Here is a 57,584-nt window from a genome sequence, read left to right on the forward strand (position 1 = left end):
AGTGCCTCTCCAAGACTTAATTGCCTTTGAATCTTTCCCAATGTATTTCAAAGAGAGATTTTGACAATTAAGTACATACTTTATTTCTGTCACAATTTCACTTTAATAACTAAAATAATCAGACTATTGCCAAATATTTTACTGTTTCAACAACATTTTGCATTATCACCCCAAAAGTTCTCTTTAATAGCATTTTGCTCATGAAATTCGATTTTCTATGCATTCCAAATAGTAAATTAGAAACAAGTTTCCTGATTTAGAGTTAGAAAAGACCTGGTGCTGAGGGACAGTACTTCCTTGAGGATAAATGAGCAGCTCAGTGAAAATCACAGAGGACTAGGAACCTTATGTGGCCTTCCCCTCACAGCCATGTGGTCTTGGAAACGCATGTTATGTCTCTTGACCAAAACCTCACTGATACAGGGAGAAGGTCAAACCAGACAACTTCAAGGGTTCATTGACCTTCGGACTCAAATCCACGGAGGGAGAGAGCTAACTCCCTTCCCATTCCTCTCCAGATCAGTACGACGCACGGCTGAGTGACACAGAGACTCACCTAAATGAACATTTTAAAGGGAAATATAATGAGATGTGTTGCAAAGTACAGAGCTGTGATGAAAAACGAATTAGCAGTGAGACTCGAGGACAAGCATGTTACATGTTCCCCATCAGGCCTGAGTCAGGAGACAATAGATGTAGTCAGCCCCCTCGTGTCAGACTAGGGGTCACAGAGAAGGAGACACAAAGTGGGGAACGAAATACCCAGCAACTCCCCAAACACAGGAAAAAACAGGAGCAGGTGGGAAATAAACAGTGAAAACACAAGCCTCAGTACCAATAGAACTGGTAAGCCAGACCAAAAAAAGAAAAAAGGGCACAAATTACAAGTACTGTTCATGAAACAGACAGTCACTGCTGAGGAGGTCGTGGTATTAAAAGGACAATAAACCCTAAAACTCTGAACATACATTAGATCACTAATGGAGCAAACCAATTCATTTAAAGACACAAATTATCCAAACTCATACTAGAACCACGCAATCTCAAATTTTACTATAAAGAATCTACGACTCTAAAGCACTTGTGCCACTTTTGACAGAGTACGCATTACTCCATGACAGACATGCTCACTTACTCAATGTTCATTCTACATGCAAATATTGAGTGACCTCTGACTACACAGAAGGAACTGGCCGACACACATGTGGCTTTCTGTTGGCTTACGTAAGTTCCTGGAGGGCTTGCTTTGACCTCTGCAGATCAGGTAAGTAGTGGGACAGCAGGCCTCCCACCAGGTGTTCCACAGCTTTGTCCTCTACAGCGAAGTCCTCTATCAGTCCTTCATCTGGAGACGTGTCACTTAAGCCTATGCTCAAGAGAAAACCAAATTTAGTAAGCTCTGATGCTAAGAGAACACACCCTCTCCTAACTACAGAGGCCATTTCTTTTAAATGTGTGCCTTCTGTGTGCTTTTGTGTTTTGAGTTTTTCTTATTTTGAGGCAAGGTTTCCTTGTGTAGCCCAGGCTGGTCTAGAACTCTCAATCCCCCTGCCTCAGCCTCCTGAGCTCTGTATCAGCACAGCTGGAGGGGGAAAAAGTATTTTTAAGCTGTGAGTATAAAGCAAAGTCTAAAGTAAACAGACATTAGCCTATTCAAAATGTACATGTTTATGTATTTTATTAAAGAAGTCAGTCAGAAGGATGAGTTTACAGCTACTAATTTAAGGCATTCTTACATTAATACATCAATGTTTGAAAAGCATGAATATATTACATAAACAGAGGCTGGTGAGGCAGCTCAGTGGGTAAAAGTGCTTGCTACGCAATGCAAGCCTGACCACCTGACATCCATCCCTGAAACCCACAGGACAGAATAGTGGAATAATCTCTCTCTTTCATCGCCCCCCCCCCCACATAGATATCCAGAAATTGTCTTTACCTAGCCACGCACATAGTCTTTACTGTTCTGAAGTTCGTGTAATGTTTGTTTGTTTGTTTGTTTGTTCTAAGACAACTAACACAGTCCCTGCTGGCCTTGATCCTCTGCCTCAGCTTCCCAAGCGTTGGCATGTGCCATCACACAAGGTAATTTCTCTCTTAAATACATCTTAGGTATCTTTCTACAGCAATGTATATAGAGCTACTCCATTCTTTTCAAAAGAATAAAAATCTATAGTCCTTTACCCAGCCCCTGTGGATAAAGTACATTATTTTCACATTTGGCTATTTCAAACAATGCTGCTGTGATTTTCCTATCTAATGTTCACACACTTGTCTCTATGGGATAAAGAAAACTGTTTTCTTACAGTTGGGACAGAACATGCGTGCAATCTTTTGACACGGCAAAAACCCTCCTAAAAGATCAGACCAACTTACACTGCCGCCGCCACTTCCAAATGGATACAAATCTATTGACAGGAGTGGAAGGGATGTAACATTATTAAGGAAACAAAATGAGGGAAGGTGGGAATGAAAAGTGCCTGGAGCATGGGCACACACAGAATAGCAACAGTGAGCTAAGCTAGTCAGTCATATATACCATGGCGCCATCCTGCGAGGTTCTCTGAGTGCCAATTTTATGGGTCTAAATTTAGTTAAGCGGCAAGAGGCCATGAGACGATTCTAAGCAAGGGAACACCATGACTGGAACTTGTCTTGGGGCAGTCAAGTAACAACAATGGGACAGAGAAACGTTGGAATAAGAGACTAGAGGTGTACTAGCTTTGGAACTGTTGACTCCTGTGTTCAATCTGTAGCACCTGTCCCTCTCTTCCACTCTCTGACATCTGCTTTTATTTACGTATATGCATGCCACTCCTGAGTTCCGTCCAAGAAAATTGAGTGGCTCCGCTCCAAGTAGATACTAGAAGATATTTACTGACGTGAATGAAAAAGTCTTGCATAGTTTTCTGAAAATCGACCTTCTCTCTGACAAGCTCATCCCCAACCTCCGTCCCTGTGACAAACAGTCAAAAAACAACACACACTCAAAATTCCAACACAGCGCAAAACAGTGCGTTTCCCCCACGGGACCAAAGATGGCGCGCGAGGGTGCCCTAGGCAGGACGGTAACTTAAGCTGGAGTCCCACCCACTCGGCCCCGGTCCCTGTGGGCAGTCGCTCCACACAACAGCCGTACCCAGCGTGGGCTCGCCGGCCTCCAGGGTGTCGGAGGGTCCTGTCAGGACCCGGTCCAGAGGCGGTGACACAGGAACACTCATGTCTCCGCGCTGGGCGCCGCGTACGGCGAGTTGTGTGAAGAAGTCAAAACGCCAAGAAATAGGAACCTAAAAGGTTCCGGCACCCCGCCGGGCAAAAGAGGCAGACGCACACGGAAGTGACGAGAGCGGAAGACGTCGCTCTCAGGACCGCGAATCAGGAAAGCCCGCCCCCGCGTCAACGCCAAGGGTTCTGCCTTGCGCAAGCGGGTTCTGTCTCGCAGAGGGTGGGCCCTGGAAGCCGGAAGAACGGTTAGAGGATTGGCTGTAGCCCTAAATCTGCAATCAGCTTTCACTGTTGTGTGCGAGCTAAGCAAATGCCTAAATTATTCAGTCCGAACCACGAGCTTGAGCGTTGGTTAGAATCGCTTCCTGTCGCTCGCAGATGATGTAAAGGCTTTATTGGCTCATCACTGAACAAATTAAGCCAAATTACCAAAAGCACCTGCTTACATCCGGTTGGATGACATCATGAGTTCTGATGGAAAGTATGTAGTCGTAGACGTAGAGACTCAGCTCCACAGCAAATGTAATGAGCCTCTACCCTTTTGTACACTCTCCCCTGTAGTGGTCTCTAATGTTACTCCCCAGATTACCTATTCAATTTTCCCTGAGATAGACAAAGCTGTCTCCTAGTTAATAAAATAGATGGGTAAATATAGATAAATAGAAAACACGTCATGCCTTGGGAATGTACTGGGTCCCTATTGTCCTTATCAGTATGTTCACATGCCATTTTTCAATTCAAGAGTAGCTCCTTATTCCCCATGGTAGAATGACCAAAGCCTAGTAGCTGAGAACTCAAAATATATTAGGGCGCATGGGAATGAATAAAAGCTATTAACTTAACCTTAAAATAGAAAGGTTACCCCATGAGCCCAAGGTAACAGTCTTTAAAACTGAAAGAGGGGGAGCAGTCAAAAAAGAGATTTGACTATGAAGGATGATTAAACAAATTTAACACTGGTGGGATTGAAGACCGGAAGGGAGCCATCAGTCTGAATGGTGAGTGACCTCCAGGGAAAGTAAGGGAACCAACTCCTCCTCTAAAGCTTTTGTAATGGAACTTATCCCCTGTGAATTACCTGGATTTGTATCCCTGGGAGGCTGCTGAACCATAGAATTTATAAAGTAATGATCAGTCCTGTCATAGTTGTAGGAAGTGTCGCCCTTCAAACAGCCTATGCAATCTGCACATTCTAAAACTGTCCTTCATGTGTGCAGTGTGCTTGCTCCTTCTTCCAACTAGAGTATCCTTTTTGAAAGCCTGTTCATCTTTTAAGGTGCCCTAGAGTAATATCTTTTTTTACTGTTTTGTTTCGTGAGATGAGGTGTCATGTAACCTAGACTGGCCTTAAGACTCAATATGTAATTAAGGCTGGCCTTGAACTCCTGATCTTTCTGCCTTCCCCTGCCAAGAAAGTGTTAGGATTACTGGCATGAGCCACCACACTCAGACCTACATTTACTTTAGAAGGCATTCATTATCTCACTTCCCCCTTTCATTCAGAAGTTACAGTAATAACATTTCATGACTACAAGCATCCCCTTGCTATTTGACACTTAGTTCCTCCTTGCATTAGAGGTTTCGGTTTTTCCCCTTTTGTATTATGAATAACAAATAGAAACTCTTATGCACAGAACCAACTGATACCCTAGCTCCGAATTCCAAATATCTTTGATTTCCAGTCTGAATTATGTGACATGGCACCTGATACAACACCTGGCAACTTTGCTTGATTGTGAATCTTATGACCCAACAGCGTAGTGAGGTCCTTTGGAAGAGATCCATATCCTGTGAGTTGCCATTCGCTGCTTCCATCTCTTGGCACAGTCTTGTGTATTTCATAAATTTTTAAATACTGGTTATTTAATTTTAATGGATGAAATAAACCATTACATCCTGTCTTCATGATTTGTTTTGCTATAAGGAGAATGCTTGTTTGGAATTTTAATTTTTGTTTGTTTGTTTGTTTTTCCGAGACAGAGTTTCTCTGTAAAAGAGCCCTGGCTGTCCTGACTCTCTTTGTAGACCAGGCTGGTCTTGAACTCACAGAGAGTCTCCTACCTCTGCCTTCCAAGTGATGGGATTAAAGGCATGTGCCACCACTGCCCAACTTAATATTATTTCTCAACATTTTAACTTATTGTAACAAAAATCACCTAAATAAGGAATTTGTATTGATTCATCTTGATTTTCTCTCTGACCTTTTCCTTCTTTTTCTTTTACAGATTTCAGTTCAGTGTGCCACTTGTTTGGTAAGGACCCTCTCTATGTGACACAGAGCTCAAAAGCAAAATGCTGACATTTCATTGCAAAGAACACAGCAGTGTATTGAGATGCACTATGTCTTTTTGAAGTGTCTTTAGTTTTCCAATTTCCTTTTACATGCTGAAGATATGCACTCTAAGTACCTTAATGTAATACTTCTTAAGATTGAACTGCGTACCTTAGATGGTTATACTAAAAATAGAAGTCTGGCTCCTGTCCACCAGAAATGCTATTATGTACCCAATTCCACAGTTTACATTAGAGTTGTTCTTGGTGTCACATATTCTATGAGTTTGAAAAATGTAGAGCAATGTTCTGTACTGTTCAGACAAATAATCTACAATTGTGAAACTTTGGGTTTTGAGTGAATATTTATTAAGTATATACAAAGCCAAAGTAAGAGAATAAATAGCAAGTGGGTGGTGGACAAATAAATAGTGTGTGGATGATGGAAGGATAAATTGCACAAACATCCTCAAATTAGTAGCTCAAAAAATCCAGCAGAAATCGACTGTGGAAGCCCCACTATGGTAGCCAGCTGAAGTTCCCCATTAAGAGTCCCAAGAATAACAGAGGGTCCTCTTCGATAAAGCCCTCAAGTAAAAGAATAAATAGCCACAGATAGAGGTAACATCAAATTAGGAGCTCACAACATCCAGCAGAAACCAACTGGGGAAGTTGAGGCAGTCAGCTGAAGTTCCTGATGCACTTTCTCTCTGTGGATGAAGGTCACATGACTGAACTTCTGGCCCTTCTTTCACACTGCAGGCACTTTTATATCATGGCATAAACAGCAGCATCCACTTTTGGAAATGGCTTACCTTCTCGCTGTTCTTGGGATATGGTGCTTTTACTCTCGGGACATTTTGCCCTCCTTGTCACAGAGCTAGAGAGACCAGCCTATACCCAAGCAAGGAGGGACACATGCTTGGTTCTGAAATGGGGTGGAGCGACTAGCAAGCATAATCTTCATTTCCAGAGACAATTTCTCAGTGAGCTCAGATAGCACATGACAGTTTACCAATATAACGTGTGCTGCACCATCATATCAAATTTTCCCTGCCTTGAATATTGCCAGGACTCTTTTCCTCTGCTCCCGTTCCCCCCCCCCCAACTTCCCCTGATGCTTGTCAAGAATGACAATTGATCTGAAATGTCAACTTGATCAGACTCAGAAGCACCTAGATTACTCAAGCACACTTCTGAGTGTGCCTGTGAGAGTGTTTTCAGACCGGCTTCACTAAGAAAGTGAGTGGAGACAGCCCCTGAATGCAGATAATGCCCTCCATGAGCCGGGAGCCAAGATGGGTTACTGGGAGCACGGAAAAAAGTCTTGGCAGCAAGATGTTCTGTGTCTGTTTTCCGGCTATCACTGCAAGGTGTGCTTTGCTCTGCTCGCCACCCCCTCCCTGCTGTGATGGACCAAAACCTCTGAACCCGTGATTGACCATGGTCATGAAAATGTGAGCCACAGTAAACCCTTCATCCTTTACATGGCTTTTCTGAGTAATTTGCCACATCAGTGAAGAGCTAATGAACACATCTGGCAAACACTGGCCTCTTTATTTAGTCTCCAGAGTCTGGCCTTTTCAGAATGCCATATGGTTGAAATGATACAGCAGACAGCCTTTTTAGCCTTTAGACTTTTGCTTCCAAATACATATTCGTTTAAGTTTCCATCAAGTCTTTATTTTATAACTCATATTTTAGTACTGATTTAATTAATATGAATATATGCATATATGTAGATACCCATTGAAGAACAGACATCTTGTTGCTTCCTATTTCTGGCAATGATGAAAGAATATGCTATTAACACCATGTGCTGGTTTTTGTGTGGACACATGTTTTCTAATCCAGTGCGTAAATATGAAGGAATGAGATTTCTGGATCTTAGGATAAGATGTGCAATTTTACTGAAAAAATGATAAATTCTCTTCTAAAATGATGCTGCACTTTGAATCCTTAGCAGTGGTAAGGATCCTTGCTGTTGCTTTTTAAGATTTCTTTTTTACTGTCTGTATATGGGTGTTTTGCTTGCATTTGTACCTGAGTACCATGTGCATGCAGTGGCCACACCGGCACAAGAGAGAATCAGATCCCTAGAACTGGAGTTAGAAAGTTATGAGCTGCCATGTGGAAATCAAATCTGGATCCTCTGAAAGAGCGGCCAGTGCTAGTAACCACTGAGCCCATCTCTGCAGTCCCAAGATCTGTGTCCATTGCAGTGGATGTGCACATTTTTTGCAGCTCTCTGGTGTGAAATCTCTTTTCATGTGTGTATTTGCTGTGAATTTGTGCACTTTGATGAAGGATCAGTTTAGATCTTTCTCCTATTTTTTTTAATCAGGTTGTGTTCTTATATTTGATGGGTTTTTAAAGTGTTTTCTATATTTGCATGATAATCCTTTGTGAGACATGTTTTTTCAAATACTTTTTACCCATTCCTTTCCAACTCCTTTATGGAATTTTTTAAAGGAAAGCTTCAAGGGAGCCTATGATTGTACCTCCCTGAAAGTGGAAGATTGGTCACTTTCAACATTGTATTCAAGGAAAACATTGTGAAGTAGGCAGCAGTGGAAACAACAAAGGATTTATGCCAGATATAAATAAGAGAGAGAGAGAGACAGACAGACAGACAGACAGACAGACAGAGAGACCTGCTTCAGGCCAGGCTCAAATAATCTTGCTTATATTCAAATTGGAGGGGGTGAAAACAGAGCAGGCCAAACTCCCCCGCGCAAAGCTAGCATGGCTGATCCACTATGCTTGGTGTGGCTTTAAGGATGCCAGTCTATGCACTTCCTTCCCATCTCTCTCTGCAGTTCTCTAGCCCGCCCTCCATTCTCTGGACTTCACTGAAGCAACTCTCCCAGGAAGGCAGGAAAATATCCCCAAATGTTCATGTCCTTGCAGCTTCCAAGCAAAACCAACACATTCCTAATGGCCAACAACATTATTTTAATTACCAGAGGGGTATAAAAGACTGTGATAGACCAGTGTGGGGCCACATAACAGAGAGAGGTTGAACTCCTTCACTGACAGTTCCTTCAGGAGTTTATGAAAGAAGGGGGAGTTGTTACTTGTTTGAATAACAGTTAATGAATGAATTAAATGAAAGTTTGGATCCAAATATCAAAAGGAAAGGATTGCATTAAACAAAACTGTAAATGTCCGTTCTATCAGTTGTGAGAGCTTGGTCAAGTCATCTACTCTCACTGAGCTCCTCTCCCATTTTTTTTAAACAAAGATGTATTTATTATATATACAATGTTCTGCCTGCATGTACACCTGCACACCAGAAGAAGGCATGAGATCATATTATAGATGGTTGTAAGCTACCATGTGGTTGCTGGGAATTGAACTCAGGACCTCTGAAAGAGCAGTCAGTGCTCTTAACCGCTGAGCCATCTCTCCAGCCCCTCCTCTCCCATTTTTAAAGACTTATTTAATGTTTAACTCTGAGAAGGCATGTGTACCCAGGGAGGCTGTACGGCTTACCGCCCCTGGAGCTGGAGTTCCAGGCAGTTGTAAGACCCTAGTTGTGGATTGCTGGAAACAGAACTCAAGTCCTCCGGAAGGAAGTACTCTTAACCACTGAGCCATTTTTTTTTTTTAAATCTCCAAGCCCCTGCACGCTTTTAAATATCAGTAAATGAGGCTTCATAACGTTACTACCATATCTATTACTTGCTATAGTTCTTATAAGAATCGAGTATTCAAGTAACTATGTGAAATATATAAACTATATATATTATATAAGCAGTCTATATACTGTGTACAGCATATATACACTATATACACTATGTATGTAGGTATGTATATATGTATGTATGTATGTATGTATGTATGTATGTATGTATGTATGTACAGTATTGTAAATGACAGTCTCTACCTGAGCATTTTATCCACCAGAAGTGGTGCTGGTGTGATTAGTGCTTCCCAGCATTAATTGAGTTTGTTCTGTAAATGCCTCTGTTGGCATGAGAGAGTCTAAATGACTTCAGTGAGTATCCGAAGATTTGCAGTTCTGCTTTTCTGTGAATTAATTTACTTTGGATGTATGAGTCAGTCTCATACCATAAGCTGCTTTGGGGGATAAAGCACCATCAGCTTACCTTGTATCCTCTCCTCTCGCCCTGCAGAGGTACAAGACCAACCCTTGAAGGATGGAGAAGACCACAAGGTCTTCCTTATACCACGCTTGCTCTGTGCTGCTGTTTTTCTTTTACGTGTATGGGTGTCTTTGTTTGCAAGAATAACAAGACTTATAACTGCTGAGCCATATCTCCAGCCTCCCACTGTACCATGTTTAAATTATAATTCTGACAGTAAATCGATATTTAAAATACTGAGTGAGAGTCATTTGAAATATCTGTTTTGAGCCTGTTAGTGAGAACAGTAGTAAATGTTTACTCCCTCATAGAACTCTGTTCAAAAGGTGCTGATTTTTCTGCTGAGGGGCTTTTACAAACTCGTTTGTTAACCTGGTGTATAGATACCGAAGCATCCAGCTACTCTTAGTGATTCCTGCTCCTTCTGTCTTATGCAGAAATATTGTTTTAATCACTATGAGCATTGTAAATGATTCCAATACTCAGCTTTCCTTTTGGGATACCTAGACTTAAATTAGCTGTGCTATCTTAATCCCACCTCGGTTAAAACTGCTAAAAGAAATAAGTGCAAAATAGCCCTGATTTCCTACTTACTCTTCAGAGTGTTTCAGATGCCAAGTAGGAAAATTTGCAAATATCCATCAAGCCAGAAAGTGAGACCCTAACTGTGATGCTGTTATTGGATAAAGCTGGTGATGAGAGAAGGAGGGACTTTACTCATGACAAGGTGACAGGTGGAAAATGGAGGCTTCCGCCCTATTCCATCCAGCCACAGGCTGTAGGTATACAAGCTTATGGAGGGGTCTCTGGGGAGTCTGATTCAGCCACATCCAGGTGAGCATTGTAACGTCCATTCAGATTTGTGATAAAATCCTGCAAGGCTATGGATTAGGCAGTCCCATGATGGATGTTCCCTCGTGTTTGCTCTTATCCTTTTCAGTCAAGGGTGACTGCATTGATTCATTGTTTTGAGTGGGAGACATAGGATAGCCAAAGAAATCAAAGAGTGAAAGACAAGCCGACTAGTGCTGAGGATGAGTTAACCCTCTCATCAGCTGCACTGGCAGACTAGTGTGAGGATGAGTTAACCCACTCACCAGCTGCACTGGCAGACTAGTGTGAGGGTGAGTTAACCCATTCATTGTCTTCCATGCCTCACTGTTGGTGTGTTCCGTCACATATGAGGTGAAGGCATACTGGGCCTACTAAAGGAGAGAACTGATCAAATCTTGAGTTGTTCTCAAAGGCGTTTTCCCTGCTGTCCCAATATAAACTGCTTGTCTTTTCTCTTTAGAAAATAAAATAAATCACATTGTGTGTGTGTGTGTGTGTGTGTGTGTGTGTGTGCGTGTGCGTGTGTGCATGTGCGTGTGTGCGCACACGCACATGCATGCATGCATGAGGATAAACTGTGGGAGGATGCCTTGTTCCCCTTCCACTATGTGGGTACTGGGGGTCAAATTCAGGTTCTATAATGCTTGGCAGCAGGTACTTTTACCTATTCACTTGGTGTCTTTCTGATGGTACTAATTTCTCTTACAATACTCTTCTTGTCTACGGCTTTAAATATGATCACTTTCTGTCTAAACTACACTTCTCAAATCTTTCTGCTCTGCTTTCTGATAATTTTCACTGTAAATCTGGCTAAAAACTGTTAACAAGAACCTTACCCATTCCTGAACACTATTATGTCTTGAAAATTCCTCTGCCAAATCAACCATATCGCTACTTTTTAAGTTCAGCTTCAAAGTCTTGGGATATCACAAAGCATAAGATATAGTCTTTGCCAGACTAGAGCATGCTTTTTCAGTGAGAGGGAAGGCCCACAGAAGCCCTGAGCCATAAAAGGGCAGAGAGATTACTGGGGAAAGAGGGATACAACAAAGCAGAAGGCAGAAGACAGTGGAGGAGAGTTGCATTTGCACACAATGCGGTGGCATTTTCCTTTCTCATTTCTTTTTTCTTAAGATTTACTCTTGCTGGGCAGCGGTGGCACACATCTTTAATCCCAGCACTCGGGAGAATTACTCTTATTTTGGATCCCAGTTGATCATGGCAGCAGAACACAAGGCAGAAGTATGAAGCAGCCGGTCACATTGCATCCAGTCAGGAGAGAACAGAGAATGTTGGTGCTCAGCTAGCTTCCCTTCTCTCCTCCTTTCCCTCCACCCACTCCCTTCAAAAGGAGTTGGTTCTCACCTCCCCCTTGATTTCTGAGGAGCAAACTCAAGTCATCAGGCTTAGTGGCAAGGGCCTTTACTGACAGAATGACTGCTGGCATAAGGTTATTGTGTAATTCAAATGTTGATTATGGCACTCCCCATATCTGGTTACAAGGCTTGTTTTGAGAATTTTCTGCCTAAATGTTGTATAAACTCTGCTCCCCAATTGCCTCCCTGATATGTCAATAAAGCAGCTTATGTCCAGTTAATACGCAGGGGAAAGAACAGGGCTGGACTCCCTGCCAGCCAAGGGAGGAGGAGTTAGAAGAAAGAGCAGGAGGAAGGAGCTGGCACAGAGGAAAGCTACACAGTGCAAGTGTCACTGAGATGTTTGCTGGGAGTAAGACAAAATAGCACAGAGGGGTAAGAATAGACATAAACTGCTCAAGATTGTGTTATCAAGCTTTTTCCCCCCAGAGACTGGGTTTCTCTGTGTAGCCTTGGCTGTCCTGGACTCCCTCTGTAGACCAGGCTAGCCTCGAACTCAGTAATCTGCCTGCCTCTGCCTTCCGAGTGCTGTGATTAAAAGTATGCAAGAGTCTCAATTATTTATGTGATAGATGGATTAAGAAATAAGATAAAGGCTGGAGAGATGGCTCAGAGGTTAAGAGCACCACCTGTTCACCCAGAGGTCCTGAGTTCAATTCCCAGCAATCACATGGTGGCTCACAACCATTTATAATGAGATCTGGTGCCCTCTTCTGGCCTACGGATATAAAGCACTCATATACATTTTTAAAAGGAAAGAAAGAAAGAAAGAAAGAAAGAAAGAAAGAAAGAAAGAAAGAAAAAGAAATAAGCCAAAAGAAACAAACATAGTTTTATAAAAACAACTTCAACAAGCCACTGTACTAGCAGTTTAGGACCCAGACCCAAAAAACTATGGGATCTACTTTTAGGGTAGCTCTTCCCACCTCAATTAATCGATTTAACATAATCCCTCATAATCATGTCCAGATGCAAAAAATAATCTTTTGTAGATGTGCCTGACGTTTGTCTTTGAGGAGATTCCAAACCCTGTCAAATTAACAACACTAACCGCCATACCTTACTTCTCTGGTACCAATTTTCTATGTGAATTAGCTTTTCATTGTTGTGTCCAAACTATCTGACACAAACAACTTAAGGATTTTGGCTCAAAGTTTCAGAGGGCTCGATGCACAGTTGCACAGCCATGCACTTGGGCAGAGCAGTACGGTGCTGAGAGCATGTGGTAAAGGAAAGCTGTAATGGAAGTTTTGGTTTCTTTGTAAACTCAGTTGTGTTACGTAAACATGGTTTTGTTCTAATACCAAGTGTGGGATTTTAGTTTGAGCTTTAGCTTGTCCACGCCTGTTAATTGTCTTGTGAGGGGCGTGGTCTAGGGCTCTGAGGATATAAATAAGAGCACAGAGAGAGTGTTGCATGGTGTGTGGGGTTGGCTTGTGGTGTGTAGCAGTTGGAAGAGACCAGAGATGGATAGCACTGAGTTTGAGAGTAGACAGATGGAAGGGAAAGCCTCCGGGAGCAGCGGCTTGGAGGAGACCGCTGGCAGGTGCTGTTGGAGGAGACAGGTATAGCCCCAAAGAACTCAACTGACCATAAACAGCCGGGAGAAGTAAAGGGGGCCCCTCTCCCCACTAAGTATCTATCCTACATAAGCTTGGGAGGTTGGAAGGGAGGTTGAGTCCTAAACACCCAAAATAAAGTAGAGTTTAAAAGAAAGAGTGCTACAGCAAGCTGCTCATTTCATGTCAGAAGCTGAGAGAGAAAGCACAGAAAGAAAGGCCAGGGCAAGACTAGCCCCACAAAGGGGACGCCCCATTACCTCCTCAGAGCCTTCCCTGTGCCTACCACTGACCACATCCTAATACCACCTGTTATGAATACATCAAATAATCCATTCATTTGGTCAAGGTCTCATGACCTAACCACCTCTGGAAATACCCTAACAAATACCTCCCCCAAAGTGTACTTTCCTGAAACTCTTCCTAAAATATCTCTCAAAGCTATCAAGTTGACATTACTATCACTGTTAAAATAAATCTGAATTAACAGCAAAAAAAATATGACTGTAGCACTCAAAACGTCTCAGATTGTGCAATCTGAGTAGCTGTGTGTCACAGGAACCCCCCTGAAGAGCATGATCCTTCTCGGGAAGATGATTAACATATATCAGTCACCATATTTCCTTCCAGATTTGACTAAGCAAGAAGCAGTCATTTTCTCAAACAAATGCTTCTTCCTAAAGTCTGATGGGAAGAATTGAGACATTGAATCCAGTTTCTACACTTGCTGATATCAAGAAAATTTTAAACACTTTCCCAAACACAATCTTTTTTGGTTTTGGTTTTTCAAGACAGGGTTTCTCTGTGTAGCCCTAGCTGTTCTGGACTCATTTTGTAGACCAGGCTGGCCTCAAACTCATGGACATCTGCCTGCCTCTGCCTCCTCAAGTACTGAGATTACAGGCATGTGCCCAGTTCCCAAACACGAGCTGTCACACAGCTTTTTTTTTTGTCCAGACGCAGTCCTTTTGTCCACACATCTTTACTTGCAAATGTTCATTGCAATAAATCAACTGTATATAATCTACTAATGTATAGACAAGCAAAGCTGAACACAAAAACAAAACCTGATATAAGTTAATAACTCCTAATAGTCTATCAGGACTAAAGTATCTCAGAGTACCATTAAGGACCAAAACACCAGTGTTACCTGATTTCGTACTAGGAAACACCATCAATCCATCAGCACCATTCCAAACCCACCAGGTTTCTCTTACACACATTCAAAGTCTTGAGGACCACAGCACTGAAAGATAAATTTACCTTCAATGTGAAAAGACTAATTCGGCCAGGCAATTTATAAAATAGCCCTTCTCTCAAGCTGGAATGTAGCATGGCACTGAGGCACGGAAGAGGGGATGTCCCACTAGAAAAGATGAAAGGATTAAAAAGGGTCACAAAAATCTGTGTCTACTGACCAAACATCCAGCTCCTCAAACTCATTTCCAAATCAAGAAGCAAAGCAGGCAATGCAAAAGCAATGATTTCACAACTGTTTTAGGAAAGAAAGCAGTAGACTATAAGCAATCTAAGCTCATAGCAGTCCCACCCACAGGGTCTAGACTGTGGTGCATAATAACTTGGAATACCTATCAAGCACATGGTTAGTGTTTCCTGACGTTACAAACCGAATTCTCAAAAAAAAAAAAAATTTAGTGTGACAGTTCAGCTGTGAGACAGATATGCTGGCCCACACCTTAATCGCAGCACTTGGGAGGAAGAGACAGACACAGCTCTGAATTTGAGATAGCCTGGTCTACAAAAAGAAAAAAACTGTCTTCTGTCTTAAAAACAAAAACAAACAAAACAGAAACAGAGTGGGCTGGCTGCTTTCCAGAGGAGCAGAGTTTGGTTCCCAGGACGCATGCTGGGTGGGTCACGGCCTGTTGCACTTAGCTACAGGGGATCCTATGATCTCTTCTGGACTGCAAGGGCAACCACATATATGTGTTATACACACAAATTAAAAATGAAAACATTTCCAAGCCATACATTAATGAATTTTAAAGCACTGCTTCAGCCAGGTGTGCTGGCTCACTCTTACAACCTCAGCACTCAGGAAGCTGCACTAGGAGGCCTCCCTCAAAGTCTGGCCTGCGTAGTCAGTTCCAAGCCATTCTGGCTTAGATTACGAATATCTATCAAAAATAGAAATTAAATACATCTTAGTAAAATTTGACACTACGTGATGGTGGTGCATGTCTTTAATCCCAGCACTCAGGAGTCAGAGGCAAGCAGAGCTCTAAGTTCAAGGCCAGCAGTAGTAAGTCTCATTGAGAAATCTTTTTTCTAAAAAAAAAAAAGCAAGGTAGAATAACATCCAAGGTTGTCCTCTGATCTAACACACACCATGAATCTGCACATACACAAACATGTGTACAATATCCCCCATAGACAAAATGTTTGTTCCAAGTCCCAAAATGGGACTGTTGTTAGAGATGCCACTTTTCTTAGATTAAAAGGCAGTGGGTAATAGCTGGCAGTGGCTCAGTGGCTAAGAGCACTAGCTGCTCTTCCAGAGGACCTGGGTTTAATTTCCAGCACCCACATAGCAGCTCACAACTGTCTGTAACTCCACTTCCAGTGGTTCCAACACCCTCTTCTGGCCTCCACAGGCACTAAATGTACACCGTGCACAGACACCCACTAGTGTAAACACACACACACACACACACACACACACACACACACACACACACACACACCAATTAAATTGTTTTTAGTCAGGCACTGGTGGCACATGCCTTTAACCCCAACACTCAGAGGGATCCCAATACTACAAAGCAACTTCCAGGACAGCCAGGGCTACATAGGCAGAGAGACCCTGTCTCAAAAACACTAGCATAATAATAATAATAATAATAATAATAATAATAATAATAACAACAACAATAATTATAAATGGAGAGGTTGATATAACAGTGAGAAGTGAGGGAAATTAAAGACAACCCCTGGTTTTCATGCCTCTAATTACTTCTGTTTCTGGTTGTTTCTCTAGAAAAACTACATTATAACAAATTATAATAAATTCAACAAATTACTCATTAGTACATTTGTATCAGAGCTGACTACATCAGCTAGCTGTGGATAGTATGTGCCTATAAGTCCAGCACTTAAGAGGTGAAAATATGAGGATCAGAGTTCAAGGCAAGCCTTCAGCCAGGCTGCAAATTGGAAGCCACCCTGGACTACAAGAGACTGTCTTTAAAAAACAAGAAAAAATGGCTAAATCAGTGGGTAGTTGGAGGGTTTTACATCACTGAGACCCTTTTTCTTGGATCAGAAAGGAAAAGCTTTTCAGTCCTGCAACAGAGAAAGTATAGAGAAAAGAGTATATGCATCCGCATACATATATGCGCTTGCTTCTTCTTCATGATTAGAACGTGTAAAACAAGACTATGAGAAGCCAGGGCTGCAGCAAGACCTCATCTTAACAAAAAAAAAAGTATACTAGAAAATGTATCTGATTCCATTAAACATATAAAATAAGAACCTAATTCTAGCTGCAGTTTAAGACCTTAGTGAAGTCCTCGGGGGGAAAAAAAGACACTGTATTTCTGATAAAAATAAATGGCTATTCACCCACTGCACTTCCACTCTCAGAAACAGCCACAGATAGACCAACTCGAAGATTTGCTGCTGCACATCACAGACATATGCCATGTGACACCCTCGTTTAAGCAGCAAGAACAATACAAACCTCGTTTCCTTTAGTCCTTCTGCCTCTATGACCTGCAGAATCTGTTTTGGTGTCATTGGAGCATCCGAGTAGTTTTCTAACACCTGAAAAAACATAAACGTCCTGACTTGAGTGTGAAAACTTTTACTACATCCATCAGTCTGTCCCATGGCCTGTAGTTCTGCTACGGGGAGCTGCCAATGCCAGATGAGATTTGCCACAATCAAAATAACTTTGGGGCTGGGTCTATGGCTCAGTGGCAGAAGTGCAAGGCCCCAGCATGGCATTAAAACAATCATTTCAGATACCAAATCACACTCCGATCAGTATTTTGAAAGTTATCTGCAATTAGATAAAAGCACCACAATTAGGTAAAAATATTCTAGTGCTTAGTTCTAAGGGCATCTATCTTAACATCTACATGTAATAATATGTAAGACCTTAGCAGTTCTGGTAACTGCATAACTTAATATTGTTAAAATATAGAATATAGCCAGGTGATGGTGGTGCACACCTTTAATTCTAGCACTCGAGAGGCAGAGGCAGGTGTCTTTGAGTTTGAGGACAGCCTGGAGTACAGAGTGAGTTTCAGGACAGCCAGGGCTACACAGAAAAACCCTGTCTGGAAAAAACAAAACTATATGTAAAAGACGGTGGCACATCCTTTAATTCCACAGAAGCAGACAGATTTCTGTGAGTTCAAAGCCAGCCTGGTTTATATTTTGAACTCGAGACCAGGCAAGCTACATAATGAAACCATCTCAAAAAATAAAAATAAAAAGGTTTTGACTAGTACCTATGAGTGTCTGAGTGTGTGTGTGCATGTGTTAATGTGTGCTAGCACACACGCACAGTTCTTTGCTTTTGATAGTCTCACTAAGCCAGCCCCAGTTGGCATGAAACTCACTATGTAAATTAGTCCAGTCTCAAATGTACAAAGACTGGCCTGCCTCTGTTTACCAAGTGTTGGGATTAAGGGTGTGCTTGACGCCTGGCTGTGTGTTCAGTTTTGTTCTGAGACAGCCCAGGCTACCTCTGAACTTCCCATGTAGCTAAGGATGTCCTGGGACTCCTGACCCCTGTCTCCACCTCCCAAGTGCTGGGCTTACCAAAGTGCGCCAGGCCCAGCTCCAGCTCTTTTCTGTGATACAATGAAATTCTGCTGTTAACCACCACAATACATTTTGCCACTTGGCAACACGATGCTACAGTTCTATGTGTGACTGACATAACCAAACAGCGAGGAAGGAGGAAGCCAATGTCTTGTGTCTGTGAGTTCACCTGTAACTGAGTCAGCATGTCCTCAGCAACTGCAATGCTCACACTAAGAAGTTGAGCTGTTTCCTCTTCTAGGAAGGAAAAGACATCATTATCTTGCTTTCTACACCTGTGCAGCTGCTGCGGCTACGCTAAGCTAGCAAGTCTAACGCCCAAGTACTCCCTGTCATTTAAAAAAAAAAAGCCAGCAGAAATTTTCAAAGGAAGGCTGCAAAAAGACCTTGTCACGAAAGGAAATCAAAGGTTTGGAAAAGGGAATATTAAAACAAAACTCCCATTTTTTCCTCCTATGTTAATGTTTACACTGCTCTATTACAATCACGCTTCTACTTCTGATGATTCGGATCTTAGCTACCTCTAAGCCTGACTTCTAAGCTTCGGACTCGAGAAGTTCTGTAGGATTCACCTAACTGTCCATTCTTAATTTTTTTCTACTCCAATTCATCTCAGCAAATCTAGTTTATCTCCCCTCCAGCCCTGTCCGCCCCCCGCCCCTCCCCCATATTGCCTACCTTGGTTGGCACTTGCAGCCTTTTTAATCACCTAATTCAGCAACACACATGTGACAGCCTTCACTCTCGTGTACCTGGTTCACTCCCACAGGCCACAGTGACCCAACACAACAGCCTCCTCAATTACACCCTTAAGTCCGTCCAGCCCTGTTCTCCTCAAACCCATTTCTATCTGCGGGGATCCCTCATTTAAGCCCACTGGGAACACCTGCCTCGTGCCAAGCCCAATTCTATGGATTCAGGGTCTACTTCAAAGCCATGCTCAGCAACTCTGCCCATCCCTCCACACGCAGCAGAAGGCAAGTTTCCAGAACCCACCCAGCCACTAAAGCGCAGCCTTTAGAGTCAGATAGGACAAGATTTCAATTCTACTCTTCCAGACCGAGGCAAGTGTCCATCGCCCTGAGCTGAAGGCTCTTCCTCTCCGGGTCACTTTTCGGATGGACGGGAACACGAATAACACCTGGAGGCACTGTAGAAGCTGCCACACAGGCCTCTCAGTGACCTGCCTCCTCACGAGACTGCCTCACTGACGCCACACACTTGGGACCCAGCAATTACTCGTTGTTCCACGCCACTTGCACACTTTGCAAATATATTCATATCTATGTCCTCGCCTCCCTCAGCCATTCTTTCTTCATCAGCTTCTGCGTGCATGGTGTCCTCTGTGACAGACCTCCCTACATGCCACTAACCCTTCAAGTCTCAGCTCGGAAGGGACCTTCCTTCCGGAAGCTTTCCCTGATCTACGCCAGGCAGAGGCAAAGCGCTCTTTTGCAGTGTTCCCACTGTTCCACAGTACAAGGAATCATCTCCTAGGGCAGGGTACTTCAAAGGCATGTGAACTAATCCCTCATATTTATTCCTAAACAAAAGACAGAAACCACAGAGCATGGTGGCACACGTCTTTAATCCCAGCACTCGGGAGGCAGAGGCAGGTGGATCACTGAGAGTTCAAGGCCAGCCTAGTCTACAAAAGCAAGCCAGGACTGTTACACAGAGACTGTTACACTGTCTTAAAAAAAAAAACCAAAAAACAAAAAAACAGAAACCAGGATCCCTGTTTAAATCTGTGCATCTCCAGCAACATTTAAGCCCACAGTTCTGTTCATCCATCTAAACCCCCACCCTCCACCCCACCCTCACCATGCCCAGAAGACTAGAAGCTCCTCCTCTTTACAGTCTTAAGATTACCCTAATGCCAAGACAGGCATTAGGCAAGGTTAGCCAATCTCGCTAGTCAATAAACCTACAAGAAGCCTTACTTAGTACAAATTCCTGATGTTCACTGTCCCAAGATACCATCTCTTTGATATCAGATGAGCCAGGAAATCTCCTACAAAAACAAAGCATGACTCTGAAAAAAAAATATCTACTAATTATTTAAGTAGTAGCCAGAAAGAGCTGGAGAATCCTTAAACAGAAGAAAGAAAATTTCTAAAGAGAAGTTATATCTAAAGATACAACGTACTCCTTTTTATTAAAATTGTATATAAACTGCTAGCTTTCAGAACAATCCAGCAGTGTTCTATTCCTAGTCTTTCTAGATTGCACATTTCTGAAACAAAGAAAAAGTTATCTCTCCTACTGGAAAGGAGAAAAAAAAATGATGTAAGAAGGTCCAGAGCAGGCCTCCACCAGTGCATGCTTATAATCCCAGCGCTCAGGGAGGCAGAGGCAGGGAGATCACTGTGAGTTTGAGGCCAGTCTGGTCTACAAAGCAAGTCCAGGACAACCAGGACTGTAATACAAAGAAACTCTGTCTCAAAAAAAACAAAAAGCAGAAAAAAAACACAACAACAAAAAAACCCACATTGGTTCTGAACTCCAGTGGGCCTGGGTTTGAAATTCTGTAGCCTTTCTCCGGCCATGTGGCTTTGAACAAGTAGGAAACTTCACTAACCCAGCACTGTCATTGGACAACAGGGCACAGGACAAACTTTAGAGGGTTATCTGGACAGAATGTCACATGCTTGTTTACTTGGGAGGCTGAGGCAGGAGAAGCGTTTGAACCCAAAGGTTTGAGAACAGCCTGGATAACACAGGGATTTGTTCCCATTTGTATCCCCCAAGTGCCAGCCATAGTCTTTGGCACACAGTAGGCATGTAGGACATGGAAGAGCCAAGCTCAACAGTTCCTTTGTTGTAGAAAGTCTCTGAGGAATGATCCCCTCTTGAATCCCGGAACCCACTCATACAGGGGGGAATAAAAAAAAAACAAGACGGGACTGTACCCAACAGATCGATGTAAGTGCTAAGTAGACTTTATGGGATTCCATTGTCACTGAGTTGTCAAACCTGCCCACACTATAGATGATGTAACTCATAACTTGGGTGCTAGTTATCATCACTTAGATTCTACTGTTCAGTCTCCCGTGACTCTAGGAAAGGTAATTAAATCACCAAAATGTTTACAGTAGTTATCTCTAGGTTGTATAACACCAGGAAGTTTACTGGTAATTTTTCCATACAAAACATTGCATTATTTTAATTTAAAAGGTTTTTTTTTTCATTTCATTTCAAAAACAAAATAGAACATTTATTTATATTAAGGTGGCAGTTACAATAATCATATCAGTGAATATGATAATTTTTTACATCTTCCAAATCTAGAATGTGTGCTCCTTTACGATGGAAAAGTAAATTTTTCATTAATATCAGTCAATAGTAGAACATCTTTAACAATAAGTTCCTTTTCCCACTTTGTTTACCATTGTAGGTCTCCTTAAGAGAGACTTAAGCTATTTTTTATCAAAATTGTGGGAAATGACAGCTTCCTGACTACTTGAGGTTTTCTAGTAGAAATTTCTTCATTAAAGACTCATTCCAAAGCCAGGCAGTGGTGGCACACACCTTTAATCCCAGCACTCGGGAAGCAGAGACAGGGGGATCTCTGAGTTTGAGGCCAACCTGGTCTACAGAGCGAGTTACGGGGCAGACAAGGCTACACAGGGAAAGCCTGTCTTGAGAAAAACAAAATAAAGATTCATCCCATTTTTTTGTTCTTTTTTTTTTTTTTCCGAGACAGGGTTTCTCTGGGTGGTCTTGGCTGTCCTAGACTTGCTTTGTAGACCAGGCTAGCCTCGAACTCTTTGCCTGCCTCTGCCTCCCAAGTGCTGGGATTAAAGGCTTGTGCCACCTCACCAGGCTTCATGCCAATTTTTAATCTTTCTTACTGCTAGAAAAAGACATTCAGAGTTACCATAAATCCTTTTGATCTAAATTTAGGCCTTTTCCTCTATAATGATGGGGGGGGGGAGTTAAAAGCACTTAAAGTGATTTGTTGTTTGGGGCTGCTTATGTTATTGTTTTGCCTCTTTTGTTGTTTGTGTTTTGAGTCAGGATTTCTCTGTGTAACCCTGGCTGGCCTGGAACTCACTCTGGCCAGTCATTCTAACTGCAAATTCATGTGAGGCCCAGAGCAGAATCTCCCAAACAAGCTGGATCCCAAGCCCACAGAATCAGAGATAATAAATTAACGTCATTCAGGAGATAATGTTTTCAATGCCATGGAAGTATCGAAGTAATTTGTTACAAACCAGCTGGTACCTAATAACAAAAGTGCCACCCTTCTAGGTGGTTGTTACTGTGACTGCCCTCTTGACAAAACTACATACACAGAATTCTGTAACAGAGTCCAGAGTGTTCCCAGACCCTCTGGAGCTCATGTGGATGACAGTAGTAGCCACAGCAGTAATGCTCTTTTTTATCTTGGAGTTCAGGGAAGGAAAAGCACTGTCCAGGTCTAGGAATGTCTCTCAGAGGCAGAACACTTATTTGCATTTGCCTGTACAAGGCCCTGGCTTTATAAATCAGTGCTGATGTTCTCCTCTTTTTCTCTAACTGCAGCAGTTTAAATGTTGAAAGAAAATCACAGCAATATCAGCTACAGGCAAGTAACTTTGGAAGGCACTAATCAGTTACAAGGAAACCTTTTTGTAGATACAATAAATCTGATTGATTTTTATTACACATCTTATTTAGAATCACTTTACATCACTAGACTAAGAGATAATACAAACAAATATCAATTGTAAAACTTAAAAGTCCAAAGTAATGACAGCCAACAAGAAGGTCAAAACTCCAAAGAGCCATCAAGCCCTCTTCTCCTGCCTGCCCGCATCACTCCTTCCATAAATTAACTCAGAAGCATTTCATTCAAGGGACAGGCAGATAAGAAGGTGCTAGAATCTGAAAGTACCAGACCAAGACTTTCATGGTAACTGTGGGGCATGCTGTTTTTACTGAGTTCCCTCTGAGCTTTGTATTATGGCTTTTAGAGTACATTAGTAGCTCCATTTACCCATGGATGGTGTCTGGATGGTCCAAGGTGTTCACAGTACTCCTCAAACTTGAGAGGCAAAAGTGAGACAGAACTGATAGTCTATGTTAGCAGGGAATGGAAACTTCTCAGAAGCTTGGCAGAGTCTACATTCAGTGAGGGAGGACGTAACAAGAGTCAGGAAGAGCAGACAGTGGTTCATGCCCGAGCTGTACTGCACTCTGGCACCCTTGGTCATGGAGGTATGGATGGAGCAAGTCAAGCAGCATGCAGGCATCAGACAGGGAGCAATCCAACGTAGGTCAGTCTTATGAAAGTGCTTCATGCATATGGTCTGTGGCCTCTGATTCAGACTGTGTCTGGAAATTGTATCATTTGAAGCCAGATACATTCTACTGATCAGAGGAAAAGTGTCCAATAAGGATTGTGTGCACAGCCTCAAACTCTTCCCAGATGGTCTTCTTGGATCCTTTTAAAGACTTGCTTCTAGACCACAGTAGCTGCTGCAGGCATGAAGGCAATCCAGCATTCCAGAACATTCTATAACTATCAGCATAAAGCTTTGGTCCCTTAGTGAGCTTGATATGTCCTCTATATTCTTGGGTCCATTCAGAACTCGAAGCAGCAGCATTCTGGGGCAGCAGGACATTTTCGCCATCTGCTCTCTTCAGCATCGGATCCATGTCGAGATAAAAGCACCAGAGGCTGCCTGGAAAGGGACAGCTTCATCGCCACATGGGTGGCCTTCTACTTGGTGTCACAGACCACTGTAGGAACACAGCTGAGAACAGGGCAAGCTTGCTTTAATAATGTGTCTGCTGGATGGCTTTTCTCTTTTTTCTTCTTGGAGAAATTCTATGTGTCACTTGTTAGAGTAAAATGTATTGATTCAGCCTATGCAAAAGAAAAGGCTTTAGAGGAAAATTACAAAAATTCATAGATTGGATTGAGAAAAATGCTAGGGTATCAGAGACAAAGCAAAATGAAAAATATGAAATTTGGAAACAAACCTTAGAAAAGAAGTTAGAAAGGCTTATAACTAATAATAATAATAATACAGAGATAGAAACTAGAAAAAAAAGGCCAGAACATATAACATAACTTTGTAACAAGACTACAAGGCAGTCATTATTTGTTTTTTGTTTTTTTAATGATTTTCCCAGCCTTCATACGGGAACTACCAGGAGATGTGGAAAATCCACAAGGTTATCAGGGTTTTGATTGACAACCTATAGAGGCACAAGAATTAAAAGGGTTTAAGGAGGCAATAAGCAGTTATGGTTTACACTCACCGTATGTTAGACAGATACTTAATAATTGGGCCACACAGAACCACATAATTCCAAAAGATTGGAGAGATTTAATGACTGCCATGTTAGAGCCGGGTCCCCAATTACAATGGCTGGCATGATGGAAAGATGAGGCCACATGTGTGGAGCAGCGCAATAGGCTAGAGGCATTGGCATTGTCAAGGTTCAGTTGTAGGGTGAAGGTCCATATTATGAATTAGTAGTACAGTTTGCCTTTGATGATAATGTCTTAGATCAATGCTGAACAATGGCCATGAATGCTTGCAACAAGGTTGAACAGCAGGGACAAATGGAATCATTTACAGAAATAACCCTAGGATCAAATGAAACCTTCACTGAATTTTTACAGAAAATAATTAAAGCTCTGAATAGAACCGTATGCTAGAGAAATTCTACTTCCATCTCTAGCTTTTGAAAATGCAAGTGCTGAATGTAAAAAAGCTATGAGGCCCTTGAGGGCAAGATCTGTACCTCTTCATGAATAAATTAAAAGTACTTCAGACATAGAAGTAAATACTCATGATTCAGTTATAATTGGACAAAAAACTACAGGAGACATCAAAACACAAAATGCTCACTGCTGTGACTGTAAAAAGTCAAATCATAATGAACAAACCGTTCCTAAAGATAAATTATCCTACAGTGATAATAATTCAGGGAGAAGGTTTCCTGTAAAATGTAGAAGATGTGGAAGGAATTGTCATGTGGCTCATGAATGTAGGTCATCCACTGATACCCAAGGCAATTCCCTGATTTCAGAAAACTCACTAAGGGACTATGCTCAAGGACCCATGAAAAACAACATGAGCCATTTATTTCCTGTTCAGCAAAAAGAAAGTATTCTAAAAGACAACAAGAAAATTCAAGGTCTGATAAAACAAATAGGGCTACTGAAGACTTAGAAAACCCATGTAATGGAGAGACTAATGCCCCTAGAAATAAAATAAAAGGTACTGAAGATACTGAAATACAAATATTTTTGGCAAACTACTTTTAATGATAAGAGACAAAAGTTAAAATTACAATTAAATGGCACTGAGATTGAGGGATTACTATATACTGGCACAGACATCACTATAATTTCCCAAGAATCCTGGCATCCAATTTGGTCACTTCAAAAGGTATCTACACAGTTCCTAGGAACTGAAACATTATCTCAAATAAGACAAAGTGTCAGATGCCTTAAATGTACAGGGCCAGAAGGTCAAACAGGAAAATTAAGGCCATACCTGGCTGATAGAGCCATAAATTTATGGGGAAGAGATCTGTTACAACAATGGAAAATCCAGGTTAACATCCCTCCAATTTCAGTAACAAGCCAGAAAACAGGTGATGCTTCTCATAAAAACATTAAAACTATTTTTAAAAACTATTATCAAAGAGAGTTACAGTCTGTCCAGGCTGTCCATAAACAAGATACAATAGGTGCTGACTCTTCTAAATTATATTGGGAAACCACTGCTGATAAAACACCTACAGCCTTGCCACTAAAATGGTTGACTGACCAACCTATTTGGATTTAACAATGGTCTATGACTAAAGACAAATTATAGGCACTAGAAAAGTTAGTCCAATATAGAAGAGTCCAACAGCCCTTGGAATTCTCCTGTATTTGTCATCAAAAAGAAATCTGCGAAATGGAGGATGTTAACAGATCTCAGAGCAATTAATAAAATTATTCAGCCAATGGGAACTTTACAATCTGGAATCCCATTGCCTTCCTTGTTACGTAGGGAATGGCCTATTATAGTGATTGATCTAAAAGATTGCTTTTTCACTATTTTTTTTTACATAAACATGATAGAGATTTGCCTTCTCAGTACCTACTTTTAATAGAAGCTGCCCAATAAAGAGATATTACTGGAAAGTTTTACCACAAAGAATGTTAAACAGTCCTACCTTGTGTCAATATTTTGTACAACAGCCATTAGAGATAATTTTCAAGAAATGTCCTCAATCCATAATTTGCCATTATATGGATGATATCATATTGACTGATTCGGATGCCAATATATAATATATTGGAACAGATTTTTGATGAAATAAATAGAACCTTGCCTAGTTGGGGATTACAGATTGCCCCCGAAAACATACAAAGAGGGGATTCTGTTAATTATCTAGGATACAAAATAGGCCTATAGAAAATTAGACCACAGAAAGTACAGATCAAGAGAGATCAATTAATAATTCTTAATGATTTTCAAAGGTTGCTGGGAGATATTAACTGGCTACGGCCTACAATTGGTTTAACTACCCAAGAACTAAATAATTTATTTCCAACCCTACAAGGTGATAAGGACTTGAATACCTTAAGAAAGCTATCAGCTGAAGCTGAAAAGGAGTTGGCTCTAGTAGAAAGGAAATTATGATATTCATATATCGACCACATTGATCCACAGAAGGCAGGTATTTTAGTTATCTTGCCTTCTACTCATTCTCCCGCAGGAATTCTTATGCAAAGGGAAGATTGTGTCTTAGAATGGATATTTTTACCACACAAAGTAAAAAATTAAAAACCTACATAGAAAAGGTTTCTGAATTGATTGTAAAAGGAAAAATGAGACTTCGCCAGTTAGCTGGAATAGATCCAGCTGAGAGGGTGGTACCTTTTACTAATGCTGAGATTGCCTCATTATGGGCTGACAAAGAACATTGGCAGAGGGCTCGTAGTGATTTTGGGGGAGAAATTAACAACAGATACCCCAAAAGCAAGCCTAGAGAAAGACATTTAGTTTAAAAGGTGGAAGTGTCCACCCCCTGTGGAGAGAAGGAATGAGACAAAAACACCTGCAACAAATGTAAAAACCCAGGTACTAGATGCCTAGCTATGCATAAACTCAAAAATGTGAGTTTATGTAAGTGTGAAAACCCAGGTACTAGATGCCTAGGGTATACATAAACTCTAAAATGGGAGTTTATGTAAGTGTGAAAACCTGGTTACAAGATGCCTAGGGTATTCATAAACTCAAAAATGGGAGCTTATGTAAGTATGAAAACCCGGGTACAAGATGCCTAGGGTATTCATAAACTCAAAAAATGGGAGTTTATGTAAGTGTGAAAATCCAGGTACAAGATGCCAAGGGTATGCATGAACTCTAAAATGAGAGTTTATATAAAGTTTAAAAGGTGAAGGTGTCCATCCTCAATGGAGAGAGGGGATGAGACAAAAACACCTTCAAAAAATGTAAAAACCCAGGCACAGGATGCCCTAGAGTATGCATAAGTTTAATTAAGGCTTAATGCCTCTTCATTTGCTTAGAACTGGCTTGTCTCTAAAACGGGATGCATTTTCTCGGGAGACAGGTAGTGGCCTAGCCTATCCATCAGGTGCCACAGAGCCTAGAGAACTATACAATCTTGTTTTGATTTCAATTAAATAATGACTGTATGTTCTTTGGCAATGGTAATATTATACTTCCTTTTTGAAAGAAGTCAAAATAAAACAGACCTGGATGAAAAGGAGTCTACTAACTTAAGTCAGTCTATACATACATGAATCCAAACTACAGAATTAACCTCGATTGTTCTGTGCATCCTGTACACCTCATGCATTTATAGTTCTAGAACTATATAATGCTCGTGAGAAATTATATAGTTTCAGAACAAAAGTACCAGACACTGATGCTGGACCAGATCCGACAGGATTGATCCTCCAGCATGCTGATATGCTGACATCCTGCGTTCCTCATGTTCCATCCACAAGTGCTTCAGTTGCTGTTCGTCATCAGAACAGAACATCTCCCAGGACAGCTTTGTAGGAAGCTCCTGATTCCAAACAGGACTTTTATTAAGCCTGAGTTTCTCAACATTTAGAGACTGGACCACAAATGCTATCTCAGCTTGTTTAACCATTTTCCTAGTTTTATGTGGGCCCCTGCATAGGTACTATTCGTCCCAAATCAGCCTGAAGAAGCCTTAAAAAGAGAATACCGTCCCATTTCTCTTAAAGGGGGGTTGGATAAGGTTTTGGGCTATGGATCTTTATCTTCATTGGGAATTGATTGTGTTATTATTGGTTTTGTTCAGAGAGAGAATGAGGTTGGATTCAGGGATTTTTCTCTGAGAATACAGAAATATATAGGAATGATAGGACAAAAAGGTAGATTATTGAATCTACTCTTCAACTTAAGGCCTTAATTGTTACTCACAAGGCTATTTTTAATTCATTGGTATAGAATATTAGATATTGATGTAAAATAAGTTTATTTTTAATTCATTGTACTATTCAATTTTATCACAAGACTATACATCCTAGGTTAATAGATAAGGTAAAATATTTAGATAAAGTCTATAAAAACCTCAGAGACCTACAGAATATGGCATATAAAGAAATTTTATTTGTTTTGAGGATTCTTTGAAAATGAGACAGGTTGACTCCTGGCAGCACCCAGCCTGCCTTAAAGCAGGTAATGAGCATCGAGGAACCTCCATATAGAGATGGCTTCAGATGTGGCAAACCAGCCACTGGGCAAAAATGTCCTTGTTTTCTGCCACAGACAGAATTCTGCCTGAAATGGGCAAACTCAGATGCAAGTAGAGTTGACAGCCAAACTCTATCAAGACAGGGTAGGCAAGTCCTCAATCACCCCTGTTTCACAAATATGTCTGCCAAATATTTTGGGCCAGAAGGCTGAAGATGATGCTCCAATGTGTTAGAAAGCTTTGGGTGACTGTTCAGGCAGTAAGGTGTCTCTGTCATTTTTTTCATTTTGGAAGCTGCTAACTTGCACTTCCTATTTACTCAGCTAATTAATTTTATTCCTACTCAAGTCTCTGATGGGGTTGAAGACAGTGAAACACTATAACATAAATATAATGATTGTTTTGTGGTTCTTGTGTGTGTGTATATAGGTATAGTGGTATAAACGTATAGGTAAAAGTTTTTTTTTTTTAAGACTGAAATGGGGAATTGTGGAGGAGTGTCTTGAATAGATGTAACAACTGTCAATAAAGCGCTGTTTAGCCAATAAGCTGGGCAAAAGGACAGGAAGTGGAAGGTGGGACTTCTTGGAGAGAGGGTGGAGAAGTTTGAAGGTTGAGAGTGTAGAAAGACAGGAGAGAAATGGCCCTAGGATCACCATAGTGGCAAGTGCTTGCTGTATATGTATGTTATGAGGTTTAGAGTAGTTTGTTATGTTAGTTTAGGAATAGATTTGTTTCAGTTCAGATTCTGCCCAGTGTAGTGCTGGCAGCTTTAAGGTATGCTTCAGACTCTGTCATTTATTAGCCATCTTAGGCCAAACCGATACATTTTACTGTAACAGTCACTTGACACCCCACCCCTCAATCACATCAACCACTTCAAGACACCTGGATTAAGCTATATTACCTGAAGTTTTCAATCCTTTGTTTTGCTACACAAATGTTTTCAGCCTACAGAATTCAGATGAGCTGTGAGGAAATGTGGTAATGTTAAACTCATATTGTCTGAGTTTACCCCTGGAAGCCCAATTGAGAGCCAGAGTCCAGAGTCAATGCAAAAGCAAAGGAATTTATTAATCTGACATGTCAGGGTCCACCAAACTCCAAGGAGATAGAAAAGACCCTGTCCTAAAGAAACTCAGGGTTTAAATATCTTCTACAAAAAGTAAAACTCAGTGACAATGGTTAGTTAAAGAGTGCTCGGCTAACAATAGGCGGTCTAGGGTGGTAAATCCTAAGTAGGGTGAGATAAGAGCTGTAATTCCCAGGGGCAGGGTTGAGATGGAGGCTGGGGAGAATATCTAACTTGCTCTCCTTAGTTTGCCACAGCTTTGTTTGTTCTCCTTATCAGCCTGCAGCTTGCTCACCTGACAATGCTATTGTCATGGGAGCTGAGTCCAGCCCACCTGTAATTTTATATTTCCTCAGCTAAAAACTCCATTTCCTTAGCTAACAATGAAACACCATTTCCTTAGCTAACAATGAAGCACCATTTCCTTTAGCTAATAATGACATGCTGTGTTCAGGCCATCTAGAATCTTACAATAACAGAGACAAGTATCACCAGCAGACAGTCATCTTAGACCACACATCCCATCATTTGGTTCCTATTCAAACAAGCAAGTTCTTAGTTCATAAGGAAGAAGCAGGGTTTGAGCCCAAGAAAAGATGAGGACTGGTTCCATTACATCCTAGGAACCACTAATTAGGGCTCTGGGCTCACAAAGAATGCTCGCCAACATGGAGCTACACGGATCTCTATTTTAGAGAATGTCAAGACATTGCGCTTGGTACCTCCTTCTTCCCATGGGTTCTGATCCAGAATGTACTTGGAGACCAACGAGCTAAGTTAAAACATATCTCAAGGCCCACCTGAGGTGCCATCTTCCTGAGGCACCATGGCAGCAAGGTACACCAGGGTGGCAGACTTGGGGACTCAGACTGTCCCCTCAGGCTTGGGTGATGGACTCAGACATAACACGAGGCATACTTCTAGCCAGCATTAGTCAGTCCATGGGCCTTTAACTGCCAAAGACTGCCTGCTAGAGTATTTCTCAAACAGGGCCAGTTTTTGGTCTCTCTTACAGACACACCCAGATCACAGGCACTACTGTGCACACCCAACCCCCCATACTCATGCATTTCTCTTGAAAATGAGTAACTATCACCTAATGACCAACATAACACAAAGCTTGAGGTGCCATAATATGAAGAACTAGAACTTACAAACCAAACTAGTCTATGTTTAAACAGGAAGTGCAAACTCTCCTTTGACCCTCAGAGCCTCTTCTTGGCCAGAACCTAGGGCTCCAACCCTGGCAGTCACATTTCTAGGAGTCAGTTGGTTTCTGCTTAAGGCAGCTAGGATTCCTTTGCTGCCGTCTCTGTCTTCCCTTTCCTTCTGATCTGAGTCTCCTGCCTCCAGCTCTGCAGCTGCCTACTCACTCTTCTGCTCCTATGACAGTATGGATCCAGATGGGGAATTCAGAGGAGCCCTTCCTGAAGCCTTCCCCCAACTATAGTCCCATCGGAGGAGGCAGAGCCAGCGTCCCTTCTCCCATACAGAGACTCACCACAAAGCACACTCTGTAGGCACACTCTGCAGGTGGGTCTGCAAGTGTCCACTCAGAGCATGTGTACTTGGAGAAAGACAGTGACAAATGAAGAGTAAAGTAACATGGTAGATGAACATGGCACTGGTTTATAGTCTTAGGTCCTTAACAGGATGGTCATGGTTTTGAGGTTTTCAAAAAGCTGTTTCCCCAAATTCTCCCAGGAGGCAAAGGGAACACCTTTTCTATTGCTTCTGGAGCAGGAACCGGAAGCCAGTGCCCTGCTCGACAGACTCCACAGGCAGATCTACTCATTCTGAGGGCCCGGAAGCTGGATTGCTGATTGTGCCATCCTGGGGCTTGGTTCCAAGTGAGATCTCTCATTTCACCTGACAAAAGCAGGCACCTGTTAGCGTTCCAGGGATCTCACTACTCAGCTCCACTGTCACTTTACACGGAGGCTCCACACACATGGGCCTAAGGAGGCCTTGACTCCATACTGTTTAACAAGAAGGGAGCCTGGTGTGAAGATGAGGTGAGAAGAGAGGAGAGGAGAGGAGGAATGGAAGGTGGGGAGGGGAGACAGAAAGAAAGCCCAATCACGGTCATTCTCTTGCTGCCCATGTGGACTTTGCACTTTATTTGACCCATGCATTTCTGAGATGCTAATTAAAGGACACTTCCCAGAAGAACTGAGTGCCAGAGCAGGACCAGCATCTTCAGGCAGATTATGTCAGCTAATCTGCAAAGAGGCCATCAGGGGAATGGTTCTGAGTTTAGGCTCAAGTCATCTCTTCAGTATTGTATGCACTCTTCTCTCAGAAGACAATGCTGTCCCATCCTGGGAGGGGGTGCTGGATTACTTGGGAACCAGCCTCCGAGACTGTGGGTAAAACTGAGATGCAGGGTTTCCTGAGGAGGAAGAGGAGGATCCTGATTTCCTGCCACCCTTGAGCCTGCAAAAGTCAAACATAGGTGGACATTACCAAGTGGCATGCACATTTGGAGGTGGCCTTCCCTCAGTGGCCTGAAAACCAGAATTCTTCGAACTGTTAACCCACTAGCCTAGACTAGCATGACCCTCTGGGCCTGGCCAAGCCACCTGCCAGGAGAGGCAGGAAACCAGAAAGGAGAGACTTGGGTGCTCAGCAAGTGTAGGTCAGAATGAGCAAGGGCTGGCACCATGGCTGCCTGAGTGCTTAGGATTAAAGTATTCATTATTATACCTGGCTCAAATGTCCTTTCAAACTCATCAGAAGCCACGCACCTGCCCTTGGGTTTTCTGTTTTCAGTGCTTTCAAAGGATGATGCATCCACCTGAATCTCATCTTCATCCTGCAGAGCTGCATCCAGTGCAGCCTGGACCTTGGGAGAAATGGCTGGGCCCTCATAGTCTTTGGTCGTCCGGCTGGGCATATCTAACTCCAAGAGCATGATGTTCTCTGCCTGTGGAAGCACAGCAGTCATCAGCAAGTACAAGGAAGCCAGACACCCTCTGAGACCAGAAATGCAAGCTACTTGGCATTAAGAGCCTCCCAGGTTGCCAGGTGTAGTGGCACATGCCTTTAACCCAGTGCTCAGGAGGCAGAGACTGGTGGATCACTGTGAGTTCAAGGCCAGCCTGGTTTACAAAGTGAGTCCAGAACAGCCAAGGCTACACAGAGAAACCCTGTCTCAAAAAACCAAGAAAAAAAAAGAGCTTCCCAGGTAATGCCAGCACTCAGGGAGACAGAGGCAAGCAGATCTCTGTAAGCTCAAAGCCAACATGGTCTACAAAGTGAGTCCAGGCCAGACAAGCCTAGATAGAGAAACCCAATTTAAAAAAAAAAAAAGGAAAGAAAGAACCTCCCAGGAGGGCTGGCGAAATGGCTCGGCAATTAAAGGTGCCTGCTACCAAGCCTAATGACCTCAGTCAAGTTCTTGGAGCCCACATGGTAGAAAGAGAATTGACTCCCACAGTTTTCCTCTGATCTTCACACACGTAATAACACACGTGAACCCAAAATGTAATAGAAAAAAATGTTTAAAAAGAACCTGTCTAGAATGACAGTTGTGTGTGCATACATTTGTGTTTGCACATGTGTGTATGGGAGCCAAATATTAGGTGTTTTCTATTGTTCAATTAAAAAAATATTTTTTGGTGCATTGGTGTTTTGCCTGCGTGTGTGTGTGTGTGTGTGTGTGTGTGTGTGTGTGTGTGTGTATTGGGGGTGTCAGATCCCCTGGAATTGGAGTTACAAGCAAGTGTGAGCTGCCATGTAGGTGCTGGGAATTGAACCAGAGTCCTCAGCCAGAGCTCTTAACCACTGAGCCATCTCATCTGTCCTAGTTTCTTTTCTGTTGTTGTGACAAACGCCACGATCAAAAACAATCTAGAGGGAGGGAGTTTTATCTTATACTTCAGATCATTTTCGATCATTGAAGGAAGTCAAGGCAGAAAGTCGAGGCAGGGCAGGGCGTGGTGGCACACCCTTTAATCCCAGCACTCGGGAGGCAGAGGCAGGTGAGTTCAAGGCCAGCATGGTCTACAAAGTGAGTCCAGGATAGCCAAGGCTACACAGAGAAACCTTGCCTCGAAAAAAGAAAGAAAGAAAAGAAAAGAAAAGAAAAGAAAGTTGAGGCAGGAACCTGAAGGAAAGCCTGCTTGGTGTTCTATGCTCTGACCAGGGGACACATTAACAGCATGGGGAGCAGTGGGAGCCATGGAGAAATGTTAGCTGGCTAACTTTCTTCTACAGCCAGGACCACCTACCTAGGGACAATGCCACAGCACTCTGGGCCCTTCTACATCAATTAATAATCAAGATAACTCCCCACAGACATGCCCACAGACCCATCTGATCTAGACAATTCTTCAAGCTGACAATTAGAGCTAACTAGGACAATATGTATGTTTAATTCTTTGGTGTGAACACAGTATCTGGTGTGTACTTAGGGTAATGCATGTTTTGAATTATTTGGTGGGGTGGAGGGGATGAGTTAAGTGTTTTACAGATGTGTGTTAGGTTTAATTTGCCTTTAACATTGCTCAGATCTACTGTTTCCTTGTTAATTATTTGAAATTGTAGTAGTGAAGCTGCCAATGGTAACATTAACTGTTTCTTCCTTCAGGTCATTGAGTCTGGTGTCATGTTTCCAGGCTTTGCAGTACACATGATTGTAAGTGCTAGTATCTTCTTGGAACCGTTTTGATTATATAATGCTCTTCTTTATCAAATAACAATTTTACCTTATTTTCTACGCAATTTATAGATTATTCTGTCTTTTGAATTCTCTTCCCTGTCTCTCTCCTCTCTAGCTGTCTGTCTCCTCTCTCCTCTCTCTCTCTTCTCTCTCTCTCTCTCTCTCTCTCTCTCTCTCTCTCTCTCTCTCTCTCATTCTCTCATTCTCTATTTTAAATGATTAAACACCAAGAGGAACAGCACCCAGTTCATCTGGCTCTGGCTTGAAGGGAAGATGATTTTTTTTTTTTTTTTTTGGCCAGGCTGAGCTATAGAATGTGATCCAGTGAAAATCTTTCACTACAAAAATAATACAGGTTGCTCACAGATAGTTGCAAAATACAATTAAGTAAAGTGAAGGAACTTTAAATTGAGTACCAGTCAGTGATAAGCACTTCACATACTCATGTATTTCACACACCAGATTTTTTAACTCGTATAAACACTTCTAGCACAAACCTTTACATTTTTGTTTTGTTTGTTTGTTGAGACATGGTTTTTATATGTAACTTTGGCTGGCCTGGAACATTTTATATAGACCAGGTTAGCTCTTAGTTACTGCATGCATGCTGGATTGCAGATATGTGCCATTATGAATAGTACAAACTGTTCTGTAACTTAGTAATACATAGTTTCTTTTGCAGAACACAGCTGTTCTGGCAAGAGAGCACATCCAAAGATCTTCTAGGTCTGTGTGATCTGGCTGGAATACAAACACGCCTTTAATCCGGGAGATGGAAGCAAACAGATCTGAGTTCAAGGCCAGCCTGGTATTGAGCAAGTATCAGGTACAGAAAAGTTTGGATCCAGGTGTGGTGACACATGCCTTTAATCCCAAACAAAAGTAAAGTTAGTTTGTAGAAAGAAGCACCCATGTTTGAAAATGATATCTAAGTGAGTGGCAGAAGGTGACGAATCAGAGATTTGACAGAATAGGATACGCCCAACTCTCATGAGAAGAGAGAGAAAAAGGGGAGCTACTTAAGGGGCAGTTTTTCAGAGAGAGAAGGCAGTTTTGTTTGGTTTGTTGTTGTTGTTTTGTGGGGGGGTTGTTTATTTTTTTTGTTTTGTTTTTTGAAGGCAGTTTTTTTTTAAACCAGGACAGTAATAGAGAGATGGGCTGCAGAGAAAGAACTCAGGTGAGGACAGAATGAGCCAGAAAATGAGAAGCCAGAAGGTTAGAGCAGAGTGCTGAGTTAGTCTGAGGCCAAGCAGAGCAATCCTGGGCTGAGAGAAGCCAGATTAAATAACTCAGCTGGGAGAAAAGTTTGAATCAGAACAGCTGAGTTTAACCAGACAACCCAGAGCCCAGAAAGAACAAGTAAGTGTGAGCTTATTAAGCAATAAGTCTCGGAGGCTGAAAACATTCTAGGCCTAGGTTAGATTATACAGAGGCTAAAAGCTTCCAGAACTAGGCCTAGGACAGCAGAAGGAGATAGCAAGCCTCCCAGACAACAGTTGAGCCAGGAGAATAAAAGTTACTTTGACAGTGTCTCCCAGTTCATCACTCACCAGCTACCTGCCTTCTAAACAACAGTACCAACTGCACAGGGAAGATGAGAGAGCTCAGTCAGAGAGGGCAGTCAGACATCAGGTATAGGGCCAGTACTCAGGAAACATGGAGAAATAGAAAATCTGTAGCACTTTATTTTGCAAAGTATTTTGGGGTAATTAAACAATGCTAAAAAATAATGTCACTTTAAGTGACTATACAACTGACATACTTGTTAAATGGAAGTAGTAGCTCCCTAGGAAAGGCCCATGACTCACCACTAAGCATCTGTATCTTTCTAAATTCCTCACAGAACTGCCAGCGCTTCCTTAACTGCTGATGTCTACCGGCCTCCACGGACAGAGTGCTTGTCCCCCATTCCTTCCTTGTCCTGAGGTTCTAAATCTCATTCTACCTTTCATGTTTTGAATCTGTGTGTAAGAGTGCAGGTGCAGGTGCACAGGTCTGTGGAGACCAGAGAACCACCTCCAGCGTCATCCTCAAGAATGCTGCTCCCCTCCTCTCAAACAGGTGTCTCATTGGCCTGGAGCTGCCAGTTGGGCTTAACTGGCTGGGATGTGAGCCCACGGTTCCTCTTGTCTCTGTTTCCCCAGAATTGGGGTTACAGGCACACCACCAGAGCTGGCAAGATGGCTTGTGAGGAAGGGTGCATGCCACCAAGCCTGTCAACCTAAGTTTTGTACCCAAGGATTCCCATGGTGGAAAGAACCAACTTCTGTAAGTTGTCCTCTGATACTTGCTGTGGCATGTGCATGCATGCCTCCTTGTTCCCACAAACAGACATGCGCACATTTTTAAAGAAATGAATATAACCTAAACAACTTTTTAAAATCCACGAATGGTCTTGTTACCCTGTATCGGGGCTCGGGCCGAGTCATCATGGACATCCGTGCACGCTGGCACAGTGGTCTCCTGTATCCCACCACAGAGACTGGTCGCTTCATCATCTGCTGGTTCCTGAAAACAGATGGCAGTGGATAAGGCCCTGCTGGGATATGCCCCACAGCCCAGGACGAGGCCAATAGTATTCAGAGAGTACCCTGATAAGTACTCCAAGCCAGAGAGAGAACTCAAGGCAGTAACTCCTGGGACTAAGACTGACAGGAGCCAGGCACTAACTGCTCAGCCTTTTGCTTGGGGTGCTGTCTGATTCAATGTAGGCTCCATGCTTCTTTTAACCTGGAAGGGATCCCAGCCACTCTCTTGTTCTCAGACAGCGGACAAACATAGCTACCAGCACTACTACTTGACAGACAGCCCCACATCCCCAGAATAGCCCAGGTGTAGACAGACAGACATACAAAATCACCCCTTTGTCCTGTGGCCTAGCACACTTCACTTAATAGGGAAAAGGAAAATCTGAGGTCATGGGAAAGGCTATAACTGACTAGCTCAAGGGTGATGAAGCCTCCCAGGTTCTAATACCATCATTGGTACCCAGCTTACACCTCCTGGGCCTGGGCCTGCCACAGCATCAGGGCTCCAGGTGTCAGTGCACTCTCCCCAGATCCCAGGGCCCAGTTCCATCTTGCAACATTCTTTCTGTTTTCCCTCCAGCAAGTCTACTTCAGGCCAACGGTGACTTACTCTAGTCTGGTTATAGGATGTAATTTCCAATGGTCTTCTTCTTCATCAAAAAAGCATCTATTCATAATTTTATTCTTCTCTTCCAAGGGAATAAAGTTTTCTATGATAAGATGCCTGTAAGAATACACATAGATGAACACAGATGAAGAATGCTCACAGAGCCAGGCAACGGCACACGCACACTCTCAGCCACCTGCCTCAGCCAGCTGAGTCTGTGATGCCATCCTGGGCTAGAATGAGGTCCTTTCTCCAGAAACAACAACAAAATAAATCAGAGTGTTGTCTATCTGTGAGCATGAATATATGGAGCAATTAGGTAAGTGACTCTGCAAACATTTTGTGAACAAGTACTATAAGCCAATATCATACACAAAACTGAGATACAAACACGAAAGACATCTGCTCCTTTCCTGATACAAAGAGTTCACAGTACAGTACTGATAGGTGCAAAGAGTCGTCTGTCCCAAGAATACAGAAAAGCCTCCTACGCAAGCATAAGAAAAGTCGGGATGTGAGTGGAGAGAGAGAACAAGAGAGAGAGAGACAGAGACAGAGAAAGAAGAATGATAGGGTGGCATAGAAGCCATCCCAGGGCAAACATCTGTAGGTGGCCTTCCACACTGCTGAATGCAGGCCAGAGATCAAATTGCTCTCCCAGCCGTGTGACTTGCTGCCCAAGCTGGAACACTATCCATTCTAATCATCCAGGTTGGTAAGAAGATGTAATAAAAGTTCCTTTGACCACCAAGAATAAAGATGAGGGGACTGGAGAAATGGCTCAGAGGATAAGAGCACAGACTGCCCTTCCAGAGGTCCTGAGTTCAATTCCCAGCAACCACATGGTGGCTCACAACCATCTATAATGTGTTCTGATGCCCTCTTCTGGCCTGCAGGTATACATGTAGACCATTGTATAAATAATAAATAATTGTTTTAAAGAATAAAGATGATTCCTAAGAAGTGTCTCTGCCTGAGCAGTGGCCAGGAATAGCATCAGACTACCTGGCAGGTGATATATGCTGCAGGGGACAATGAATAAAAGATCAGCCTGGGCTGTTCAGTGAGGTTCAGACCAACCTGGGCTACTAAGCAAGAGGAATAAAAAGAAAAATATTAAACAGGATATGGAGACCCACTAAATTACCTCTATGATTGTGAGTGCCCATATTTGCCTCCACTATTTCAAAACCTCAGGACAAATAATGACAAAGGGATGTTACTATGGGACAGACACAGGACAAATGCTCTGAAGTACAGGGAGCTAAAGGAGATATTTTTAAAACAGAGATCTTAACAGTAAAAATGGATTCCTCAAACAATTTGAAGATGTGACATTTTCTTTTTGTTTTTGTTTTTTGTTTTTAAATTTATTTATTGGGCTAGAGAGATGGTTCAGACGTTAAGAGCACTGGCTGCTCTTCCAAAGGTCCTGAGTTCAATTCCCAGTAACCACAGAGTGACTCCCAACTATCTATAATGAGCTCTGGTGCCCTCTCCTGGCATACAGGTGTACATGCAGGCAGAACGCTGTACATAATAAATAAACAACTCTCTTTTAAAATTTATTTATTATTTGTGTGCTCTATTTGCATGCCAGAAGAGGACATCAGATTCCATTATAGATGGTTGTGAGCCACCGTGTGGTTGCTCAGAAGAAACAGGCAGAGACAGGGGTAGGGAGAGAGGCAGGCAGATCTCTGTGAGTTTGATGTGGTACAACTAATGAGTTCCAGATCACCAGGACTACACCATGAGACTCTGTCTCAGAAGAGAAAAAGAAAGATCCAGATATCCATCTTGTTGGCGTGTGGGTTGGCTAAAACAGTAATATCACCTACGGAGCTGGTTTTTCATTATTGTTTGTTTTTAAGACAAGATCTCACTATAGAGACTGGACTGGGCTTATGATCTCCTGCCTTAACCTTCCAAGTGCTGAGATGACAGACATAAGTTGCTACACTTTATCACCTACAGAGCATTAAAAAAAAATACATTGCTCAGGGGCCTGGGGACATGGCTAAATTGGAGCATTTGCACAGGGCCCTGGGTTTGCTCTCCAGCACAACATAAAGTAGGCATGATGGCACATACCATCTGGACCTCAGGGCTGTCCTTGGCTACATAGCAAGTCTGAGACCACACTGGGATACATGAGACCCTGTTCCAAAAATTAAATAAATAAAGTTTTTAAAAGATGCCCAGACTTCATGAGAACAGGTACTACGGTTGATGAATACTCGGGTGTTCATTTGATCAATCAGTGATCAATCAGAAAGAGAGTTTACAATAAAAGTAATAAAAGATTCTCTCTTGAGTGACATGTGAGGAGAGAGCCTCTGAAAGGGACAAGAAGGTAAGGGTGAGGAAATGGGGAGATTGTGTGATGACTTCACAGAAGCAGACTGAAATGAAAAAATGACTTTGTCAGGAACAAGCAGGGGACAGAGGAGTGGCAGGAAGCTGGCCAGTGGTCCTCATCGTGGACCTAGTCGATGGCATCAATGGCGGGCCCTGCCAGGTACTCACTTCAGCTTGAGCTCCCTGGTGAGCTCATTCTGCGTCTGCTCCAGCTCCTGGCGCTCTTTGATATGCCCTTCTTGGAGGTCGTGGATCTCAGCCTTCACAGCCTGGAGCTTGGAGAAGAGCTGCAGCGAGGGGGAGACACAGATGAGAAAGGCTGTCCAAACCAGTCTTGCCCCGCCCCCAGGGCTCCGAGCACCTCCAGACTCCTACCTTTTTGAGCTTTTTGGACTTGATGTCTAATTCCTGCTGCAATGAGGTGTAAGTCTCTTTCAGTTCCAAGGTCTCCTCATCTCGACTTTCCATTTGCTGCTGGATTTCCCTCTCTCGACGTTTCTGAGCAACACCACAAAATTCATCAGTTTGCCTTACTCACCAAGTCTATACAATATGGGTCTGGATGCTCCTAGTCTGTCTCCAGCTAGCATGGGGCTGATAGTTCCTCTCTGTTCCCTCTGGAGCTGCTCTCGCACCACACATGACTGCTCTGTGGCCTCAGGCATGTCAGTCCACACCTTCCTCCCCATACAAGAATGCACTTACCTGCTCTGCAATCTCCTGGCGTTTGTGCTCCAGGATCTTCTGCTGCTCATTCGTATGATCTACTATATTTTTCCCTCCAACTAGCAGCTTACTCTCCATGGCCTGAGTGAGAAACAAAGTAAAATCCAGTCTGTGGTCTCTTCCAGAGACACAGGAAGGCCTGGAGGGCAGGCTCGTAACTGGCTAAGCATGATGGTGCACATCTATGGTCCCAAAATCCAGGAGGCTGAGGCTGAGGATTATCAGTTGCAGGCTAGCCTGGGCTACATATTGAGACCTTGTCCAAAAACAAAAACAAACCAACTCCCCCAGGGGCCAAAGAGATGACTCAGAGGTTAAAAAACACTGGCTGTTCTTCCAAAGGCCCTGAGTTCAATTCCCAACAGCCACATGGTGGCTCACAACCATTTATAATGAGATCTGATGCCCTCTTCTGGCGTGCAGGAGTACTTGCAGTGCAGAATACTGTAGACATAATAAGTAAATAAATCTAAAACAAAAAAAGACTAATGTCCTTTTAAAAATCTCCCCCAGAAGGCCAGGTGTGGTGGTACATGCCTTTAATCCCAGCACTCAGGAGGCAGAGGCAGGTGGATCACTGTGAGTTCAAGGCCAGCCTGGTCTTCAAAGTGAGTCCAGGACAGCTAAGGCTACACAGAGAGACCCTGTCTCGAAAAAATAAAAATCTCCCCCAAAACAAAGAAGCAAAAACCCCCTCTGGGGGGAAACTAAATACATCCTGCCCATAGAGGGATGGGACTTCACTCTAATGACACTGAAGGTCTGGCTGCTTGAGACACATGTGGCTTTTAGGGGTTTGGTGTGTTTTGTTTGTTTGTTTGTTTGTTTGTTTAACCAAGTCCTTCATTGGGTTGTTTATCCAGAGCACTAATCCCACTCTAGGCATACTAAAACATATCTGGTGTGCTACACCCAGAGATATTACTGTCAGTGAGGATTATAGGGCTCAGAGTCCACCAAGGGACACAGACTAGTGAACAGGCTTTAACCAGATGGTGTCGAATGTCATCAAGAGGAAAGTGTGAGTAATTAGTGGGAGAGGCGCCCTGAAGGCAGAGGAGTCAAGCTTTGCAGGAAGTTGGGGACAGCTTCCTGTCTGAAGGAACAGCTACACAAAAAGCCGAAGTGAAAAATAAGAGCTTGCAAGCCAGATGGTGGCACATGCCTTTCATCCCAGCACTTGAAAGGCAGACACAGGTGGATCTCTGAGTTTGAGGTCAGCTTAGTCTACAGAGTGATTCCCAGGACAGGCAGAGCTATGTACAGAGAAACCCTGTCTCAAAAAAAAAAAAAAAAAAAAAAGCCTTTAAAAATAATAATAAAAAGAAAAACGTCTAAGAAAGAAAATCCTACCCCATTTTTTTAACAAGGAGGTAGAAGAAGGAACTTAACGAAGGCAGCAAAGGTTGGTGCAAAAACCTCAGAGGCTTGTTAGGAGGGCAGGCTTGCTCCTAAGAGCCTCTGGGAGCACGGAGAGGTGTGCGGAACATGAGTGTGCACAGCCAAAGTGTTTAAGATCACACCCCTGCAACAGGAGGGATTCCTGAAAGAGGGCAGCTGATAGAGCCCAGGCACGAGGCTGCTAAGCAACAGGAAATGGGGGAAGAGGGCAAATAGCTGGGTTACAAAGGTCCTGGTGAGGCAAGAGCAAGAGGCCTTGGGACTGAGGAGACCATAAAAAGAGCAGGAAGAAGAGCAAGCAGGGACAAGTCCTAGGAATCTAGCCTCAGTGGGGTCAGGAAGGCGGAAGCCTCTGCTGACGGCTGTGAGAGGCAGAAGGCTATCAGCAGGTTTTACAGACTGAGAGCCAACAACATGGAGATGCAGCCGAGGCCAAGGGAACAAAAGTCCTGAAATCAAAACCTCCATGGCCTTGCTCCTAAGGAAACCTCAACTAGGACTGGCCACGTGGTGGTACACCTTTAATCTCAGCACTCATGAGCCAGAGGCAGGCTGATTTTCTTCGAGTTCAAGGCCAGTTTGATCTAGATAGCAGCGCCAGGCCAACCAGAGCTACACACAGCGAGACCACATCTGGGGGTGGGGTGGGAGAATGTGTATGTATTTTATAGAAGAAATTAAAGTTTGTATAGATTCAGTAAGGAAGAACCCAATACTTCAGAGGAATTCTGGCTTGAAGCAATTGGTGACCACCTCAGACCTCTGGGGCCACCTCTGCGGTCTCCTTGGCCACTAAAGCCCACTGGGATCCCAAAGCTGGACTCCCAAGGGAACAGTACACTGAACTAGCTGAGGAGTCTCTACACTCTCTAATAACACCCAGCACAAAGAAAAGCAAGGCAGACATCAGGAAGCATATCAGCCCATAGGGTCCAGAGGCCCCTATAAGCGAGCAGCACAGAGGCTGGGAGGGAGGGCAGGGGGAAGAGCTGGGGGGGAGGGGCGGGGTTGGTAGAACTAAGCAGCAGTACTTGGCTACAGTACAACCAGGGTTTATACAACTACGGTACTGAGCTAAAAAAATCACACAAAGACACTGCTTTACTCCCAGCAGTATTCAAAAGTTAGTTGGCCAATCGCCACTGTCGGTAGGATAGGGAGTAAAGTGGGCGCTTCAAAAGATTCACTCTGGAATCTAAGTGTGCCAGCAAGAAGCCTGCATGGACATAGTCTCCTGCAGCCAAGCACAAGCGCAGACACAGCCAACTAGGAAATGGCCCACACTAAGAGGAGAATGGAGCCAAGTGCAGTGGCGCACATCTGTAATCCCAGCCCTCGGGGAAGCAGAGGCAGGCAGATCTCTGTGAGTTCAAGGCCAGCCTGGTCTACAAAGTGAGGGCTGTTACACAGAAAAAGCCTGTCTCAAAACACCCAAGCCCCCCCCCAAAAAGAGGAGAATGGAACATTACAGAATATTCCGAACAGTAATAGTGATGGACACAACTACAGGCATCAGTACAGATTCTTAGGGACAGAACATGGGTAAATAAAAGCAAAATGTGGCAGCACCTTAAGTAACAGCCTTTGTGAAACTAGATAGATGAACTGAAACAAAGACAAGCGAGATAACAGCCCTTGGCTCCAGGATGGGTGGCCTTGGGGAAGTAAACACGGGAGCACCTAAGGAAACGGCAGCTGAGCCTGTGGCCCAACTGGTAGATTGTTTGTCCCAACAACAACAATACAGGGCTTTGAGCCACAGAACCACACCAAAAAAATGCATGGTGGCACATGCCTGTGCTCGTTCTTGGCTACTATCAAGTTCAAGGCCAGTCTGGGGTACATGACAACCTGTCTTCAAAAAAAAAAATCCCATTACTTGGTAGACTGAGACAAGAGAATTGTTGTGAATCAGGGACAGACTGGATTACATAGGAACACCCTGATTCAAAAGTTAAAATGAACAAACAAAACAAAACAGAAATATCAAATAATTTTTAAAAAACACTTTCTTTTAGAGAGGGAGAAGGAAGAAGAAGAAGTAGGAAGAGAAGGAGGAAGAGAAGAAGAAGAAGAAGAAAAAGAAGAAGCCTAGGTATTAGTTTTATTGCTGTCCTTCATACAGTGTACATACATGACAATTATAATGAGTATAATTTGGTTTTTACTTTTATTAGCCGGGGGAGGAGGGTGAGGTTACACTCACTCTGTGGCTGGCTCTTCTGGAACTTAACTTACTATGTAGGCCTTACAAGAGAGCAACCAGCCTCCTGGGTGCAGGGGTTAAAGACGTTTGTTACTGTGCCAAGTCCCCACTGCATCATTTTCTTGATCAAAGAGAAGGCACTGAAAGGGAAAGGGGACTAAGGAAGGATACGGTACCTTGATCTTGGCATCCAGCATCTCCACAGCATCCTTCTCCCGCCGCAGGTCCTCCATCTTTTTCTCCTTCTCCTTCAGCAGCCTCATCTTCTCCTCTGCAACCAAGCTGTGGTCCTCTACAATGGCCCGCTTCTCAATCTCCAGTTTTTCTTGCTGTTTTCGCCAGTAATCATCCTTATCATCGCCTTCCTCTTCACCCTCTTCTCCTTCCTCCTCCTCCTCCCCCTCCTCTTTCCCGCCCCCACCACTGCCACCACCTTCTCTCCGTTTCTCTCGCCTCTTCCTCCTGCCAATGGAACGTTTTTCCAGCTGGGCCTTGAGCCGAGCAATTTTTTCTTGGAATTCTCGAAGCAGAGCGTCCTTTGGGTCCTCGTTAACCCTTGGCTTGTTCTTAATGTTTTTGGCACGGTTGGCATATCTCAAAGTGGTCAGGGTCTCTTCTACATTGTAAGAGGCAGGCCCCACGTTGGCTACCATCACAGTTTTGGCATTGCCACCAAGGGAATCTTGGAGAAGCCTGGTCAGCTTTGAGTCTCTGTATGGAATATGGGTGCTTTTGCCATCTACCAGGGCAGAGATAACGTTACCCAAGGCTGAAAGGGACAGGTTGATCTTGGTCGCTTCCTTCAGTCTTTCCCCTTGGGCTCCGGTCTTGGCTTGCCGCTCGCTGCCAGCAAGATCCACAAGGTTCAGTTTTCCTACCCGGATGTGGTTTTCCCCGTCCAGGCCCACCTCGCTGCATTCAACTGTGATGACCAAGATGGCGTGCGACCGTGAGCTGTGCTCGTTCATGTTGGTGGCACCAACAGACCGGTTTTGGTTTCCCACATTCATCACATGCTCTATCTCCTTCACGCTCTTGGTGACGAAGGACGACAAATCCTTCACGTACACTCCAGTATCAGGTCTCTCTTTGAGCTTCAGCCTTTTCGTCTGACCCTTTGAGAGCAGGTCTCGGATCTCTTCCTGATAGATCTCTAAGTAAGATGCCCTGACCAGGTACTGCTGATTCTGCGATCGAGAGATGTGGGTGAAGATGTGATGAAATGAATTGTGGATGACCCCTCTTTTCTCAGGGTCACCACGGACTCCCTCCATGGTGTAAGTTTTCCCAGTTCCCGTTTGTCCGTAGGCAAAAATTGTGCCGTTGAAGCCCTGCAGGACAGAGTCCACAAGTGGCCGGAATGTCTCATCATATAGTTCAAACTGCTTGGCGTTCCAATCATAGACCGCGTCAAAAGTGAAGGTCTTGGGCATCTCGTGGGATGCGCCTTTGGGGTTCTTCACAGACACCTGGCCCAGCTTCATATCCACATCTACCACCTTGTCATAGGATGCGGCCTTTTCTTTGTCATTCATGGGCCGACAACGGACCACCACCCAGACTGACTCTGAGCTTTTTAACTTGGACATGACGAACTGACTAGCTTAGCCTTGAGGGCTGTGAATCCGAAATGGCTCAGGGTGTTATGGTCCTTGAAAAGAGACAAAAGTCGTGTAAGCATGGTACAGTTGAAAGCAGTGGGCACACAAATCATCTTTACTTGCTAACCTTCTGATAGCCATTTTTAATCATTTTAGTACGCTGAGTATTTCTTCTCATGGGACCTTAACCAGCTTCAGTAGTAAAAAGACTAGCCCACTAATTCTTTTTGTTTTGTTTTGTTTTGTTTTATTTTTCACGACAGGGTTTCTCTGTGTAGCCTTGGCTGTCCTAGACTCTCTTTGTAGACCAAGCTGGACTAAAACTCACAGAGATACGCCTGCCTCTGCCTCCCGAGTGCTGGGATTAAAAGCATGCACCAAGACGCCAAGCCTCCAGGCAACTGTCAACTGTCAACTCTCGCCTCCTCCTCGTCTCCAGGAAGTCCCGCCTTCCACTCCTGTCCTTCTGCCCAGCTGATTGGCTAAACAGTGCTTTATTGACATTCCTCCACAGACGACAGAGGTCACTAACTGGTCACGTTCTACATGAAATGGTTTTTGTTTTTTAAAGTATATGTGTGGTCATTGAGGCCACAGCTTTGTATATGCTATGGAAGTGCTTTACTACTGAACCACACTCCCAGGCCTCAGTTTACATTTTATTGACTGGTGTGGTGTTTAAAAACAATAAATAGATAGATAGATAGATAGATAGATAGATAGATAGATAGATAGATAGATAGATAGACAGATAGATAGATAGATAGATAGATAGATAAAATAAGGGAGGCTGGGCATGGTGGTGCACACCTTCCCCAGCACTCAGGAAGCAGACAGATCTCTGTGAGTCTGAGGCCAGCCTGATCTACAAAGTTCCAGATCAGCCAGAGCTACAGTTAGAACCTGTCTCAAGAAAATAAAAAATAAAACAAAGGAGGGCCAGTGAAATGACTAGTTGGGTAGATGCTTGCTGTCAAGTCTGACAACTTTAGTTTCAGTCTCTGGAACCTACCTTGTAAGTGAGAGGATGGACTCCCAAGGGTCGTCTCGACCTCCACACATACAAAACGACAGCCACACGCACACACACACAAACTCAAACTCACAAACATATCCATACACAATAAATATAACTTTTTTAAAAAAAAGCCTGGAGTCGATTTATAGACCAGGCTGGCTTGTAACTCACAGAGATCTGCCTGTCTCTGCCTCTCCGAGTGTTGGGATTACAGGTGTAACAAGCCACCACACCAGGCTAGCCGCCCCCTTTTTTTTTCCCAAGAGGCTGAGACATGCAGAGCTCTGTGAGTCAAGAAGAGCCTTGTCTACATAGTAAGTTCTAGGCCAGCCAGGGTTACATGGTGAGATCCTGTCTCAAAGAAAACAAATAAAGAAAAGGATGACAAGATACAGCCCTACACACCTGTGCTTAGCTGTGGGCATCCCAGGCTCAGCCTGCAGCATCAGAACCCTCAGCAGCTGCAGCTTCTCCACATGCTCACGTCCTGGTAGAACCTTGCCTATGTGCAGAAAGAAACATCAAGGATGCTCCCTTTTTTGTTTTTGAGACAGGGTCTCACGTAGTCCAGGCTGGCCTCAAACTCATTATATAACTAAGGCCAGCTTCAACTTCTCATTCTGCTGCCTGCTGTGGAAGTCTTGGTGAGATGTAAACATGGTTGTGTTTCAATCTCAGGTGTGGGATATGGAGGCTGCTCCAGTCCATCCACAGCTGATGACTGCCTCCTGAGAGGGCACGCGATGTTTGTCAGCTGGAAATTACCTCATGCGGGTTGATTGGTCTTTACCAGTGGGGAGTAAAAGCCACCTAGAGAGAGACTGGGGGCTCTGAGGAAGGAGATGCTTCCCCCTGCTGCTTCTGGTTGCTGTTGACGGAGTTTGATGAGAAGTTAGAGATCTCCTGAAATGAGGATTGGACTTGCCCCCCAAGGAACCCAAGGAACCTAAACAGCAGAAAGTAGCTAAAATAAATAAATAAATAAACAAACAAACAAACAAACTATGCCCCTTCTTTTTCTCCTATCTGGTGTTGGGTGTTGGGAGGGGTTGGAGTGGAGTAGGGAGAAAGCGATTTAAAGAATAAAAATAGTTTTTAAGGCCAGGCATGGTGGCACACGCCTTCAATCCCAGCACTTGGGAAGCAGAGGCAGGTAGATCTCCGTGAGTTCGAGGCCAGCCTGGTCTACAAAGAGAGTCCAGATCAACCAAGGCTACACAGAGAAACCCTGTCTCAAAAAACCAAAAAAAAAAAAAAAAGTTTTAAAAACACATGATACGCCTGCCTCTCCCTCCCAAGTGGCAGGATCACAGGCGTGCACCACCATGCCTGGTTTACACAACTGAGCTACGTCTCCAGCCCCTAGCAGTGTCATAACAGAAGACAAAAATGACACCTACAATGTACAAATACATTTTTAGGGAAACAAAGAATTAAAATATAGTCCATCCACACTGCAGACAGTCCAGTACAGCAGTCAATAAAGTAATAAATAAGAGGACTGTAAAACAAGCCACAGCCCAAATCTAGCCCACACCCATCTCTGTATATAACATTTCACTGAAACATAGCCATAACCCTTTTTTTTGCATATGCCTAGAGCTAAGTGATTATAAAATAAAAGAGTGATGTGGCTATAACAGAGAAAATACCACCCCCAAATCCAAAATATTTACCATCTAGACGTTTGCAGAAAAAGTTAGCCAATCCTTGAATTGACAAGTTTTAGTCCAGACTTACCTACAAAATGGGACCCTGTCTCCAAAAAATCCAAGCAACCAATATCAAATTGAAGAGAAGGATACACACCAGGTGATGATTATCAGTTGTCCAGACTGGACAACGGAGGAAACAAGTGAGAAAATGTCATTAGAAAGGGAAACAGATTCAACCTAAAGTGCAACATTTTATCATTTCTCTTTTGAAACTAAAGTGAGCAAATAAGACATTAGTTTTTTTGTTTTGTTTTGTTTTTTTTTTTTTTTTTTTTTTTGGTTTTTCGAGACAGGGTTTCTCTGTGTAGCCTTGACTGTCCTGGACTCACTTTGTAGACCAGGCTGACCTCGAACTCACAGCGATCCGCCTGCCTCTGCCTCCCGAGTGCTGGGATTAAAGGCGTGCGCCACCACGCCCGGCAAGACATTAGTTTTTAACCCCAGCACTGGGAGGGATCATGTGAGTTCCAGGCCAGCCTGATCTCTGTAGTAAGTTCTAGTATAGCCAGAGCAGGAAGAAACACTCACCACATTGGGACTGCCTTAGTTCATCCACAGCTGATAATTGCCTCATGAGGCTCAGAGAGGGGCATGGTCTTTGCCAGATGGGGATAGTTTAATTCTGCGGACTCGGAGAGGATATAAATACAGCAGCCCAGAGAGAGAAGGCGAGGGCTTCAAGGAGATGGACGGAGGAGGCAGCCTTCTCCGAGCCACATGAGGCTGTTATCAGCTATGGATAAACTAAGGCAGTCCCGTATCTCACACTTGGGCTTAAAACAAAAATATATTTACATAACTAACTTATTAAAGAAACAAAAACTTCTACTACATCGACACTATTCCTTCCCCTCACCCCAGACAGGATTTCTCTGTGTAACAGCCTTTGCTGTCCTGGAACTCTCTTTGTAGACCAGGCTGGTCTTGAACTCAGAGATCCTCCTGCCTCTGCCTCCCGAGTGCTGGGATTATTCAGTACAGGGTCCAGCCCATAGCATGGTGCCACTCACATCGCACTCTTCAGCTAAATGTCTCCAGTAACATACTCGGCACATCCAGAAGTGTGTCTCCTAGATGATGCTAACTGCAGGCAAGCTGGCAATGAAGATTCACCATCACAGAAGGATGGAGGACAGATTGGGAAGGTCTGACGTGGTAAAGCATGATCCTCAGAAAAAGTAGCTACAAAGTGTGTGAGTCTCCCAACTGTGACTTATCCAAACACACACTGCGACAAACTTCACAGAAGTAAAGACAGAAATGCTTAAAGCAATGTGTGCACACATGTATACACACACCTTCCTTTCTCATGCATACACAGTAATAATAAACTTTTTAAAAATGAAGAAATCTTTACCAGTATAATAGAACAAATGTAATATTCACCATAGATTCATATCGGAAACTATGCAAATCAGAAGACAAAGGGTTAGTATTTTTAAACTGTTCAAAAGAAAATAATAATTGTTCAACTTAGAATTTTGTTATTTTAAAAAAGTATCCTGGCTAAAGAGATGGCTCAATGATAAAAGTGCTTGCCACCTAGCTTGTGAACCTGGGTTCATTCCCTAAGACCCACATGGTGGAAGAAGAGAACCAACTACTGCAAGTCGTCCACTGACCTCCATGGGCATGCATGCCCATGTACATGAGTAAACACACCCACACATACCTCAAGAGATAACATTTGAGGAGGCATTAAAAACAAAAATAATAATAATGTTCCATGGGATGTATAAACCATGTACAAGTACCAAACTACATGACTAGCACCAAACTACAAAGAAGTTAAATGCATGAGTATTGTAAGGATCTCGCATTTCACATGAAATGACACAATAGTTTATGTTTGATAACATTACACTTTTAAAAGGTCTGAGAAATGCAGAACTACATTAATTACTAAGTTAACAGTAACAAGAGAAACAGATACTAGTAAACAGATAAACAGGATAGAGTTATCTCAATTGTAAGAGTTACAGTCAATGTGCAGGGAAGGGGCAACACTGATTGGTTAAGAGTCCTGGCTGCTCTTTCAGAGGATCCGTGTTCAATTCCAAGAACATGAATGGTAACTGGCCACCGTTTGTAACTTGGGGGTAGAGGGTGGGTTGCAATTCTAGTGCTCTCTTCTGGCCTCCAAAGTCACTGCATGTGACATAACACACAGGTGGCAAAACAGTCATACACTTAAAATAAAAATAAAGATGGAAAAAGTTTAAGCGTTCAGGAGCTGGACAGATTGCTCAGTGGTTAAGCTTGCTTTCTGCTCACCCAGGGAACTGTGGTTCTGCTCCCAGCACCTCTGTCTCCAACTCCGGGGGAATCCAATGCCTCTGGCTTCCAAGAGCACTGTACACAATCATCATCACCACCATCATCATCATCGTCGTCGTCGTCATTGTCATCATCATCTGGAGAGATGGTTCAGTGATTAAGAACATCTACTAAGAGCCCAGAGAAAGTTTCAGGATATTTGATCACATTGTGAACCCCAAGATTGTGTTGTTTACTGGAAAAACCTGTTTCTAATTGTGATGTGGCTCAGTCCTAGCACACACCTTTAATCAAAGAGTTTTCTGCTTGAATATTGTAAACAGGATTAAATAAAGTCAACCACAGGGGCGGGGGAAATAAAAGCAGAGCAAGCAACGTTGACAGGAAGGGAACATAGGATTATTAAGTAAAAACAGAGAAGAGGAAGTCCAGAGCATGGCAGGTGGTGGAGAGGGAGAGGAAGAGAGAGAGGCACAGAAAGTAGAAGCAGGGGTGGGGGGTGGGGGAGGTGGGGGGGAAACAACACACACACATTCAGTTTGAAGGAGGTTACATATTTTGCAAAAAAAGTAAAAATAATGATCTGGAGAGATGATGGCTCAGCAGTTAAGACCATTGTCTGCTCTACTAGAGGTCCTGAGTTCAACTCCCAGCAACCACATGGTGGCTCACAACCATCTATAGTGAGATCTGGTGCCCTCTTTAGTGCCCTCTTCTGGCATGCAGACTCATACATGGGGGCAGAATACCGTATTTAAAAAATCTTAAAAACAAACAAACAAACAAACAAACAAAAACCCCAACAAATCCTTCCCTGTGATTTGAATAATAATGGCCCCATAGGCCTGTATATGTCTGTCACCAGAGAATGGACCTGTTGAAAGGATTAGAAGAATTAGGAGGTGTGGCCTTGTTAGAGAAAGTGTGTCACTAGGGGGGAGGCTTTGAGATTTCTTCTGTTGCTGTTGTTGTTGTTGTTGTTGTTGTTGTTGTTGTTGTTGTTGTTGTTTGGAGACAGGGTTTTACTATTTTCTCTGGCTGTCCTGGAATTCACTATGTACACCAGGCTGGCCTCAAACTCAAAGAAATCCACTTGCCTCTGCCTCCTGCATGCACCAGCATGGCTGCCCCAAGGCTTTGAGGTTTCAAAAGCCCAAGCCAGGTTGCTTCTCTGCCTATGGTGGATCAGGATATAAAGCTCTTCTCAGCCACGACTCTGGCACCTTCCACCATGCTCCCTGCCGTGATGATAACAGACTAAACCTCTAAAACTGTAAGCAAGCTCCCAATTAAATGTTTTCTCTTACAAGATTTGCCTTGGTCTCTTCACAGCAATAGAACAGTGCCTAAGACCTTACGGAGGTTTCTGTGTTAGTCAAAGGAGATCAACAATAACAGTAAACAAAATCTATGCATAACAGACAGCACATCAGATTGTGATGAACACCGAGGGGGGAGAATGCAGGTAGAATGTTTGGCTGTCCTGCCTTTTTTTTTTTTAAGGTAAATGGAGGATGAGTGGATCTGGGTGCGGGGAAAGGATGTGGGGGAAAAGAACCAGGAGAAGGAAGAGGGGAAATTGCAGTCAGGGTGTAATATATGAGAGAACGGACAAATACACAGATAGACAAAGTAAACGCAGACAAGAACAGAGGACTGGGGCATGAGAGCAGCACAGTGCAACGGAAGTGAAGACCTGAAGTGGGGAGCGTTTGAAATAAAAGAATAGGGCGCTTGAGAGGTGGCTCAGAGCTTAACAGCACTGACTGCTCTTCCAAAGGTCCTGAGTTCAGTTCCTAGCAACCACATGGTGGCTCCCAACCATCTATAATGTGATATGACACCCTCTTCTGGCCTGCAGGTATACATGCAGGCAGAGCATTGTATGTCTTAGAAGTGGACCTTCCCACTTCAAATTAAGCAAAAAATCCCTCGCAGGGGTGCCCTTCATTTTGGGGCTTTAGTTAGTTCCAAAGGTAGTCAAGTTGATGACCGAGAATAATCATCGCAATAACACACGCAGCTTCCTGAGTTAAAATGCCTAATGCCCTTCAGTTTTGAAGAACAGCTCTCCATATTAAGCTTCCCTTGAACACCGTCATTTAGGGCATTATGGGTAAAATTTGTTAGAGCTCCCACAAGCCACATTATGTCTCCAGACTGATGTGAAGGACAAATCTTGTTGCTAAATGACAATGTCACCTTTATACGGATCAGATCCATCTATGTAGGAAATTATATCTGGCGTCTTGCTTCCAAGGACAGCCTGTTTGTTGTACATGGTCCCAACTAATGTGGGGAAAACCAAGACGACAGATTTGTTCATGGAGCCTCAGAGTTCCATAGAGTCCTAACCACCTAATTACTGGTATAAGTGCCCAGTTTGTCTCAATCCAATCATGGGCATGTGAAGTCAAGAATCCATCAAAACTCCCAAGTACAGCCGAGCCATAATTCATATGAGTGGTTAGGTTGTCCCAAACAAATTGGAACCTTCTGATTTACATATCCCAAAGTAGGTGTGAGCCATATAAGTTTATTCCACAATTTGGAAATATCTTTCTTTGTGTCTGTGGTTATTCGCTATGTCTTTGGGGAGATATTGTGTAGATTTATCTAACTGGAATTTAGTAATAGACTATGCCTTGAAATTGGTATCTTCTGAGGAGAACCATTCTCCTGTGACCAGGTTGTTTTAGAGTCTCATTTGTGTACCATCACACATGTATAACACTAGTGGTAACTTGTAACCAGTGCTTATCCTATTTCTGGTGTTGTGTTAGTGACTATAATGTTATCCAATCATTACCCGGTAGAAATGGTAATAACCCACATATCTAACAATCTATTGGCATGTGTTTGGGCCAACTGAAAAGTAAATTTACAACAGACCTCCCAGCAGCAGCAGCAGCACCACCTACAGTAACATAAATGGTTTCACTGATAGGGGGAAAAAATCTTATTGTTTGGATATTTATAAGTAGCTTTTGAGATTACTGGATTGACTCCAGCTGGTGGCAGATACTGTTTGTAAATGTCTTCCTCTCTGGTCTTAAATCCTGGTCTTGCTTGACTTTAAACTGTGCCCAGGAGGGGCTGGGGCCCTAGAAGAGTTCATCAGGTGCCAGGTCAACAGACGAACAAGTGCTTAGTGCAAAGTCAAAGGTCCTATCCATTTAATAACAAATTGATTTTCTTTCTTCCTTCAAATTCTTCAAAGTCCTCAATCCCTGGGACAATCATCATGAAGCCTTACAGGTGTGCTAGATCTGTGCGAAGTTAAGTGTCACGCATAGAGGTTTGTACAACATCTGAAGACTGAGCACGGCCTTTAAATGAGGCTTCCAAAGGTTAGAACCAAAAAAAAAAAAAAAAAAAAAAAAAAAAAAGAAGCATAAACCTTAAAGGCAATACAAGCAGAAAGGGACTCATACTCAAAGACTTAAAGTCTGGAAGGCTGGACTAGATGACACTTTTTTTTTTTTAATGTCTAGGGCGCATTGTCCTATGAAAACTACACTAATGACTTGTAAACATTCAAAGTCTTCAGCATCTTTACTGGCATAGTTTCTCTAGAAATTCTGATGGCCATCATCAGGCTTCTGTTGACTTTCCTGTATAGTTTTTAATTATCTATATTATCAGTATTATCAGTAGGCCTGGCTAGCAATCAATCGAGACACAGACACTTGTTATATTTTAAAATAGTCTTAGGTAACCTGGAGCAGGGCAGACACTAATCCTCTTCCTATAACTACTTCCTATAAACTTATACTTCCTATAAACTACTTCCTATAGTGGGGCAGGATACCTGTCCCAATCCCATGCCATCTGCTTCTAATAGCTTCTCTCTGCTCCCTCTTCTCTCTGCTCCCTCTTCTCTCTGCTCCCTCTTCCCTCTCTCTCTCTCTCTCTCTCTCTCTCTCTCTCTCTCTCTCTCTCTCTCTCTCTCTCTCTCTCTCTGTGTGTGTCTTACTCTCACTCTCCCCCCACCCCCTCTCTGCCTGGCACCTTTAGCCACACCTATCTCCTCTGCCCTGCCCAGGTGGGATGGCTTTTTATTCATTAGCATCAAAATACGTCAGACCATCCCCTAACATTCCTGTGCGTAACTGAGGCTCTGTGGCCTTGGGACACTCCTTTTTCTTAGTCCTGCTAAAACATAACAGAAGTGATGTTCTAGCCGGTTCTACCTCCAGCGTCACTGGGGTTCCACGCGCACTTGGTAGGAACTCCATTTTTGCTGCTCAAGTCCTGGCAAGGGCTTCTGGTGAGGTTTATGAACCTCTTCTTTAGTTTTATCTGTTACTGTGCCCTTTTGTCCTCTCAGAAGGGTGACATTCCTGGACGTATAAGCACTGGCCTTGGAGGGGTAATACGCAGCAAAAACAAACAACAACAAACGGATGAAAAAAAAGCTCCGTCATTTGTGCAGGAGCCTGCCAATACAGAGCATCGTTACTCTAGTTAAACACACCAGAAGTTGGAGGTGAGTTGTTTACTCAAATATCTCCCCGGCTACTTACCCATGGGCATCTGCTCCTGCTGAGGACTGGCATATCCCCCAGCCTAAGCCTGGCCAGCCCATTTTGTAATCATGAGAAATCCACTCTTCCGCCAACAAATAAACACCCAAGAGACAAGGTGACAGGAAAAGAATCTGTTTTGTTGACAACAAGCTAGTGGGTATAATATAGGAGACTCCGCACCCAAATTCTATCTTGCCAGTGATGATTTTCTGGGGCAAAAGCCTGGTACCGAGGGAGTGTAATTGTTGAAATAGTCAGGCAGATGTGGGAAAGCCCATTAAGTCTAACAGTAATTATCTTGGCATGTTTCACTGTCTTCAGGTCAACAAGTTCCAGACTTCTTTGGTCCCTAAAAAAAGATTACTGATCAGGAGGCCCCATGGCTGGCATTCTACGGTTTGTTCTTTGATGTTTTCTCATATTCTTTTCAGGCAAGGCTGACTGCATTGGTTAATTATTTGGAGAATGAGGCCAAACAAAAGGAAAAACAGACTCGCCAGTGCTAGGAACAAGATGAACTTATTATCTTCAAATTTTCAATTCCCTTTTAAAGAGTTTTATCTACTTTTTATTTTGTGTGTGTGTGTGTGTGTGTGTGTGTGTGTGTATGTGTGTGTGTATTCACTACATACATTTAGGTGCACACAGAGGCTAAAGGGCACACTGGATCATCTGGAACTGGAGTTGTACGTGATTATGAGGCACCTTATGTGGGTACCGGGAACCAAACCTGGGTCCTTTGCAAGAGCAGAAAGTGCTCTAACCACTGAGCCATCTCACCTCTCCAGCCCCTCAATTTCTTCCTAATATGATAAGGTCAATAATAATGAGAGTCCAGACCTCCAGTTCCTTTTTTTTGTTGTTGTTTTAAAAATGAAAATGCCAGTGGATCAAATAACTTCATAATTATTGCCCCAGTCTTTGGCCTTCCTCCGAATTTCTTGTCAGCATCTTTTGATCTGTTTTATGGAAGTGCTGTCTTTAAGATGAGCTATTCACTTACCTTCATTTCAGAGGGCTTTTTCTAGATGACTGATTTACTAAATGAAAGGGCACGGTAATAGGCGTTGTTAGCTTTATTGACAGCTGAAGATTTCAAAATGTCGTGTCTCCTTGTAAGGTTTCAGAGAAGTCTCTTATTATGCGTGCTGGGGATGAGGGCCTCAGTTGCTGATTCACTAAGCACAGTCTGTGATAGGCTCAATGCCTGCTGAAGGGTGCTGTCAGCCCTGGCTCCCCTGGGAGCTATCCTCTCTCCTCACCTTCCTTTGCTGAGAGGCATCGCTCTACATCCCCAGTGTCAACGGCTTTCCAGTGGGGTTTTGTCAAGGGAAGAACTGGTAGAGAGAAACAAACGGTTGGGAGGCTGGAAGGAAGGCATAAAGGGGAACCCAGAACACCTCTCCCCTCTGCCTCATGAGTGGTGACGTAGATCAGCACCCTGCCTCAGGTCCCATGGAGAGGCCAACTGTGATCCCAGCTACAAGTATATGAGCCAGGTCGCCGTCGGGAAAGAAAACACCTACAGCTATTTGAAAGCGGAACGTATTAATATAAAGAGTATCTATACCAGACAATGAGGTGACACAGTGTTATCCAATAAACAGTAAAGCTTGAGATTTCTCACTACAAGTGTTGCCGATAAAGAACAGCCACAACCGCTGGCTAAGATACGACCTCCAATAATATCTGCCGCCTCCCACCAAGGCTAAGATCGAGCTCTTGTTGGAACTCAAACAGCCGTAACTCACTGGAGAAGTGAGAAAGTGTTCTAAGGTGCCATGCCAGAAGAACGGCTAGGATACTTAGGAAAGTCACCTACAAACAAGGAAGTGCCACACCTCACTGTGACTCACTAAAAAGCTGCACCAAGGTATGCACAGAGAAACCGCCCACGAGGGAGACAGTAGTAGGTCCCGCGAGAAATATGCCTGTATGTTCAGGAGCTAGACGCTGAGGAAGCCACGGAACTGGAGTCAAGCAACTCAGACCCTACCCAAGCAAATCAGCGAGCGAAAGGAGC

At 43.3% G+C, this 57,584-nt stretch overlaps 2 protein-coding genes and 1 long non-coding RNA gene across 5 annotated transcripts in view; 1 reads left to right on the plus strand and 2 right to left on the minus strand.

The window, feature by feature from the left end:
* BLOC1S6 (biogenesis of lysosomal organelles complex 1 subunit 6) overlaps window positions 1-3,313 on the minus strand; it is a 10,635-nt gene extending 7,322 nt beyond the window's left edge. The window contains exons 1-2 of the mRNA XM_084774720.1: window positions 3,140-3,313; window positions 1,225-1,366 (exon numbers count right to left, since the gene is read on the minus strand). Coding sequence (XP_084630846.1) covers window positions 1,225-1,366; window positions 3,140-3,221 — 224 coding nt within the window. The 5' untranslated portion in view covers window positions 3,222-3,313. The remainder of the gene's footprint in view (window positions 1-1,224; window positions 1,367-3,139) is intronic.
* An 83-nt stretch (window positions 3,314-3,396) lies between these two features.
* Window positions 3,397-9,786, plus strand: LOC311593442. Its single transcript, XR_014777712.1, has 4 exons — window positions 3,397-3,706; window positions 4,908-5,015; window positions 5,451-5,477; window positions 9,636-9,786. It is a non-coding gene; the product is annotated as an uncharacterized lncRNA (long non-coding RNA).
* Window positions 9,787-32,017: 22,231 nt separating this feature from the next.
* Window positions 32,018-47,932, minus strand: LOC311594654 (kinesin-like protein KIF3B). 3 transcript variants are annotated; one of them, XM_084776540.1, is made up of 9 exons: window positions 47,806-47,932; window positions 44,598-46,072; window positions 40,794-40,895; window positions 40,464-40,586; window positions 40,257-40,375; window positions 37,731-37,844; window positions 36,995-37,100; window positions 32,677-32,855; window positions 32,018-32,365 (listed from the first exon to the last, which is right to left on the minus strand). In XM_084776540.1, the coding sequence occupies exons 2-9, from the start codon at window positions 46,008-46,010 to the stop codon at window positions 32,269-32,271; spliced, it is 2,253 nt and encodes a 750-aa protein (XP_084632666.1). In that variant the 5' UTR covers window positions 46,011-46,072; window positions 47,806-47,932; the 3' UTR covers window positions 32,018-32,268. The 3 variants fall into 3 exon arrangements, with proteins under 3 accessions (XP_084632666.1, XP_084632665.1, XP_084632667.1); XM_084776539.1 differs by lacking the exon at window positions 47,806-47,932 and adding an exon at window positions 47,446-47,725; XM_084776541.1 differs by lacking the exon at window positions 47,806-47,932 and adding an exon at window positions 46,351-46,425.
* Between the last annotated feature and the right edge of the window lie 9,652 nt (window positions 47,933-57,584).

Source organism: Acomys minous, assembly GCF_964271855.1.
Source record: "Acomys minous genome assembly, chromosome: 3".
NCBI classification, from domain to species: Eukaryota; Metazoa; Chordata; class Mammalia; order Rodentia; family Muridae; genus Acomys; species Acomys minous.

Excerpts from the sequence above, each read along its gene's own strand:
- LOC311594654 (XM_084776540.1), bottom strand. The coding sequence starts at position 46,010 with ATGTCCAAGTTAAAAAGCTCAGAGTCAGTCTGGGTGGTGGTCCGTTGT. Across the intron at positions 40,896-44,597 it reads TGCTGGATGCCAAGATCAAG|GCCATGGAGAGTAAGCTGCT; the intron begins GTACCGTATCCT and ends TTTCTCACTCAG. Across the intron at positions 40,587-40,793 it reads GCCAGGAGATTGCAGAGCAG|AAACGTCGAGAGAGGGAAAT; the intron begins GTAAGTGCATTC and ends GGTGTTGCTCAG.